General features: G+C 46.1%; 1 protein-coding gene across 1 annotated transcript; it reads right to left on the bottom strand.

Annotated features, from left to right (window-relative positions):
• Window positions 1-2,794: 2,794 nt before the first annotated feature.
• Window positions 2,795-19,047, bottom strand: LOC120914020 (ficolin-1-like). The gene is made up of 6 exons (XM_040324449.1): window positions 18,941-19,047; window positions 17,368-17,403; window positions 14,315-14,442; window positions 11,434-11,560; window positions 7,400-7,534; window positions 2,795-3,418 (listed from the first exon to the last, which is right to left on the bottom strand). The coding sequence occupies exons 1-6, from the start codon at window positions 18,996-18,998 to the stop codon at window positions 3,165-3,167; spliced, it is 738 nt and encodes a 245-aa protein (XP_040180383.1). The 5' UTR covers window positions 18,999-19,047; the 3' UTR covers window positions 2,795-3,164.
• Window positions 19,048-60,948: the final 41,901 nt, after the last annotated feature.

Raw genomic sequence — 60,948 nt, 5'->3', positions numbered from 1 at the left:
TCCCTACTGGTAATTAATGGCTGTCAAACAGGCAGGAATAGCTATGTATTACACAGCAGGAACAGCTGCCAAAATGCAGTCTCTCCTGTGTAAAATAATATTTGCATATAATCTAAAAGTCTAAAGTGTCATTGAGAAAATACAATGTAACAATGCATGGTGTCACTGTATATACTATTTCATTTATATGTGGAGCAAAGGTGAGACATTTGATCTGTACATGACATCAGTTAACCACGTATATATTGTCTTATACCATTTTTGAACAGTGAAGTGGTAAGTGTTTATTTCTCATGTGTTAATGGCTGTGTACAGAGCTGGTCTCAGTGGCTCTGTACCATGTGATGACCAATCAGAGGAATTTAAAAATATGATATCAGCATCAAAGTGAATCCCAAGGTTGTAGGATCCAAACCAAGAAAGTTTTCCCAGCACATTTACCAGCTAGCTAAAAAAATAAATTACACTCTGCCGATATGTTAACCCCTTCACCTTCCTCATCTGTCCTCCAGAGATGGTTCTGACCAGCTCAGTAAATTACTTTACTAAAAAAGGTTGAGTTTTGTTTCCAATGGTACATAATATAACTGGTTACTGACATTTATAGGTAAAGTTGATCCAGGGAATATATTGCCTCTTGGGGGATGAGGAAGGAATTTTTTCCCCTGATGTAGCATATTGGATCATGCTTTGCTGGTTTTTTTTGCCTTCCTCTAGATCAGTGGTTCTCAACCTTTCTAGTGCCGTGACCCCTTGATAAAATTTACAAGTTGTGGGGACCCCTAACAGTAAAATAAGTTTCGTAGCGTGGGTTGTCAGCACCCAAGGCAAGACAAGTAATTTGCACCCCTAACCCATGGATATTTAGCGCTCCCTGAGTCCCTTATGGTACATTTTAGGATGTACCACTGTCTCTCTTTGTTCTCCTTCCTTTCACTTTTATCTCCCTCTATCCTAATTTCTTGTTTTTTTCCCCCATCCCTCTCTCTAGCCATCTGCCTTGTTCTTTCTCTTATTCCCCCCCCCCCCCCCTTTTCTTTGTTCCTCCTCCTCTTTTCTGCTCCCCTTCGTGTATTCTATATGTTTATTCCTTCTCTTACTCCTTGGTGGGGGTTAGGATCAGTGGCAGTGCTGGGGGAGTTCTGATCAGCCAACTTAGGAGCTCTTGATGAAGGACATCTGCTGATCTGAGAACTGTAGTCGGGATTTTTAATGGCAACTATAATCACAGGTAGTGTAACTCACCGTGTCTCCGACTTTGTGGTGTCTCGCAGCAATGACACCTATGCCTTCCGCCACTCCCACTTTACATTCCTTACCAGTCAGCTGGCCTCTAGTCTCTGCCCCCCAGCCATGCAGTGAACTAAATGGGTGGCTGCGAAGAGGCTGGGTGCCCACTCCAGAGACAGCCCTGTTGGGCGGCCGAAGAATACCTGGGAGAGCAGTACGGGCTTCAGGAACAGCCCAGGATTTGGTGACCCCTGGCAAATCGTCATTCGACCCCCGAGGGGGTCCCGACACCAGGTTGAGAACCACTGCTCTAGATCAACTGTGGGTATTTTATTGTACTGCTTTCTTTTCTAATAATCTTTTCTGATTATTTGTTAATAAATGTATTTGTATTTTTATAATTGGTGCCTGCAAAGTCTATTTCTTTGTACCTTTAACATTGTTGCTCTAATATACTTAGGACGTGGCACAGCATTATTATAGACACCCACAGTCCATCCTGTGTTTGGTGATCTTGTGTTTTTCTAATAACTATGGGTATAGGATTGTGTATATGGGATTGTATGACTTTATTATTTATTTTGTATTGGTTAAACTTGATAGACTTATGTCTTTTTTACAACCTGACTAACTATGTAACTATGTTGTTGGGTGGCATGGTGAGTGATGAGAAGGATGTGGAGTGTCTTAAAGGGTGTTTAGAAGGATGTGAAGGGTGATGTGAAGGATGTAGGGTGTCGTGGATGGTGATGAGAAGAATGTGGGGTGTTGTGGAGGGTGTTTAGAAGGATTTGGAGGTTAATGAGAAGGATGTGGCAACGTGTTTCAGAAGCACACCATTCACCTTTGTCGAGCACTTGACTTGACAAGCCCTTGGGCCCTTGGCTTGACAAAGGGGCGGTGCTCTAGAAACATGTTGCTCTCTATCCTCCACTGAACTATGTTACAGTAGAGAAGTGCAAAGAGAGCGGCAGGGGACACTGCTGGATGTCATTCCTCCTGGCAGGTCTGCTACTTGGCTATTTGGCTTAATGATCCCTGAGCATTTCTGTTATCTTTACTGGTCATGCTGACATCCGCCTCTTTGCACAGTGAGGTGCACACAGTTTTTATCAATGTAATAATGTTTTGTAAATAAACGTGTAAGAGCCGGTTCACACTGGGGTGACTCGTCAGGCGTCCCATTCAATGCAATGGAATCGTTCTAATAGGAGTGATGCAAGTTCCTTCCGACTTGGAAAAAGGTTCTTGCATGACTTCGGGGGCGGCTCGGGGCGACCTGCATTGACTTCTATACAGAAGTCGTTTTGCAGGTCGCCTCTGAAGTCGTCTTCAGGACGACTTGCAGACTCGCCCCCGAAGTCGTGCCGCGGAAGTGTGAACCAGCTCTTACTATTTTGCTAATCCCTTCACCCTTGCTACTCTGTTTCTTTTCCATATCTACAAGGATGACCACTGCTGCTTACAGATATTACCTGGGAAGCTGGGAGCTTTCTAGAAGCAGCCTAGTTGGGGAAACCCCCAAGAACATCAAAAGAAACAAATCCACCAAATTAATATGTTTTTTTATTTATTTGAAGCAACATTTTTATTTATTGGTAACCTCATGCATGAAATTAGAGTGAGTGTTTCCAAGATGACATCATACTGACATCCCTGGCATTCTCCCAGTCATTGTCTATGAAAATGTCCATAATGTTCAGTGATGTCATCAGGAATACACTAGGTATACAGTAATATTGAGATATAACGATAGAAGAACAAGAAGAAACATGGCAGGCAGTCTCCATCCAGACTACAACCCCCATTCTCCAGTGAGAAATTTTCAGAATTGTAGTAGAGTGGATATTCCATTCTTCTAGTCTTATGGTTTAAATCATATATGGCATTGTATATTTCAAAAGCTCTTCTGTGTAATTAGTGAATTCAGGGGTTCACAAAATGGGTCTGATCTTCATTTCTACGTGTGCATAAGAATAGTATTGACCCCTGCCAGTTTGCCAATTGATGCCAACAAAAGATTCCTTGTGTTCTCCCTTCAGGTACTGACCATTCATGAAGGCAGAGTGGCAAGATTTAAACCACCAGCCTCCCTTGAACAAATTGGCGCAGTGGGTGGAGGTGCTTTCATCGTTGTCCTCATCAAAAGTGCTGAACTTCATGTTATGGTGCTGACTCAGTGAATCACCTGGAAAAAGAAAAAAAAAGATATAGACAGATTGTTTTAACAGGAACACAATAATAAGAATTAAAATATGTGAAATGTAATTTATATGTGTCACAAGACATCCTGGAAGTAGGAAGAGACTTGATTGAAGTATGGTCAGGCTCAAAAAAAAAAAAATCATAAAGTAATCTGCCAGGACCTCTCTTAAAATCTTGCAATGAAATATTGTGATGAAATTATCGGAGTAATAATCGCCTGTTTTTTTTTTAATACTAGTCTCCATATCGAAAACAAATAGGTTGCTAAAGTATGAAAAGTCTCGTACGACAGAATAAAAATTCTGAAGTGATTTAATGTATTTGTATTGTATTGTATTATTGGATGAAAACTGTACCGATTAAACAAAAATTGTAACAAAAATTCAAGAAAATCTTTGCGTTTGTCCCTTTTGCAAAAAAAATTTGGATGAAAGCTGTGTACTTACTTACCAGATTATTGTACGATCAGATTATTGTACGATCAATTAAAAATTGGTATTTTTTTTGTACAATATTCTGATCATGTGTATGGGGCTTTAGGGCCTGTTCACAATCTTGCATGGGGTTTATACAGCATGTTTTGTGTTACAGCGAAACTATACTCTCTCAACCAACATTAACTATTTTTAATCCTTAACGTGATTGTAAAGTCTTGTTTTTTTTTTTTCAATAAAAATAACAAACATGTTAGGCTTCATTTCCACTGGCGTTTTTACAGCCACGTTTCTGAGCGTTTTTTACAGCTTAAAAACGCCTGTCCATGTTATTCTATGGCTTCATTCCCACATGGGCGTTTTTGAGCTGCAAATGGCATAGGCGTTTTTGAGCTGTAAAAAAAACGCAGGACCAGGGCGTTCTGAAGCTCCAGAGTAGAGCTGTAAAAACGCCAGACATTAAAAAATGCTAAAAAACGCTCAAAAATGCGTGAAAACGCTCAAAAACGCTACCGCTGCGTTTTGGAGCTCCAGCTCACAAAAAAAATTAAAAAAATAAACATGGACAGGCGTTTATAAGCTGTAAAAAAGGCTAACAACAGTGGCTGTAAAAACGCCAGTGGAAATTAAGCCTTATACTTAGCTGCCCTGTTACAGTGGATTTGCACAGAGCAGCCCAGACCCTCCTTTTTTTTCGGGTCCCTCTCACCCTCCTGGTGAGTGCCCCCACAGCAAACAGCTTGCTATGGGGGTACCTGAGCCAAATCACAGCCCCCTGTGTCCATTCAGACACGGATCTGCGACCCGGCTATGCCTCCTCTCTCTCCTGATTGGCTGACTGACTTTGATTGACAGCAGCGGGAGCCAATGGCACCGCTGCTGTGTTGCAGCCAATCAGGAGGGAGAGATCTCGGTCGGCCAAGACAGTCGTGAACGTAGACAGAGATAGGGCTCAGGTAAGTATTAGGGGGGCTGGGGCTGCTGCACATAGAAGGTTTTTAATCCTAATGCATAGAATGTATTAAGATAAAAAACCTTCTGACTTTACAACTCCTTTAAACTACTAGTATTAGTAAATAGATATAAACATACTGTATATTATATTTGCTTGTTTATTTTTTATTTTTTACATTTCTTCAGTTGCTTTCTGGTTTCCGGCCTGGGCAAAAATGATGCCATACATTCCAGGAGTCTTCATGGCCATTTTTTTTTCCTCTGGAGGAGGGGAGGATGGGTATTTTCAACTAAGAACACATTCCTGCCTGCAAGCCTGAGTTAAAGCAGTAGTAAACTGCTAAAACCCTCCCCCCCCCCCAAAAAAAACTGCAGGACAGTAGCATACTGTGCTAGTATGCATTGCGGCTTACCGCTGAGGGAGCTGAAATGTTCTCTCTTCCGGGTTTGTTGGCTCGGGAGCGATGTGAGTGGCCGGAGCCGCGGTAACGTCACTCATGCACGTGCGCGTGTGGGTCTTCCGTTCTGGCACAATTAGCCGGATCTTCAGAGCACATGTGCCACACTAACATCAGGTAAACGTTGGAGGTTTAGGAGATATTCATTTTACTTACAGGTAAGCCTTATTATAGGCTTACCTGTAGGTAAAAATTACCAAGTGGAGGATACAACAGTTTTAAGGGAAGATGGATTCCAAGCAGTAAATGCTACATGAATCATCTGCCCTTACTCAAGATGGCCACAGCTAGAAATGCTAGGGGGGTGTTTTTCAAAGTGATCTCTTAACAAAATAAAGCATGGAGACATGGGTGGATGGGTGGTTGAGTTTACTTAAAGCGGTTGTAAACCCCATTCATAAAATCTGACCACATATATCTGTAATGTTTACTTATCTCTATCCAAAGCCCTAAGTTCTGTGTCTTTCTGCTGCTCCGTTCCTCTGTTATCAGCATGATAACTTATGACACGTTCTTCGACACAGGAGATAAAAGCAGCTGGAAATTTGTGTCGGGGAGGTAACTTAGAGATAGATAAGCAGAGAGCTTGTCTATTCACAGCACAGCTCTGCAAGTTTCTTTGTTACTCTGCCTATGTGCCTTTTCTCCAATCAGCTCTCACACAGTGTAAGCCCAGACTCCCCTCCCACAGCTGAAACAGGAAGAAAGATTTCTAACACGATGTGTAAAGAGTGTAGAAAGCTGAAGACAGCAGATATACATGTAAAACGTATTTAGGGAGATTTGTTTCATCTCTGTGTATCATCTGAGGCTGTTGACTTCACTGGGTTTATGTGAGGGTTTACATCCACTTTAACATTAAAAATGAATTAAATAGCATGTTTAGTTTGTGGTGCTCAGATACAGTTAAGACAGTTAAATTAACAGTTAAGTTAAATAGACTGCCTAATGTATCAAAACAACGCAAAAAATGTGCATGTACTATTTTCTGGAAAACAGTGCATTACAGCAATACAGTAGTAAGAGGATTGTGTTTTCCTTGATAATGTTGACACTTCATCTTAATTAGAAAAGCATTTTTGGTAAGGTATTTGCCTGAAGTATGGCCATGCCTGATGTAAAACTGGAGGGGCAAATGTAATGGTTTGTATTACAAAATTGGCAGTACCACCCAATTTTTTAAAACCATTTTGAGACCGTAGCAGCAAGGTCCATCTTAAATCCTAACCAGCCTTTTTTTTTATTTTTTTTATGGAGTTACAATTGCTGTCAGATTTGTACTTCTGTAGTAGTGGGTGGGGTGCACTTTAGAGAATTGTCTCTAGAGTGTCCGCATGCTAGAAATTGCTTTTATTTGGAAAGGTGTAAATAAATAATTCTAATAGCTAAATTCAGAAAGAGTTAAGCCGGCGTATCAGTAGATACGCCGGCGTAACTCTGAATCTAAGCCGTCGTACATTTAGGTGTATTCACTTACACTTACACTTAAATGTAGCTAAGATACGACTGCCTGCGCCGTCGTATCTTAGCTGTCTAGTTCCGCAGGCCGCTAGGGGGCGTGAACGCTGATTTACGGCTAGAATGCGTAAATCAGCGAGATACGCCAATTAACGAACGTACGTGCGCCCGTCACAGTAAAGATACACCGTTTACGTAAGCCGTTTTCAGGCGTAAAGTTAGTCGAACAAAAAGCTGGCCTAGCCAATGTTAAGTATGGACGTCGTTCCCGCGTCGATTTTTGAAAATTTTACGTTGTTTGCGTAAGTCGTCCGTGAATGGGGCTGGACGTAATTTACGTTCACGTCGAAACCAATAAGTCCTTGCGGCGTACTTTGGAGCAATGCACACTGGGATATGTCCATGGACGGCGCATGCGCGGTTCGTTAAAAACGTCAATCACGTCGGGTCATGGTTTATTTACATAAAACACGCCCACCTCTTCACAATTTGAATTAGGCGCGCTTACGCCGGCCCATTTACGCCGCCGTAACTTAGGAGGCAAGTGCTTTGTGAATACAGCACTTGCCTCTCTGACTTACGGCGGCATAGCGTAAATACGCTACGCTACGCTGGCTCAAAAATACGCCGCCCTACGTGAATCCAGCTATAGGTCTTTACCTGCCGTTCCTCCGGTAAAAGAGCCAAGCCATAACTTGAACTTTTCACACTCTCCCAGAATCTTGAATGAGGAATATTTTGCAAAGTGTTTTACCTCATCAAAACTATGAAGATCAACACGCAGCTCCCATTTACCTGTGGAGAAAGAAAATAAATATTGGAAATGGTTTAAAGTGGAACCTTAATGAAAAAAAAATTAATTGGCGAACAGACAGGATTTTTAACACAAAAGAGACACACCAAGGGCCATATTCTCAAAGAATTTACGCCGGCGTAAGTCCGATTCTAAGGCCGTCCTATGTTTAAGTGTATTCTCAAACTGAGATACACTTAAACATGCCTAAGATACGACGGCCTGCGCCGTTGTATCTTGGGCTGCAATATCTACGCTGACCGCTAGGTGGCGTTTCCTTTGCGGTCAGCGTAGAATATGCAAATGACTAGTCACGCAGATTCTCTAACGTACGCTTGCCCGTCGTAGTGATTTTACGTTGTTTCCGTAAGCGATACGCGGCGTAAAGATAAACATGCCCCCTAGGTGGCGTACTCAATGTTAAGTATGGCCGTCGTTCCCGTGTCGAAAGTTGAAAATTTAACGTCGTTTGCGTAAGTCGTCCGTGAATGGCGATGGACGCCATTTACGTTACCGTCAAAACAAATGACGTCCGTGAGACGTCATTTAGCGCAATGCACGTCGGGTAATTTACCCGACGGAGCATGCGCATTACGATCGGCGCGGGAGCGCGCCTAATTTAAATGATCCACGCCCCCTACCAGGATCATTTGAATTAGGAGTGCTTGCGCGGGTGGACTTTACGCTACGACGCCGCAAGTTTACAGGTAAGTGGTTTGGGAATCAGGCACTTGCCAGTTAAACTTGCGGCGGAGTAACGTAAAGGACATACGTTAGGCCGCCGGAGATCTCTAAGAATATGGCCCCATGTCTCTTCTGCATTAAAGCGGAGGTTCACCCTAATAACACGTATATCTGACCAACTTCCTTACATTCGTAACAAGTATAGTCCACAATTTTATTTATTTTTTTATGCTGTACGTACCTTGTAATCCATCTTTTCATTCTACTTCTCCCCGTGGGAGTAGGCGTTTCTATGCCTAGGGGGATTGTCATCTGGGAGGTCGCCCAGATGACTGACGTTTGTTCCCCCCGGCGGTTAAGGCCCCGTCCCCCGTATTGCGTAGGCGCGCACGAGTTGCGGGGTTTCCGAAAGAAGCCGAACATGCAGAGATGCGAGTCGGCTCTATACGGCGCCTGCGCTCTCCATGTTCGGCTTCTTTCGGAAACCCCGTAACTCGTGCGCGCCTACGCAATATGAGTGGCGGGACCTTAAACGCCAGGGGGGAAACAGATGTCAGTCATCTGGGCGACCTCCCAGATGACAATCCCCCTAGGCATAGAAACGCCTACTCCCACGGAGAGAAGTAGATTGAAAAGATGGATTACAAGGTACGTAAAGCATTAAAAAAAAAATGCGGATTATACTTGTTACGAATGTAAGGAAGTTGGTCAGATATACATGTTATTAGGGTGCATTCTTGAGGGTGCTAGAGGTAGATTGTCGGTTAGAGTAGGTAAATTGTTCAGGCTTGGCTGGCAACCAAATTAAGTGCCCAATGCGTGACGGAGCTGAAGGTAGCGAAAAAACATTGACTTAGGGAGTTCAAACTCATTTTTTAGTTGTTGAAATGTCTTGACACCACTATTAGGCCCCTTTCACACGTGCGGATGAAAAAGGGACATACATTGGTCCCTATGAGATTGCGGGTGTCAGTGGATGAACATCCGCTGACACCCGATCTCGTCCGCCTCCGCAAAGATCCGATTTTGCAGATGGAAGCAAACCCTATTTTTCCTTCCGTCTGGCGGATCGGATGAACACAGACATACGATTCGTGTTCATCCGATCCCCCCATAGAGGAGAGCCTAGAATAGACAGGGCGGTCCATGCACAGTGCACGGGGATCGCCCTGCCAGCTCAGTGGGGATCAATCGATCCCCGATGCGCATACGGAGCATACGGAGGCCTTAGAGTATACTTGACAGATAAACAATTCCCCTGGATACCCACAACTCATGATCAGGTATGGACAGAAGTTCAGGAAGACAGGATTTTCCCACAAAGGAGAGGAGACATTCACTGAGAGAACTTTAAACCTATGCTGCGCTAGACCCCAGATCCTGTATTGATGGAACAACAGGCTTCCACGACCACCCAGAGCCAAGGGGTCACGTATGTCTCGAAAGAGGAGTTGGAAAGGGTGCGTAATCATGCAGGAACTGGGGAGGCACACCAGGGTGAGGTAACAATCCCTATCTCCCTTGTCAATGTGGTAGAAATGTGACAGCTGTGCAGCTAGGTAGTATAGATTGAGGTCTGGGAGTGCTCCGGCCCTCCCAAATGACAAGATTTACCCCATACAAAGGGAAGGTAGATTCTAGGCACTTAAATATATGCAGTAGTAGATACGTTGGGGCATGCCAAAGGATTTTAAAGAGCTTAGGCAAGGGCACCATTTTGAATGCTGATGGATTTTTAAAGGATTAGACAGAGCTGCTAAAACGAGTGGTGCTTTACCGTGACCGCTGAGCGGTCTAGTTGTAAAAGGGCTCTATAGGTTTTCCAAAGTGGGCACATGATAGTAGCTTTTCAATTTGTAACTGTCTCTGTCTAATCCTTTAAAAATCCATCAGCATTTAAAATGGAAAATACACCAAAAATCCGCGCTCATGAACATCTACAATTCATAATAGACCCAGTATTATTGGGAGAGAATAAAAGTTTCAAATAAAATATTTAGGAAGAAAATCCATTTATTAGAGATCAACTCCAAAAATATAATAAAAAGTCCATATGAAATTATATACAAAGCTGTATAAGCTGTATACATAGGATGTAAATTCCACAGGCAGCTACCAACAAGTTCATGGGGTCAAACCTCCCGGATTCGATAAACATGCCATCAGATGGAAATAGTACTGACAGTACCTTAGGGGCGGATGGGGGGTGGCGGTGATGAGGAGATGGCCGTCCAACTCTCAGCAAGAGCCTGACATCAGGCAATCCGCATATCCGAAGTGTCAAAATGGTGCCCTTGCCTTTCCAAAGTGGGCACATAATAGCAGTTTTTCAATTTGTAACTGTCTCCGATTGGCGAATGGGAGCGGGGTGCTTTTAACCCGGAAGAAGGGGTTAACAAGGGGTTAAAAGTGCCCATGTATCGGCGCTGCCAAAGGGCTTTGCAGTCTCTTCGGCAGCGCTGCCCATCCATTTCAATGGGCAGGGCGGCTTGGGAGCGGTGTATACACCGCTCCCAAACCACCCCAAAGATGCTGCTTGCAGGACTTTTTTCCCCGTCCCGCAAGCGCACTGCCCCGGTGTGAAAACACTCGGGCTTTCACACTGGGGTGGCAGGGGAGGCAGTTTTCGGGCGCTTTACACTCAAACGTCTGAAAACTGCCTCAGTGTGAAAGGGGTCTTAATGTGCTGCCAATTCTGTGGCAGGGATGGTGAGAAGGTGAGGGTGAATCACTTGTCTGATTCATTCAACTGTGCATGTAAGGTGGGCTTCATCTTGCATTATTCAACTGTGCATGTAAGGTGGGCTTCATCTTGCATTAAAAGTTTATCAGCGGGCTTCCTAAAGTGGAAAATAATGTTTGCAGAATGGAAGTCTGAGCCAGATCAGGGTTAGCACAGACTGTTAGGCCCCGTACACACGTCCGAGGAACTCGACAGGCAAAACACATAGTTTTGCTCGTCTAGTTCCTTGTGAAGCCGCCGAGGATCTCGGCGAGCCAAAATTTCCCATTGAACAACGAGGAAATAGAGAACATGTTCTCTATTTCCTCGCCGAGATCCTCGTCGGCTTCCTCGGCCGAAAGTGTAGACACGGCTGGGTTTCTCGGCAGAATACGGCTCCGACCGAGTTTCTGGCTGAATTCTGCAGAGAAACTCGGTCGTGTGTACGGGGCCTTAGAGACTCATCATTGTACAAATAGACTTAAGAGCTAATACCGTGGGTTGTTAGCTTGTGAATTTTCTCATTCCCCAGCCAAAATTCCTGACGGCTACCGAATCCAATTTTGTATGCACTCCAGTTTCGGGTGAAATCCACAGAGCCATCCCAACGTCTCTGAATCACCTACAGGTAAAAAGAAACAATCATTTTATGGCTTGCTTTTTTTGAAGTTTTACAAAAAAAGAACCAGCGACAGTTTTGCTTTTAAAGGATAGGTACTCTTTTCTTATTATATATACTAAAAGTTTTTACTTGAACGCCTATTTGCTATAAAAAACAATGCCTAAATGTAATTCTTCCTGGCAACCTTGGACCTCTCACTGACTTGTAAGACCGTTGCGCAAATACGATGTGACAAAAAGTATTGCAACGACCGTCATTTTGTTCTATAGGGTGTTAGAAAAAAAAAGAATGTTTGGGGGTTCTAGCAAATTTTCTAGCAAAAAAAAACACCAAATCTCAGAAAGAGGCTGTAAAGGTACAATTGTTTTCCCCCTAAATAGCTTCCTAGGGTTTACAACCACTTTAAGAAAAAGCTGTATGTTTCACTAGGCCAGTGATGGCGAACTTTGGCACCGGAGATGTTTTGAAACAAGATTTCCCATGATGCACAACTACAAGGCAGAGTGCATGAGCATCATGGGAAATGTAGTTCCAAAACGTCCGGGGTGCCAAAGTTCGCCATCACTGCACTAGGCTCTTTCTTTCTTAGAACTAATTAACCCCTATAGAGTATCTCACCAAACATATAGGGCCAGATTCACAAAGAGATACGACGGTGTATCTACAGATACACCATCGTATCTCTGACTTACACTGGTCCTATCTATGCGCCTGATTCATAGAATCAGTTACGCATAGATAGGGCTAAGATCTGACAGTGTTACATTGTGTTACACTGTCGGATCTTTTTTTAAATTTAAAAATGGCGCCGGGGGCGTTCCCGCTGATTTACGATAAATAATATGTAAATCAGCGAGATACGCAAATTCACGAACGTACGCGGACCCGTCGCAGTGTTCTTACGTCGTTTCCGTAGCGGTTTTCCGTCGTATACTTACCCCTTCTTTTATCAGGCGCAGCCAATGTTAAGTATAGCCGGCGTTCCCGCGTCGAATTTGAATTTTCCTACGTCGTTTGCGTACGCCGATTCACGAACACGCGCGTCGCAAGTCCCGCTCACGTCGCAACCACTGACATCCTAGTGACGTCAGTGGGAGCAATGCACGCCGGGAAATTCTACGGACGACGCATGCGCATTTAAATCGGCGCGGGAACGCGCCTGATTTAAATATGACACTCCCCTAGCCGCGGAATTTGAATTCCGCTGGGGGATTTAGGATCCGCCGTCGCAAGTTTGGAGGTAAGTGGTTTGTGAATTAGCCACTTGCCTCTTAAACTTGCGGGAGCGGATCTTAATTCACGTAGATCGAGCGGATCTATAGATCCGCTGAGCTACGTGAATCTGGCCCATAGTTTTCATTGCAGAGGACACCTAAACTGTGCCTTGTATCTTTGTGCAGACTTCTGGGAAAATCACACAACTGTGTATAGAACACCTCCAGGTTATCATTTTGCATTGAATATTACAGGAGATTACAGTGGCTGCCGCTTGAAAAGCATAGGTCATTATTAAGTTACAATATGGCTTTGCTGTAGCAATTGTATATGCTATACATTTTATTTATTTTTTGGGGCTTTTTTTTCACAAAATTGGAGTTACCCTTTAAGCTGAACTCCAGGCAAGCAGCTAATTACACCGAAGAAATAAACATATTGGGCTAGATTCACATACATTTAGGCGGGCGTAGCGTATCTCCTATACGCTACGCCGCCGTAACTTTGAGAGGCGAGAATGGTATTCTCAAAGATTTTGCACCCAAAGTTACGGTGGTGTAGCGTATTAGGGCCGGCGTAAGCCCGCCTAATTCAAATGTTGAAGCTGTGGGCGTGTTTTATGTATATTAAGTGTGACCCCACGTAAATGACGTTTCGATCGAACGGCGCATGCGCCGTCCGTGGACGTATCCCAGTGCGCATGCTCCAAATGACGTCGGCAAATCGTCAATGCTTTGTACGTGAATGTAAATACGGCCAGCCCCATTCACGGATGAGTTACGCAAACAATGTAAAATTTGAAAAATTTGACGCGGTTCCGACGCCATCTTTTTGGTGGTTTATCTTTACGCCTGAAAACCCCTTACTTAAACGGCGTATCTTTACTGCGACGGCCGGGCGTACGTTCGTGAATAGGCGTATCTAGCTGATTTACATATTCTAGGCGTAAATCAGCGTACACGCCCCTAGCGGCCAGCGTAAATATGCAGTTAAGATACGACGGCGTATGAGACTTACGCCAGTCGTATCTTAGCAATATTTAAGCGTATCTCAGTTTGAGAATACGCTTAAATATACGACGGCAGGGATTCAGGCTTACGACGGCGTATCTACTGATACGCCCGTCGTAAGTCTACCTGAATCTGGCCCATTATCCCTAATACCAAAGGATTTGCAATTCTGTGCAGATACTTTGTGATTCATATAGCTCTGTCAGACTGCATAGCCTTGTGGGTGACCTAATATTTTCTGTTAGACTTACGGACTACAGCGCAATCACTTCTCTGTCCCCAGATGTATATAAAAATACATTTAACATTTTTAAAAGTAATAAATAGAAGCGAATAGTGTTTTATACCTGCCTGTAGTTCTATGGTAACATCTATAATAAAAGGAAAGCTGCTGACAAAATAAATAAATAATAGAAGGCGAGGACTAAGGCCCCCTTATAATAAATAGATCTTGATTTAGTGTTGCATCAGTCATTGTGATATTAGTTGTATTTTCACAATGTAAATATCAGCCTTGCACTAGACTTACAATCCATCCACCGCCATCGGTGTGCATGTCACAGAGCACTTTCATTGGCTTCTCCCCCTCGGGGTATATGGTGTGCCAATCACTGATCACCGCTCCTTTTTCCTGGAGCTCCTTGCAGTCCTTTGCACCTAGGATAAAGATTTGTAAGATAAAGATTAGGGATTGTTCATTTAACATGTTTAATATGCCTGATATCAGGGCTGGAACAAGGGGTGGGCAGAAGGCGCTGTGGTCTCATTGGGGGGCGCCAAGAGGAGATTGGGAGAGAGGGGGATTTTAGTTGGGTAGGGGAATTTGAAGGGCAGCAGGGAGCAAGAATTGTTCTAGGAGGGGAATTTGAGGGGGTGTGCTAGGAAAGGTGATTTGGGGGGATTTGTATTGGGAGAGAGGTTGGGGAAAGACGATTCGTGCTCGAAAAGGAGATGTGGTCGAGGAAGGAGGGGATTTGTGCAAGGAGGGGATATTTTTGGGTGGGGGGTTTGTGCTAGTAGAGATGATCAGAGGGGATTTGTGCTATGAGGGAAAATTTGAAGGGAAGTGTAGCGACTGGTTACTTTTCAGTACCGGTGCTATTTAAATTTAGAGGGAGATCAGAGTGTAGTTAAACTCTGATCCAAATTGTTATGTTTAAAACAAGGTCTCTGTCTGAGCTTGGCTGTGCTGTGGGCTCATTCTGTAGTACTGGGGTGTTCTTCCCACCCCAGTGCAGTAGGTGGCAGCAGTGGAGTCGAGGTTTGGGTGCTTTTCCCCAGCAGCCAATCAGGATGGTTGGGCCTCGCTGCGAATGCTGGGGGAGGGTATTTATGGGGCAAACCCTAATTTGGTTCTGGGTTCGTCTTCTTCGTCCAGTGTGGCACCCACCTTTTTCTTACAAACCCTATCTCTTTCATCATCAGTTCATTGTTTTTACCCGGCTTGTTGCGGACACTCTTTTAATATTGCTATATGCACCATTCACCCCTAGGAATTTGGAAGAGCCACAAGGTAAATGTGCCACCCAAAACCACCAGCAGCTCCTCCGGGGGTAGTGCAACAGAAGGGATTCGTGCTAGGATGGGGGGGGGGACTTGTTCTGGAAGGGGGGATTTGCACACGGAGGGAAATTTGAGGGATAGAGGAGTGTTTTTTTAAGGGGGGGATTTGTTTTTTGACTTTTAGACAGAGAGAGAGGGAGAGAGAGAATTTGAGCTGGGGGGGGGGGGGGAGATTTTTGTTTGATGGGGCAAGTTTAGCAGGGGAGTAGATTTGTCCTGGGAGGAGGGGCAATTTATACTTTTTTTTGGGGGGGGGGTTGCTAACACATAGGGCTTTTATGGCTACAGCTGAACCTTAAGAGTTTCAATTTGTATGCAATCAGGCAGGCCCTTGCATTACATGGTTTTGGTAAACCTGAAGAGAAAAACCTGCAGGAAAACTGATCGTGTGTACGCGGCTTAACAGGTTTTCTTCTAAGATTGCCCTGTATTTGGCTCCATCCATCTTCCCATCAACTCTGACTCAGCTTCCCTGTCTCTGCTAAAGAAAAGCATTCCCACAAAATTATTCTGTCACCACCATGTTTTACGCCGTGCATCGTGTGCGTGCGCGCGCGTGCCTCCGGCGGCATGTGCGTGCCCTCTGGCGGCTCTTAAAGGGAAACCCATATATGTACAGGATTTCACCCAGGAGAGCCATTGTGTTGCAGTAAATCTGCGTGAGGACTGGTAAACTGCAGTATATATTATTATTTTTTTATTTGGGTTCAATACTTTAAATTGTAAATGACTTTGGACTGGAATCTCTCCCATTGGCACAAGATACCCTCGGCCTTAAAATCAGCTTTTTTCTGGAAAACTAGCAACTATCATATAGTATGGCAAACTAAACCTGTTTGTAAGTCATATTTTCTATCTACTGTGTCCTTACAAGTCTGTACAGGCTCTTTAACTGTCCATTGTACCAACAAAAATAATAATCACATTCATGTTTTACGCAAGAAACCAAAGTGTATTACCCCATAACAAGCAATAAAATATTGTTTTTGCTTAGTCTACAGTAAAACTAAATGTAATCAATTGCTGATTGTTATTGAAACCTGTAAATTATTAAATTGTATGTACAGTATAGAATGTTCTAGATGCAATGGCATCTGTGCAAGTATATAGCTCAAGCCAAACTAGCCAAAAACATCAAGTTAGAAAATTGCAAAAAGATTGCAGATGTTAGTGGATAAGGTAAGACCTGAACATAAATAGCTAGATTCAGAAAGAGTTAAGCCGGCGTATCAGTAGATATGCCGTCGTAACTCTGAATCTGCGCCGTCGTACATTTAAGTGTATTCTCAAATTGAGATACACTTAAATGTAGCTAAGATACGACTGCCTGCGCCGTCGTATCTTAGCTGTCTAGTTCCGCCGGCCGCTAGGGGCGTGAACGCTGATTTACGCCTAGAATACGTAAATCAGCGAGATACGCCTATTCACGAACATACGCTTGCCCGTCGCAGTAAAGATACGCCGTTTACGTAAGGCGTTTTCAGGCGTAAAGTTAGTCCAACAAAAAGCTGGCCTGGCCAATGTTAAGTATGGACGTCGTTCCCGCGTCGAATTTTGAAAATTTTACGTCATTTGCGTAAGTCGTCCGTGAATGGGGCTGGATGTAATTTACGTTCACGTCGAAACCAATAAGTCCTTGCGGCGTACTTTGGAGCAATGCACACTGGGATATGTCCACGGATGGCGCATGCGCTGTTCGTTAAAAACGTCAATCACGTCGGGTCATGGTTTATTTACATAAAACACGCCCACCTCTTCACAATTTGAATTAGGTGCGCTTACGGTGGCCCATTTACGCTACGCCGCTGTAACTTAGGAGGCAAGTGCTTTGTGAATACAGCACTTGCCTCTCTGACTTACGGCGACTTACGGCGGCGTAGCGTAAATACGATGAAATATACGCCGCCCTACGTGAATCCAGCTAAATAATTCTATCATTCTTTGCAGAGCTCCTGGTATGGTCTCATCACTGACAAAAAATTGATTATCTGACCACATTACAATAGAAATAAAGCTTACCATAATATTCATCAGGTGTGTCACAACATCTTGATTCTAAAAAAGAATTATATAAATGTAAAATAAAATTATATAAAATGTATATTTTATATAAATAATGTGTATGTAAATATGTATGCATTGATATTAAACATTAAAAAATAATATCATTACAATTTTAAAATAACAGAAATTAAATATCAATAATAAATAAATCCAAATGCATTGCCATGATTGGACTCAACTTCAGTCAATGGCATGTGCCCACTATTCGCAGGAATTACAATATTCTGTGGCATTAGGTATCAGGGGAGTATATATACGAAAAGATGTAAAAGTGGGTAAAATCCAATGTGAATGTAGAAAAGCAAGCTGGATAGCTTAAAGGGCATTCAAGCAAACAAAAATGCTATTTGAAACTGGTGAATATCTAAAACCAATCAAAAACAACGAATGTTGATCTTTTTTTTTCTATTAATATCAATTTTAATTTAAATTTCCATAACAAAAGGATACAAAAAAGAATAAGAGATGGGGGACAAAAAAGAAAGGGTTGCTCTACGTCCCGCTCATATTTTTCACAAACAAAATAATTCAGTACTATACTGTACTGTATATGCACCCATTTAATACACTATTTTCTAAATTTACATATTTTTAAGAAATTACTACACCTCATCATAATTACAGATAAGGGAGTATAAAATGGCATAAATGAACAGCATATAGCCTCTTCCGCTGATTCTTTGCTTGCTTGGTAAGCTTTCAACAGCCACTTCACGTTTTTGAGGGTTCTAAATTTCAGGTATTTTATTCCTCCAAGAATGGCTTGAAAACTATCTCTAAAAACCTACAAATACAAAACCTGTTAAGACAAATCACACTGGATCTTTAAAGGAGTTGTAAAGGTTTGTTTTTTAATTTTTTAAATAGGTTCCTTTAAGCTAGTGCATTGTTGGTTCACTTACCTTTTCCTTCGATTTCCCTTCTAAATGTTTTTTTTATTTCTCACTTCCTGTTTCTCCTCAGTAAGCTTGCCCCCATCATCCGAGCCATTCTACCTGGGGGTTAGTCAGCCAGAACAGCTTACTGAGGAGGAACAGGAAGTGAGAAATTCAGACAAAGAAAAAAAACATTAAGAAGGGAAAGCGAAAGAAAAGGTAAGTGAGCCAACAATGCACTAGCTAAAAGAACCTATTTAGAAGAAAAAAAAAAAAAACTTTACAACCCCTTTAATTAATGACAGGTTCAATAGAGGATTGCGTTCCATCACTGATAAAGAAAAAAATGATTTAAAAGTATATATTGCAGTTTAAGAGCCGGGTCACACTGGGGCGACTCGTCAGGCGACTCAGCCGCCTGACAAATCGTGTCCCATTGTATTCAATAGAACCGTTCTAATAGGAGCGACGCAAGGTTCTTGTACGACTTCGGGGGCGACTTGCATTGACTTCTATACAGAAGTCATTTTGCAAGTCGCCTCTGAAGTCGTCTTCAGGACGCCTTGCCGAGTCGCCCCCGAAGTCGTGCCGCCCCAGTGTGAACCGGCTCTAAGTCCAGCTTTATCCCATCTTTAAATTATCCATAGACCTACCTGCAGCCTCGCCAAAGGTGAGCACAGCCAATGTCACAAGGACAGCCAGCGACCACATGATGGCCTTACGATGTTCCCCTTTATGGTCCTAGATGTAGAGTCACTTGCAAACCTTCTTTATATAACAATTTGGAAGCCTCCACCCAGATTTATCTACACACTACCACCATATTACTGGGCTATTGATTAACTCAATCACACCATCTTTCTATAGATTAGCCTTGTACAGACTGGAACAGTAGGCATCTCAGGTGGAGCAGGGAAATATTTCACAAAATCCTTATCGGAGATAACTGTGAAAGAACCACATCAAATAACCATACATTCCACAATATACATACCAAGTAACAATAATGTGACATATGAAGGTGACTCCACCTGGAACAAGAAGTGTGTTTAACATCTGTATCACACAGCCTATACATAGTTACACCTTAGTGCTACATGAAAGGTTGACTAATCATAGTTACATATTGATCCATGGTTCCCTTTATATGGAATGGATAATTTGGTGAAAGAAAACTAACATATCTCCCAATGTCCTTCATTGGAGGGACTTTCCCTTTTTTGGAACCAAATCCCTCTGTTTCTTTTCTCCTCAGTTGTCTGTTAATGGAGCAAGCCGTTTAGCTGTGGCTTAAAGGGGAGAGGTGAGACAACGTCTTCTCATCTCAGCCTACATAATGCCTTGCCAGCATACTTTTACTCCAATCTGGTCTCTCTTCTTTCTAAGGGCACACGATGTGAGGAACCTTAAAGGGGAGTTCCAGCCAATATTTATGTTTATTAAAAGTCAGCAGCTACAAAAAGTGTAGCTGCTGGCTTTTAATAAACAGACACTTACCTGCTCCAGCGTTCCAGCGACGCGCCGGCCGGGGCTCCGCTCCTCTCCCCCCCTCCCCGGCCGGCATCTTCATTGTCACTGTGGGCACCCGGCCGTGACAGCTTTTGGCTTCACGGCCGGGCACCCACTGCGCATACGCGAGCGTCACTGCGCATGCGCGCGCGGCGTGGCCCGGCGCTGCGCTGTTTGATTGGACAGGCGATCACACTTTTTTCCACAGCACTTAACCCCTGGATACAATGGTCCCTGCAAACATGGTTAGAGTAGCGTATGTGTCTGTAATATACAAAAACCTTTTGTTTCAATTTTTTATTAAAACATATCATCAACCAAACTGTCTTTTTTTTTGTGTAGCGCACCCTTGCTTTCAGCATGGGCACTACGCCTAAATTTAGTGGGAAGGGAGAGTTACTTTGCTCCCTTCCAGTGTTTGTTTAAATTTGGGACCTCTGTCGCTCTGGAAATGTCCATTGGGTCAGTCTGCGGTCAGGGAGTGCAATGCCACCCCTGGCCGGCAGCTGGCACCAGAGGGGTTCTAGCAGAGCAGATCTTCTCTCAGCAGCCAATTAGAGGATGTTTTCCCTCGCAGGGCATGCTGGGGGAGAGTATATCTGGGACAAAGGTCATGTGTTGAGAGTCCTTTTTCTTCTTCCCGCGGGGTCCCCGTTCCAGGTGCGGTACCCACCTTCAGGGTACGCGCATCCATGGACCCCGCCGGCGCGGCCCTCCTGGCCATAGCTGAACTCTGCAGCGAACCTCATCCTAATGAGAGAAGGGACCTCAGCGTTCCACTGGGTTCCAAGGCCTATTAAAAGAATCCCAGCCTGGGATCGGGTGTCCGGACCACTGACAGGTATGCTTGCTGTCATCCGGGGACCATTCATAGAAAAGACTACTGGGAGGACTCTCTTTCCTTACTCACTCAAGTCCTCTATTGAAATTGGACTGTGGCAAAGGCCCTAGAGACAGGTCTGTGTGAGAGGCCTGTTCCTCCCAGTATTATCCTAAGTGACGCTCCGGCTGCCAGGCCTATCATAGGGGTCTGTCCGGGGGCACTTCACCCACTCAGTAGAGTGGCGACATGTGGCCAAATTGGTTCAATGCAGAGCAGTGTATTGCTCAGTTTTACATCCAGGCCTGATACCGCATGGTTCTCTTCTTCTTCCTTCATCAACTTTGATCTCCCTAAATTGTGTTGATGTTGGCCGTGTTTGGCCTGGGCAATAAAGCATTGAAACCTTTTATTGAATGTCTGGACCTCCACTCACTGTTGCTATTCTCACTGTTACACCCCTAGGCACTGCCAGGGTAACTTAGTAGGCCGATTCCCAAATCAACCAGCGGCTCCTTCGGGGGTAGCGCTACATTTGAGAGTGGGATATAGCTAGGGAGAATTAAACATCCAGTCAGGTATTATTGATGTTGAAGGCTCTGTTAGGGATGTAAGGGGATATCTCCAGCAAAGACAAAATAAAGCATGTTTTAGGAGAAAAAGGTAAAGCTGGCCATTAATGACTTGAAAGTTCAGCAGGGACAACATTTCAGACCATGTTTGGCCACTGGCACCCACCAGAAATCGATCTATTTATTTTGACTTTATGGAAAACAAATGATCAATAGCAGTTGGTTGGTGTTACATATTCAGGAATCAATAGTGTATGCTTTGATTGTTTTTAGCAATTACTTAAAACAATAATAGGACCTTAACCTTAGAAGGCGGTCAAAATGTATCATTGTCCTCCCTCTCTGGCCAAACTCCTTAGCCCATGTGTCCATTAAGGGCAGGGGGGGGGGAAGCTGCTTGTGACACTTATCTCCAGCATAAATACAGTTACCCATCAAGGATATATAAGCAAAGATGGATGGTCAGCAGGGGTTTGCCACCAACATGGCCAAATCACTCATTCATATAAAAAAAATGGCTAGATTTGGCAACTGTTTTCTATTGTTCAGTTTAGACTTGCTTTAAAAGAACAAAAAGCACAAAAACACTATGGGCCAGATTCTCAAAAGAGATACGTCGGCATATCTCCAGATACGCCGTCGTATCTCTGAGTCTAGCCGGTCGTATCTATGCGCCTGATTCATAGAATCAGTTACGCATAGATTTCTATTAGATCCCACCGGCGTAAGTCTCTTACGCCGTCGGATCTTAACTGCATATTTACGCTGGCCGCTAGGGGCGTGTACGCTGATTTACGCCTAGAATATGTAAATCAGCTACATACGCAAATTCACAAAGGTACGCCCGGCCGACGCAGTACAGTTACGCCGTTTACATTAGGCTTTTCCCAGCGTAAAGTTACCCTTGCTATATGAGGCGTATATGCGGCGTACCAATGTTAAGTATGGCCGTCGTTCCCACGACGAAATTTTAAAAATTTACGTTGTTTGCGTAAGTCGTCCGTAAATGGGGCTGGACGTCATTTACATTCACGTCGAAACGAATGACGTCCTTGCGGCGTACTTTAGAGCAATGCACACTGGGAAATTCCACGGACGGCGCAGGGTTAATTTACATAACACACGCCCACCTCTTCACAATTTGAATTAGGCGGGCTTACGCCGGCCTATTTACGCTACGCCGCCGCAACTTTCTTTTGAGAATACGGCACTTGCCTGTAAAAGTTACGGAGGCGTAACGTAAATAGGATACGTTACGCCCGCACAAACATACGCCATTCTACGTGAATCTACCCCTACATAGCTAATGTAGCACTACCCCCGAAGGAGCTGCTGGTTTGTTTTGGGTGGCATGTTACCTCATGGCTCCTCCGCCATCTAGGGGTGTATGGTGCATATAGCAGTAATGGAATGTCCAAGACAGGTGTCTTTTTTGTGCTCTTTATTACCCAGCCGGGTAAAAACAATAAAACTTGTGGTGAAGAGTAGAGGTGAAGCAGAGGGAGAAATAGCAGATTCAGGCGTAATAGTAGGGAAACCGTCCTGCTTCCAACGACACTTAGTCTTCTTCGCCACTCCAGTCGGAATGGGTATAGCGTACCTGGACAGGCCTCTCTCACTGACCTGGCAACAGTCATTTCAGCAAAAAAAAAAAAAATCCTTTAGTGACCCTTTAAGGACAGCTGACACCCTTTAGTGTAAAGTGGGTTACAAGGCATGGTGGGTGTAATTGAAGATGAACAGGTAGGCACCAGACACTTTGGGGCAGATCCACAGAGCGAGTACGCCGGCGTATCTACTGATACGCCAGCGTACTTTCAAATTACCCGCGTCATATCTTTAGTTTGAATCCTCAAACCAAGATACGACGGCATTTGGGTTAGATCCGACAGGCGTACGGCTTCGTACGCCTTTGGATCTTAGATGCAATACTTCGGCGTCCGCTGGGTGGAGTTCGCGTCGTTTTCCGCGTCAGGTATGCAAATTAGCTATTTCCGACGAACGTACACGCAGCCGTCGCATTCTTTTACGTCGTCTCTAGTCGGCTTTTTCCGGCGTATAGTTAAATCTGGTGTTTTGCGGCGTATAGTTAGACTTGCCATGTTAAGTATGGCCGCCGTTCCCGCGTTTAATTTGATTTTATTTATTTTTTTGCGTAAGTCGTCCGTGAATTGGGATGGACGTAATTCACGTCTATGTTAAAAAAAATGACGTCCTAGCGACGTCATTTAGCGCAATGCACGGCAGGAAATTTCGGGACGGCGCATGCGCAGTTCATTCTGCGCGGGGACGTGCTTCATTTAAATGAAACACGCCTCCTAATCGCCGATTTGAATTCCGCCGCCAGAGATAGACTACGCCGCCGTAACTTACGGTGCGAAATATTTAAGGATTCAAACTAAAGCCAGGTAAGGTACGGCGGCGTAGCGTATCTCTGATACGCTGCGCGGGTGCAGATCTCTGTGGATCTGCCCCTTTATTTATTGTCTCTTAAACAGAACTGTGGGAAAGAGGGTCAGGGCCAGGACACCCTTAGGTAGATGCAATGTTAATTGACAGACTCTGAGGCCCCGTACACACGAGAGGATCGATCCGCTGGAATTGATCCGCGGACCGGCTCCAGCGGATAGATCCCCTGGTGTGTACGATCCAGCGGATCTGTTTCCGCGGATTTTTGTCCCCGGGGATGGATTTCCTGCGGATCAAAATTTCTTGACATGCTAAGAAATCGATCCGCTGGAATCCATTCCAACGGATTGATCCGCTGGTCTGTACAGACTCACCGGATCAATCCGTCCGAATCCATCCTCCGCATGCGTCGTAATGATTCGACGCATGCGTGGAATTCCTTATATGACAGCGTCGCCGCGTCATCATCGCGGCGACGGTGCGACACGTCACCGCGGACGGAATTCCGCAGGGATTTTGATCTCATGGTTAGTACAACCATGAGATCAAAATCCGCCAGAGGATTTATCCGCGGAAACGGTCCCCCAGACCGTTTCCGCTGAAAAATCCTCTCGTGTGTACTCGGCCTGAGACTTCTATAGGTCTCCACTTCTTTTGTTTTAATTTTCTTTATTCATCTTTTTCACGTAACATTACAAACCTTTTAAATACAAAAATTCTTAAAACACATATACATAAAACACACATATACAGTCTCAATTTACCCCCTACATTTAAAATAACTGACATTATTAATAGTAGTTATCTGAGAGATCTACTCCACCTATGTAAAAGATACCCACCTTATGACCCCCCCATACTCTAACTAAGGAGATTCCCGAAATGGGGGAAAGATATTAAGAGGAGAGAGGCAGCATTGATCAAAAGATAGGGGAGAGGAGGAGAGAGAGGAAAGAGAAAAAAAGGGGAGGGGGGTGTGAGGACACCAAAGAAGGAAAGAAAAAAAAAGTGATATAAAAAAGGTGTGTTTAAGATCTAGAATCAATACCCTTGAATATATAGGTGCATAGTGCCCTGTGTCTATTGTATAACAATATCACTATAATAAAACTAATATTAAAAGAAGGGAAAAAAATAAAAATAAAACATTTATTTCTCTTTTTTTTTACCTCTTTCTACCTTTCCTCCTCCTCTCAAACCCCCCCCCCCCGAACAAAAATTTACTTAAAACAACTAATATCTTAGCGCAGGTGCATAGTGACCTATATCTACGGGAGGAGAAAAAGGGAGAACCAAAAACTTTAGTGCAAGTACTTACTAAGGAAACTAATACCTAGTATAATATGTGAGCTAATTTAAAAGAGCCCCCACTCCAATCTAATGTGTACAAAAAAAGGGGGGGGGGAGGGAATGGGGGAGAGAAGAGAGGTAGACCGGGGAAAGGAATCCCTCTATGCCTCCCATTCTCAATCCCCCGTCCCAACCATATATACCACTGATTCCTTTAACTCTCTCCCGGACACCACTTCTGTATAGGTAGGACCGCTGTCTCCTATGTCAACAATCTTGTAGCTGTTACTAACGGTAAAGGTATTCAACTTTGTGCAACAAAAACCGTTCTCTTTATCCCACACTCACTCACTGTGGGTCTTCACTCAACGAGATTCCAGTTTCTCTCACTAGACTTCAGATCCATTAGCCACTGGATTTCCTGAGCTCTTTCACTGTAGCACTCAGTATCTTCCTCAAGCGTCACCCCCACATCACTGCTGGGTCCCTGGCTTGGCACTCACAGATACTCCTCAAGCTTCACCCCTGCTGACACGTTAGGTCCCTGGTTTGGCACTCCACAAGCGTCACCTCTGCTGTCCCGCTGGGTCCCGACTTGGAACTTGCTGATGATTTCCCACTTCTTCACCGCAGTTGGCGAGACGTCTGCTCTGGTACTGGCCTCAGCTCACTTACTGTGATCTCCGGTAGCAAGGTGGATGGCCCCCTTTGTGGTGACAGCTTCCCCTCTACCTCCAACCAAGACTGGTTCCCCCGGCCGGCAGAGCCGTTACTTCTGGTTGGACTACAAGCCTACAGTCCCAACCCTGCACTACTTCTGGATAGGTTCTCAGATAGCCTAGCAGCCAGATGTCCTTGGGATAGGCCTTAGGTTTCTGGCCTAGCAGCCCGGGGCAAAAAGACACAGGTCCACCCAGAAAGCCATCCAGGTGTCACAGAACCCCGATCACCTGACTCCACCCAAATAAATAGGTTCTCCCAGCAGGCCAAGGGACCCAAGAAAATCCCAGCCCATTCATTGCTAATCTGTCCTTGCAGTGCCCTTGTCTTATCTAATGTCACCAGATACCAGATATATCTAGTGATAGAAGAGAGGAGTGCAGCAATTCCAGAAATCAATTGACCTCCAAACAATTGGCCAAGGCAACTATCACTTGGGAAATACATTTAGTAGAAACCCTGCCTAAACATCAGGATGCTACATCTGCAATAGTCTGCGTCCAAGAGGACAGTATGGGCCTGATTTACTAAGCTATGTGCGCTGCGCTGGTTCATGCATTAATTAGTACTCCGGGTGGAGGCTTAATTGGGCGCATGAACCAGCGTAGCAGCCGGCGCATTGAAACTAATATGTAAAGCCGCGCCGAACTCCCTATAGAAGTCTATGGGAGAAATCAAAAGTGTTCATTTTAAAGGCTAATCTGCAAGTTTTGTCCTAAAAAGTGTTTGGGGACCTCAGTCCTGCCCCAGGGAACATGTATCAATGCTTTTTTTATTTTTTAAAACGGCCGTTTTTTCGGGAGCAGTGAAATTAATAATTCTTAAAGTGAAACAATAAAAGTGAAATATTCCTTTAAATTTCGTACCTAGGGGGGGTGTAATGTCAGCATGTGAAATAGCGCATTTTTCCCGCACTTAGAACTCCCCCTGCACAAAGTGACATTCAGAAGGAAAAAAGTCATTTAAAAATTCACACGCGGCTATAATGAATTGTCGGCTCTGACAATTCTAAAGGGATTCATTCATAAAACAAACAAAAAAATGTGTAGGGGTTCCCCCAAATTAAATTACCAGGCCCTTCAGGTCTGGAATGGATATTAAGGGGAACCCCGCCGTAAAATCCAAAAAAAAAAAGACGTGCGGTTCCCGGCAAATATCCATTCCAGACCCTTCAGGTCTGGTGTGGATTTTAAGGGGAACTCCACCCCAAATTGAAAAAAAAATGGCGTGGAGTCCCCCTAAAAATCCACACCAGACCCTTATCCGAGCACGTTGACCTGGCCGGCCGCAGAAAAGAGGGGGGGACAGAGTGCGGCCCCCCCTCTCTCCTGAACTGCACCAGGCCACATGCCCTCAACATGGGGAGGATGTCCCCATGTTGATGGGGACAAGGGTCTCATCCCCACAACCCTTGCCCGGTGGTTGTGGGGGTATGCGGGCGGGAGGTTTATCAGAATCTGGAAGACCCCTTTAACAAAGGGGACCCCCAGATCCTGACCCCCCCCCTGTGTGAAATGGTAATGGGGTACATTGTACCTCTACCATTTCACCCCAAAAAAAATGTCAAAGTGTTAAAAATGACAGTAGCCGGTTTTTGACAAATCTTTTAATAAAATCTTCTTTTCTTCTTTCCTTCGGGTTTCTTCCGCTGCTTCTTTCTTCTCGTCAACATCTTGCCCGACGTCTTCTTCTATCTTCTCCGTCCGTCCTTCAGCCTTCTGGTCACGCATCTTGCCCGTTGTCTTGTCCTGTCTTCTTCTCCGTCCGCCTCCTCGTCCGCATCTTGGGTCTTCTGCGGTGTTCTTCTCGTCCCCGGACTCAGCGTTTGAATTTGATTTGGCCGCCGTTTTCCCGCTCCTGGGACCCGCCCCCCTCTGACGCCACAAGTAAACTCCTTAGAAGGTCATGTGCGTCAGAGGGGGGCGGGGTCGCAGAGCGTCACACAGCGGGGGAATTCAATTTCAATCGCGCCGCCCGGAGAAGAAGTTCCCGCCGTGTCACACTCATGTGACCCCGCCCCCCTCTGACGCACATGACCTTCTAAGGAGTTTACTTGTGGCGTCAGAGGGGGGCGGGTCCCAGGAGCGGGAAAACGGCGGCCAAATCAAATTCAAACGCTGGGTCCGGGGACGAGAAGAACACCGCAGAAGACCCAAGATGCGGACGAGGAGGCGGACGGAGAAGAACACAGGACAAGACAACGGGCAAGATGCGGGACCAGAAGGCTGAAGGACGGACGGAGAAGATAGAAGAAGACGTCGGGCAAGATGTTGACGAGAAGAAAGAAGCAGCGGAAGAAACCCGAAGGAAAGAAGAAAAGAAGATTTTATTAAAAGATTTGTCAAAAACCGGCTACTGTCATTTTTAACACTTTGACATTTTTTTTGGGGTGAAATGGTAGAGGTACAATGTACCCCATTACCATTTCACATAGGGGGGGGGCCAGGATCTGGGGGTCCCCTTTGTTAAAGGGGTCTTCCAGATTCTGATAAGCCCCCCGCCCGCATACCCCCACAACCACCGGGCAAGGGTTGTGGGGATGAGACCCTTGTCCCCATCAACATGGGGACATCCTCCCCATGTTGAGGGCATGTGGCCTGGTGCGGTTCAGGAGAGGGGGGGGGGCCGCACTCTGTCCCCCCCTCTTTTCTGCGGCCGGCCAGGTCAACGTGCTCGGATAAGGGTCTGGTGTGGATTTTTAGGGGGACTCCACGCCATTTTTTTTTTCAATTTGGGGTGGAGTTCCCCTTAAAATCCACACCAGACCTGAAGGGTCTGGTATGGATATTTGGGGGGACCCCACGCCATTTTTTGGGGGGTTTTTTACGGCGGGGTTCCCCTTAATATCCATTCCAGACCTGAAGGGCCTGGTAATTTAATTTGGAGGGACCCCCTTTTTTTTTTTTTTTTTTTAATGAGCAATGACTCTATTCTTTATAGCCATGAGTACTTTAACCACTTGCCCACCGGGTTAATTCTGGCACTTCTCTCCTTCATGTGAAAATCACATTTTTTTGGCTAGAAAATTAATCAGAACCCCCAAACATTATATATTTTTTTTTAGCAGACATCCTAGGGAATAAAATGGCAGTCATTGCAATACTTTTTGTCACACCGTATTTGCGCAGCGGTCTTACAAGCGCACTTTTTTTGGGATAAAAATCACTTTTTTGAATTAAAAAATAAGACAACAATACATTTTGCCCAATTTTTTTATATATTGTGAAAGATAATGTTACGCCGAGTAAAATGATACCCAACATGTCACGCTTAAAAATTGCGCCCGCTCGTGGCATGGCATCAAACTTTTACCCTTTAAAAATCTCGATAGGCGACGTTTAAAAAATTCTACAGGTTGCATTTTTTGAGTTGCAGAGTAGGTCTAGGGCTAGAATTATTGCTCTCACTCTAACGATCGCGGCGATACCTCACTTGTGTGGTTTGAATACCGTTTTCATATGCGGGCGCTACTCGCGTATGCGTTTGCTTCTGTGCGCGAGCTCGTCGGGACGGGGCGCTTTAAAAAATTTTTTGGGGGTTTTCTTATTTATTTTTATTTCGTTTTATAATGTTTTACACTGAAATAAAAAAAAAAAAAAATGATCAGTTTTCTTCCTATTACAAGGAATGTAAACATCCCTTGTAATAGGACTAGTGTGTGACAGGTCCTCTTTATGGAGAGAGGCGGGGTCAATAAGGCTGGAAAGCATGGTATTGACAAAAAAAATAAAAGTTCTCATGCTTTCAGCTGCAATCATGTTCGTTCACCACAGTGGTGTAGTGTATAGCACTTTGACCTAGCAGCAAAAGAGTCGTTGGTTCGAATCCCGCCCGTAACAGCATCTGCATGGAGTTTGCATGTTCTCCCTGTGCCTGCGTGGGTTTCCTCCCACAATATAAAAACACGCTGTAAATCGGTTCCGGTCTAAATAAGCCCTAATATGCAGTAGTATATTTAGGTTTGGTTCTGCCCTAGGCCTGACTACATATCTGCACCTCCTAATAGAAAAATGACCCACCCCTTCCTGTCAAGGTCACACCCTGTTTTTGTATAACCCCGCCCAGTAATTTTCAGGGGACCCACACACTAGTTCTGGGGGGGCACTGGATTCCCTTAACCACTTCCATACCAGGCACTTACGCACCTTCCCGCCAAGCCAATTTTCAGCTTTCAACACTGTCGCACTTTGAATGGCAATTGCGCGGTCATACAACACTGTACCCAAACAAAATTGGCGTCCTTTTTTCCCCACAAATAGAGCTTTCTTTTGTTGTTATTTGATCACCTCTGCGTTTTTTTTTTGCGCAACAACTAAAAAAAGACTGCAAATTTTGAAACAAAAAAAAGTTTTTATTTTTTTAGGTTAATTTTTTTGTAAATAAGTTTTTCTCTTTCAATTACGGGCACTGATATGGCGGCACTGATGGGCACCGATGAGATGGCACTTATGGACATCGATGAGGTAGTACTGACGGCACAGATGAGGTGGCATTGATTGGCGGCGCTGCTATGCGGCACTGATGGGCACTCATAGGCGGCACTGATGGGCACTCATGGGCGGCACAGATGGGCGGCACTTATGGGTGGCACTGATGGATACTTATGGGTGGCACAGGTGGGCACTGATAGGTGGGCACTGTGCATGGATGGGCACTGTGGGGTGGCACTGATGGACACTGTGGGGTGGCACTGATTTTCCGAGTCAGTGCCCATTTGTGGGCACTGATTGGCATCTTTTTTCTTAATTTTTATTGCTTTTTGTTTTTTTGTTCTATATTTTTTTTGTTTTTGCACACCCTGGCATCCCTGGTGGTCCAGTGTGCTGATCCGAGGGGGGGCTGCGCTGATAAACAATCAGCGCGAACGCCCCCTGTCAGGAGAGCCGCCGATCGGCTCTCCTATACTCGCGTCTGTCAGACGCGAGTGAGGAAGAGCCATCGATGGCTCTTCCTGTTTACATCGTGATCAGCCGTGATTGGACACGGCTGATCACGTGGTAAAGAGTCTCCGTCTCCGTGAGAGACTCTTTACCGAGATCGGAGATGCAGGGTGTCAGACTGACACCCCGCATCACCGATCGCCGCACTGCGTGCCCCCACAGGCGCGTGCGGCATGAAATCCTGCAGGACGTCCTGTCAGGATTGTGTAACCACTTGCCGGACGTAAATCGGCCATAGGCTGGGCGGGAAGTGGTTAATTTGCATAGTTTTTCTCTCACTTCCTGTTTGGCTATGGGGCAGGAAGTGAAGGCAAATCTCCCCAATTGGACACAGATAATACAAAATAAACTGACAGGGCCTATAACCCTCCCTCACTCTATCCAAAATTAAAGAAAATAAAACTGGTTGATTATAGTTCTTGTCAGGGGCGGACTGACCATTGAGTCACTCGGGCACTGCCCAAGGGCCCCATGCCACTAGGGGGCCCCATCCGGGTTGCCAGGCTCAGTAAAACCAGGGACAGTATGTAAAAATCTGTGTTTTTTTTAGATCTGTCCCTGATATGTCCGAAAATGACATGCTTTTAATGTGAATATCCCAAGATTTTAGCTGCCCGCCTCTGCACTACCTCCTGGCGTGGTGGTCATCTGTAAGCCAGAGGGGCCCCATAATCTTCTATTGCCCAGGGGCCACATGAGTTGTCAGTCCGCCCCTGGTTCTAGTTTAAGCACAAATTTCATAGAGTTTTATTGAGAGCCCCAAAAAATATAACCATGCCAATAGGCCAGGATAGAGCGTTGCTAATATGTAGGAATGTGTGCGTTAGAGCACCCCACCCAATGTTAACTAAAAAATTATTAATTTGCAAATAAGTATTATCTGCTCATTTTTTGGGGATGTCTGCACCCCTGATAGTGACAACATTTGTGAGGTGTCTTCACCCTTTCTAATTCATTCACTTCCTGTCACATAGCCAAACAGGAAGTGAGGGTAAAACCTTACTAATATCTTTTCTTGGGGACACAGAGATCAAGCTAAATAGTTTCCCATTATGTAAATTGCACTCTAGCATTTTGCTGTGTACACCCCAAATTATTAGGGATCTTGGACTTTGGGGTCCATTGACTAAAGGCAAATCCACTTTGCACTACAAGTGCAAAGCAAGGAAGAAAGAAAACAAAACAACTTTGCTTCTACAGGATTGGATGTTAAAACCATCAGTGCTTCCTCTCTGATTTTCAGCAACTATGCTTGTACTGCAGAGTGGCTTTGCCTTTACTAAACCCCAAACTAAATAATCATTTGGGGCAGGGATCCTCAAACTATGGCCCTCCAGCTGTTTTAGAACTACACATCCCATGAGGCCTTGTAATGCACTGGCATTCACAGACATGACTAGGCATGATGGGAATTGTAGTTCCTGAACAACTGGAGGGCCGTAGTTTGAAGACCCATGATTTGGGGTGTACACAGCAGTGCTGGAGTGCAATTTGCTTAATGGGGACACTAGTTAGATTGACCTGTGTCCCCAAGAAATGACACTGGTAGGGTTTTAACCTCACTTCCTGTTCAGCTGTGTGACAGGAAGTGAAGCCAATTTTAAGAAAAGGGACACAAAGCTCAACACAAAAATAAAAAAAGACAAAGCAGGGGTTCTAACACTCACTTGGCTTCCCTCAAACACCCACAATTTGAATAGGATTGCCTTGCGCTAGATTTAAGCACAGTGCTGTAAATCAGCACGTCAAGCCTGTCCACCAATAGCAAACCCCCCCCACAGGCCATGTTTGCAGGTTTTCCTTCATCTTGCACATGTGCTTTAAAATACAGTCTGGACAGCAATTCTTGATAAGAGAAATCCACAAAACATGTCCTGTCGGGGGTACTTGAGGGCTGAGGACCACTGCAGAAAAAATAAAATACTTACCAGTTTTTGTCTTTAAAGTCATGGGGAATAAACATGGCAAACATTTCATGATTACACACCAGGAAAGAAGCTTAGACACACATAATTTGTTAGGCCCAAACCGATTTCAGCTGCAGCTGTCAACATATGTAGCATGAAAAAGTAACAAAAGACAAACTTAACAATTTTAAAGTAATTTTTATTGGTCAACAAAACAAGGAAAGCGAAAAAAGACAAACAAACAAACACAAACAAAAATACATTTCAAAATTCTAAACAACCATAGCTTCACACATTTTTCATAAAATAAGGCCACATAGACAAATACATCAAAGTGAACATCATTTAAAAATAAACCAAAACCATTGGCAATATAAAACAAAACCCATGCAACAAACCACATTTGTGTTTAGCAACAGCATTTCTGCCAGCCTGCCCCTTCTGAGGGCAGCTGAGGACTGATCGATCCAAGCTTTTTATAACAGTGCTAGTAATGAAGCAATTGAAATCACATGAACAAATTGCAGTCTCTAGTTTGGGTGAGCTTGTAATTGGGCACACCTGCAATTAACCCAAACCACGCTCTATGAGCATCCAAGGAGTGTTTTTCACCTTTTAAAAAGAAAGGATAATTTTTTTCTAAGTGTTTGAGCATGCTCAGTTCATCACACATGTAGGAACCAAGCTGCAATGGAATGAGAGCTTTTTTTTTTTTTTGTTTCCCCTGATCTGATGCTTTCCAGCCTGAAGGGGAGGTGTTAAACACAGAAGTAAACACGCACATTTAATAATCTATTTGTGTGAAAAAAAAGGTTGCCAATTTTGTTTGGGAGCCACGTCGCACGACTGCGCAATTGTCAGTTAAAGCGACGCCGTGCTGAATCCCAAAAACTTGCCCGGTCATTGACCAGAAATATGGTCCGGGCTCAAGTGGTTAAAAATTAACAAAACACAAAAGTGAGCCCAATTTTTGGGGATAATGTGAAAGATGATGTTACACTGAGTAAATAGATACCTTACATGTCACGCTTTACTATTGGAAACACTCCTGCAATGGGGCTAAAATGAATTCCGTGAATATCCCCATAGGCGACCTTTTATTTTTTTTTCCAGGTTACCAGTTTATAGTTACAAAGAAGGTCTAGTGGTAAAAGTATTGCTCTCGCTCTAAGGCACGCGTCAATACCTCACATGTGTGGTTTGAACGATGTTTATATATGTGGGCGGGACTTGCGTAAGTCCCGCCCACATATGTAAAAATTATTTTTACTTTTTGCTATAATAAATATCCCCAAAAATATATATTGTAAAAACTAAAAAAACCCTCAGTTTAGGCCGATACGTATTCTACATCTTTTTGGTTCCAAAAAATCGCAAATAGCGTTTAGTGTTTGGTTTTTGCAAAAGTTATAGCGTCTACAAAATATTTTGTTTTTTTGTTTTAACTAGTTATTGGGGCGATCAGCGATTTTTATCGGTACTGCGACATTATGGCGGACACATCGAACACTTTTTTGGAACCATTGGCATTTTTCTAGCGATCAGTGCTGTAAAAAATGCATTGCTTACTCTAAAAATGCCACTGGCAGGGAAGGGGTTAACACTAGGTGCGAGGGAGGGGTTAAATATGTTCCCTGGGTGTGTTCTAACTGTAGGGGGGGTGGGACTGACATGTGTAAATGACAGATCGCTGTTCATGAAGGGGAACTCCAGACCCCAAAAAAAAAAAATAAGGTGGGTTCCCTCCAGGTGCATACCAGGCTCTTAGGCTTGGTCTGGAACATAAGGGGTTAAACCCGCGCAAAAAAAAATAGCGTGGGGTCCCCCCCAAGATCCAAACCAAGCCATTATCCCAAGCACGCAGTCTGGTCAGACAGGAATGGGGGTGGGGACGAGCGAGCGCCCCCCTCCCTCCTGAGCCATACCAGACCACATGCCCTCAACATGGGGGAGTGTGTGCTGTGGGGGAGGGGGGCACTGCCCCCCCACCCCAAAGCACTCTTGTCCCCATGTCGATAGGGACAAGAGCCTCTTCCCGACAACCCTGGCCGTTGGTTGTCGGGCGGAGGGCTTATCAGAATCTGAGAGACCCCTTTAATAAAGGGGTCCCCAGATTCCGGCCCCCCACCCTATGTGAATGAGTATGGGGGTACATTGTACCCCTACCCATTCACCTGGGGAAAAAAATGGAAAAAAATAATACACCACACATGAATAAATTAATTTATTAGTCAGCCGGGGGTCTTCTGCCGGGGCCCCCCACCACCACCCCATTAGGCCCCGGGCTTCGCCATCTTCTGCCGGAACCCCCTTCACCAGTGAGGCTCCTGCCTTTGGGGGAGGGTCCCGGGCTACTACGACGGTTTCTGCGGGGGGGTGCACTGGCACCCCACCCCCGTCTTCAGCGACGTAATTCACCGGGACCCCCTTCACCAGGGAGGCTCCTGCCTTTGGGGGAGGGTCCCGGGCTTCCACGACGGTTTCTGCGGGGGGGGGTGCACTGGCACCCCACCCCCGTCTTCAGCGACGTAATTCACCGGGACCCCCTTCACCAGGGAGGCTCCTGCCTTTGGGGGAGGGTCCCGGGCTTCCACGACGGTTTCTGCGGGGGGGGGGTGCACTGGCACCCCACCCCCGTCTTCAGCGACGTAATTCACCGGGACCCCCTTCACCAGGGAGGCTCCTGCCTTTGGGGGAGGGTCCCGGGCTTCCACGACGGTTTCTGCGGGGGGGGGGTGCACTGGCACCCCACCCCCGTCTTCAGCGACGTAATTCACCGGGACCCCCTTCACCAGGGAGGCTCCTGCCTTTGGGGGAGGGTCCCGGGCTTCCACGACGGTTTCTGCGGGGGGGGGGGTGCACTGGCACCCCACCCCCGTCTTCAGCGACGTAATTCACCGGGCCCCCCTTCACCAGGGAGGCTCCTGCCTTTGGGGGAGGGTCCCGGGCTTGTACGGTGTCTTCCGCCGGAGGGCGCCACTCTCCGGGCTTCTGCGATGCCTTCCGCTTCTGCCTGTCTCCTCCGCGGAGCACAGGGCTTGTCTCCGCTGTCTTCTCCCTTCTCTTCCATTCGATGTTGACACGACGAGGTCCGGCGCTGGAATGCCGTCTGAGCAGTGGGCATGGACTTATATAGGGCAATGCCACCATGTGACCTCAACCCATGTGACATCACATTCCCATCATGCCCAGGGAATGTGATGTCACATGGGTTGAGGTCACATGGTGGCATTGCCCTATATAAGTCCATGCCCGCCGCTGACACGGCATGTCAGCGCGGAACCTCGTCGTGTCAACATCCAATGGAAGAGAAGGAAGAAGACAGCGGAGACAAGCCCTGGGCTCCCGGAGGAGACAGGCAGAAGAAGGAAGAGAGAAGAAAGAAGACGGAAGAAAGCCCTGGCTCCGCGGGGGAGCCAGGCAGAAGAGGGAGCAGAGAAAAGACCGGGGAGTTGGCGCACCCCCGGCAGAAGACCAGGAAGACCGGAACCCTGGCGGAAGGCACCGGAAAGACCGGGGGATAGGCGCCATCCCCCGGCAGAAGACCCCGAAGTCCGGATGCCCCTCCCTAATGAAAAAGAGCTTAAATGGGGTGGGGGCATCCGGCGGAAGGCTCCGGAGAGGACCGAGGGATGGCGCCCTCCCCCGGCAGAAATCACCGAAGCCCAGGGTCCCGGCAGAAGATCGGGAGAGAAGAAACCCCCCCTTCTAAGAGAGCTAAAGAAGAAAGGGGGGGCTCCGGAGCAGATTAATAAAATATTTTATTGTGTGGTGTTTTATTTTACTTTACATTTCCCCCATGTGAATGGGTAGAGGTACGATGTACCCCATACTCATTCACATAGGGTGGGGGGCCGGCATCTGGGGGCCCCCTTATTAAAGGGAGCTCGCAGATTCCGATTAGCCCCGCCCGCATACCCCGACAACCAATGGCAAGGGTTGTCGGGAAGAGGCTCTTGTCCCTATCGACATGGGGGCAAGAGTGCTGTGGGGTGGGGGGGCAGTGCCCCCCTCCCCCACAGCACACACTTCCCCATGTTGAGGGCATGCGGTCTGGTACGGCTCAGGAGGGGGGGGGGGCGCTCGCTCGTCCCCGCCCCCATTCCTGTCCGGGCCAGACTGCATGCTTGGGATGAGGGCTTGGTTTGGATCTGGGGGGGACCCCCGCGCCGAATCGGCGCGGGTTTAACCCCTCACGTTCCGGACCAAGCCTAAGAGCCTAATGTAGCCCTGGAGGGGGACCCGCGCCGATTTCAAGTTTGAAATTTGGCGCGGAGTTCCCCTTCAGGGCTGAAAACAGCTCGGAGATTCCCGTGCGCCGCGTCACGCAGCGCATTCACGGGTACGCCGCTTGGTATTTACCAAGATTTTCACGGCGTACTGACGAGGCGCACGGGAATCCCTGACTTTTCTCTCTGCGCATGCCCAGTATGCAAATGAACCTCCCGAGGTTCAGGCGCACTGTGCAAGCGTACGGGGATCTGTTTTCAAAAAACACTTTCCCTTTCAATTCGGCCCGCCAAACACTTCAAAACACATGTCACTTCACTTCCCCTGCATCCCCCCACCTCCCCCCCTAATAAACTCCCGCCCAAACCCCCGCAATTTACAGTTTAATGTGCCGTGCGCCAGGTCTGTACTGGTGCACAATGCACCCTCTCCTGGGCGCACGGAGCACATTAGTAACTAGGGAAATACACTGCACTAGCAGCGTATTTCTTTAGTAAATGGCAAAACGGCTGCTACTCCTGCTTTTACTCCATGAGTCATGGAGTAAAGGCTTGGTAAATCAGCCCCTATGTGTTGTGGGTTAATTAGCTTGAGCAGCTGATCACATGTATTCGCTGCATGAGCGATTACATGCAATTGTCTGCGTCCAGTGGCGACAGTCTGCATCCTTTGCAGAGTGTTCACTTGTAATCCCTGCATGGACAATTACATGTGATTCTGCTGTCCGCCTCCCTTTGCTTTCAATTGGGCTTCCTACCTGCAGCTAATTTCAGGGAACCCTCACTGAGCAAATAGCTCCATTTACAAGTGTGAATGGGACCTTTGGTTTGCTAATTCATTGTTTGCAAATACAGGTGGCTGCTGATAGCACTAATATCTCCCTCCATACATTGGTAGATGTCAGTAACAGGCACTGATAATATAGGACTAATTAGTTCTTATGGGAACACCTAGCTGGCATACTGGGGAGAGGCAGCACCCGGCCTTCTATAGAACACACAGGTGAGTCACAGGTAAAGTCACACAAGACCTGTCGGCCCCTGTGTATATGTTATCACATTAGGCAGAAAGATTTTCACAAATGGTTTCCCACAATAACACAATGCGTGTCAGCGATGTGAAGTTGACGTATGAAGCGTTGAAGTGGAATTCCAGGTATTATTGTTTTCTGGGATAGACTGGGAAGAGTTACAACTTCTCTCTGGCTTTAATTGTTGTCTGTGTCCCCTCTGGAGAAATTTCTCTTGACTGCTTGTTGTGACATTAAGGGCCCATTACCACTAATACATTGGGATAATGTTTGAATTACCACAACACACAGTAATGCATGTAACATGTTGCACTGTGTTGTGGCGCCACCACCCTACTAGACTATGTACCTGTGTTACACAAAAAGAGTCAAGTATTTTAGACACATTAAAGTGTGTTGTTAACCTGTTTGTTTCAATGGGCTGCCTTAACGCAACGCATGTTAACACTTGACATATGTTAACCCACATGTGTTTTAATTGCAAGACACTGTTTTTTGTGTTCCCAATGTAACACCCTAGTGCTAGATTAGTGTAGAAAAATTTGTTTTTGTGACTCATGCTAGTTGTATGAGTCTGTAATTGGGTCAGGCTCTACAGGGTGGGCCTCTGGTCAACTCCCTGGTTCTAGACGCTTGGAGAAGCTTATAGAAGCTAGTGGGTGGAGGTCAGGAGGTCCGGATCTGCATACTTAAGGGAATCTGGCCAATCCCCAGGCAGAAGGCCCTGGCAGGGTGGCTGGATCAGGCCTTAAATATAAGGGGGCCTGGCCAGCAGGGGAGTCGAGTGGAAGATGGAGTGAGGACGCTGTGTCGTGTGAGGGTGGGTTCTACCTCCAGGCTGGGAGCTGAAAGAGAAAGTTGTGTTGTGTGGCCAGGGAGGGGACCCCGGGTTGAGAGGGGCTCTGCCTCCAGGCTGGGAGTTGAGAAAGGAAGAAGTACAGAGGGATCTCTACTATCCCAAGGTCTTGGTTGGAAGACCCACTGGCTTTTGAAGAAGAACCTGTACAGTAGGATGCCTGAGCAGTCGTCTGTTCTGATGCAGCAGGATTTCCAGGGACAGTGTGAGTACCTTCACATCCCCAGGGCCAAAAAGGGTTAAAACTGCTGGATGTAATATCAAGCAAGCTTTTCTGGGACTGTTCTGTCCACCAGACTTATATTCTGATTACCTGTATTTGTGTTGTTAAAATAAGATTTAAGGTTTGTAATTTACATAAGACAATCATATGCAGACAATCAGTGCAGGCGCCATCTACCTTAGTTCTGTTTATTTGATTCACTGTGTGTGTAGTTAAGGGAGTTGTTAGTAAGCAGGGAATTCTGGGTAGAATCTTCACAGGAAGTGAAAACAGCCACCATTCTTTGAGAAGACACTGTAGGAAGCAAGACATGTATTTCTCAATATATCGCCATTACCCCGTAGAGAACTTAAAAAGTAGGTTTTTATTATCTCATCCTGTATTGTAAATCGTTGTTTCTGTAATGTATGCAATATTGTACTGATTGAGGTCTATTTCTGTTACTTTGTAGTTTCACCTGGCTTGTTCTAATAAAACTGAGATCAAAGAAATATGGTATCTGAAGTTTATGGGACAAGAAGGTTTAGCTGTCTGCCCTAGAGACAGAACAGGGACTATGCTAAAAAACTGTGACCCAATCCCTTGTCCTGGGACATTTCACTAAGCAGCCAGGTGGGCTGGTATTTTCAACAAATGGGACATAGAGCTCTTGTAAGTAGGGATTTCACTGAAATTCTACTCTGGGGACCCAGAGCTCCAATAAAGGGGAATTTCCTTGCCAATTTCATAGAGACTGTTGCTGTTCCGGAGGGAATACAGTCATGTATATGTTAGTTTTTCTGGATTACATTGCTCTTTAATTCAAATGGGGCAGCCCATAAAGCCCATACCCTATCCAAGTTGTTTGCCCCAATAAATTAACAAAAACAAGTTCTTGGACTGTTTCCTTGTCTCTGAATCGAAGTCCAAAATAACTGCTCCTGGCAAGAAGATTTGTGAGGAGCAACCCTGCCTAAACTCCAGGGTCCTACATAAGTAAAGTGCTTTTACTCCCCCCTAGATTAAATGAGCAGTTATTCCTTGTAGTGCGGGCACAACCACACTGCAAAGAGGAATTTTCAGATTTTGAGCTATTTTGCAAAGAAGAATGGGCATGCGCCGTCCGTAAAATATCCCAGTGTGCATTGCTCTAAATGACGTCGCAAGGACGTCATTGGTTTCGACGTGAACGTAAATTACGTCCAGCCGTATTCGCGAACGACTTACGCAAACTACGTAAAATTTCAAAACTCGGCGCGGGAACGACGGCTATACTTAACATTAGCTACCCCTCTTATAGCAGGGGTAACTATACCCCGGGAAAAAGCCGAAACGCAAACGACGTAAAAAAAAGCGCCGGGCGGTCGTTCATTTCTGAATCGGCGTAAATCCTCATTTGCATATTCCTCGCGTTAAAATACGGAAGCGCCACCTAGTGGCCAGCCTGGAATTGCAGCCTAAGATCCGACGGTGTAAAACACTTACACCTGGCGGATCTTAGGGATATCTATGCGTAACTGATTCTCTGAATCAGTCGCATAGATACGACCGGCGGAACTCAGAGATATGACGGCATATGAGGAGATACGCCATCGTATCTCTTTCTGAATCCGGCCCTGTATGTTCTTTTGTGGGACCAGAAACAATAGTGTACAGTTTGATATTTTTTATCCTACCTAAACACACTGGCCCGGATTCAGATACATTGGCGCATTTTTAGGCAGGCGTAGCGTATCTCGTTTACGCTACGCCAACGCAAGTCAGAGAGGCAAGCATGGTATTCAGAAAGCAAATGCTCCCAACGATGCGCCGGCGTAACGTAAATTTGTCGGTGTAAGCTGGCCTAAGTCAAAGTAGGAAGGAAGTGGGCGTGATCCATTTAAATGAAGCATGACCCCATGCAAATGAAGGGTTTAACGAACGGCGCATGCGCCGTGATGTCAACGTATGTCCCGCGTCCCTCTGCGCATGCTCACAACTACGCCTAGTGTGACGGGCTGGGGTATCACTTGAAAGACAAAACAGGCACCCCATAGCCTACATTCATTTATTTTTATTGTTATTTTTTTGATATCCTGCTATTCTATAAAACAACCAGTAGATGGCAGAGAGGGTACCCGAACAGAGTCTATATAAGGCCACATGCACCATGTGACTAAGTGAAACACATTTCACATCATAAAGAAGCATGGTCATATATTTTCCTGTTCGTGTATTTTTGTAGTACCCGCCGAGATGATCACATCACATCAGTACGTCTACAATCATCGGTTCCCTTAATCTATATTTTGGGACGGGTAACATTTTGGGGGCTCGTCCGGGATCCGTTGTGTACCAGTGAGAGGGAAACGCGAGACGAGTGTGAGTCGACTGCAGAGCTACAAGGAGAGTCGCGAGTGTCGTCTGCCGTGTGAGTGCAAGTTGTCGGAGTGCAACAGAGATGGCGTCCCCTCGTCGTGCGCTGATGTGGGATATCCGGAAACAAATTCATCTGCTGAGTAAAGAACAGCTGTATAGCCTCGCTATTACGCTGGATGATGAAAGAGACGTGGACATTCCATCAGTGACTGGTGCAAGCGAAATGGAATTCGTTGAATTTATTGAAGACTACATGAGAAGTGATCAGCTGGCGAAGTTAGAAGATCAAGGCATGTCTTACCTGCTCATCATCCAAGACAAGATCGATGAACTAAAACTCAATAAGGAAAGTACACCAACTGTGAACATTGCAACCACTGCTAAAGAAATGAGTAGTGGGACTGCAAGGACTGAACAGGGATCGGAGGTGGTGAGATTAACTGATGTTGTTGCTTTATTGCCACGTAGGGAATTCAAAATGCATGGTGGTGTAATTTCAGATCATGGTTCGGACATGAGTTACAGTAGCGTGTGCCGTCAGATTGACGAGGGTCTAAGTGAAAAATTCCCTGAATCTGAAATTATACGCACAGTGTTGAGGATAATCAAACCTGGTCATTTTAAAGATATGTTGACTGACAAAGAGGATCTTACTGTTGTTGAATTGAAAACGTTTTTGAAGTCACATATGAGAGAACGAAGTGGTACTGAGTTATTTCAGGAACTTAGCAATGCTACACAGCAAGAAAAAGAGACAGCACAACAATTTGTTTACAGGCTAGCAGGGTTAAAACAAAAAATTCTGTCTACATCACAACATGATAGGCTAGAGTTTAACTATGACAAAAAACTAGTGCAAGGCGTATTCCTTCATACACTGTATCAGGGACTAAACGAGAAAAATTCTAATGTCAGACAAGATATCAAGCCTTACGTGTCTGATTTGACAGTAACTGACGACTTTGTCATAGAGCAGGTCACCAGATCAGTTGATGAAGAAACAAAAAGGCAGAGACGCTTAAACAGTGCACTTAAACATAAACATCTTACTGTTCATTCGTCACAGACACCAGGGAATAGTGAAAAAGAAACAGTGCAAAAGAGAGTTGAGGGAGATGCTAGAGCAAATCACACTGCACTAATGGAACTAACAACACAGGTTTCGGCTCTCACGAAGAACCTGGAGAAGATGATGAAGCAAACTCCTGTTGTTGAAAACCGAATGACTAAGCCACTAACCAATGTTCAAGTTCCAGATACAGCTCACTGCAAGCCCAGGTGTGATGATTGCATCAAACGAGAGAGTCAGAACTGCTACCATTGTTTCTACTGTGGTTGGACAGGACACAGAGCAGTTGATTGCTTGAAGAAAAGAAGGCAGTCGGGAAACGATAGACGGTCACTGGGAAAGGGACAACCAGTGACCACCTCAAATAATCTGTCCCATGCTAAGGTAAATAGGGTATTCACCCACCGGTCAACTAGAACACTCCCAAAAGAGAATGGATGCTCCAAACAACGCGTAGCACAATTAATTGGAGGAAAATGCCTATTGTCTTGTCGGATGAATGGTGTTCCGGTTGACATGTTGATGGACACAGGAGCTCAGGTCAGCATTGTCGGGAAGGCATGGTTAGAAAAGTTTCTACCCAGTGTCTCTATTAGACACATACAAGATTTACTTTGTAACGACAACTTATCCATTACAGCTGCAAATGGTTCTATAATTCCATTCATTGGATGGATTGAAGTCCTCCTGGAATTCGAAAGTAGTGGACATGGAAACTCAGCCATCCATGTGCCAATACTGGTGAGCGACTGCTGTAACGACAATCCACTTCTTGGATTTAATGTTATCGAAGAATTGATTAGAGAAAACCGTGACCGATCAAACAGCACCCAAAACCTGACTATCTTGCTAAGTGAAGCCATGAAAGTAAGACAGAGTGTAGCGAATAACATTGTCAATGCTGTCAGTCAAGCAACTGACCCAGGATAAATATCCGATAGTCGTGTGGTCAAAGTGGGGAAGAAAGGACTCCAGATCAAAGGAGGCGAGCTTGGTGAAGTCAAATGCAGAATTAGAGCATGGCCGAAAGGAGGAATCATGCCATTTGAACCACTTCCAGAATATCCAGTTGAAGAAGGACTTGAACTATTTCCTTCAGTGGTAGATGTACCAAACGGTTTCTCTAAACTAGTGAAGATACCCATACTGAACCGTGCTGAACATGATATCTACCTTCCACCCAGAACAATATTGGGTACCATTTCTCCAGCAGCTGAGATTCTACCGTTTTCTCCAAATAAAGACGATGAAAAGGGAATTGACCAGAAGAAAAGAATGTTTCATGTAAACCAGTTGAATAAAGTGAACGCTGAAAATCAGCTACCCACTAACGAATTTGTTAAGTGGCACCCACCTGTCAATTTGGATAATCTCTCAGAAGAAGAACAAGAGATAGCGAGACAAATGTTATATGACGAATCAGATGTCTTTGCTCAAGATGAGGGAGACATAGGAAGCATTCCAAACCTGAAACTGAAGATAAATCTAAAAGATGAAACTCCTGTCCAGAAACGCTACAATTCGATACCGAAACCCCTATATCAGGAAGTGAAAGAATATGTCCAAAACCTTCTTGACCAAGGTTGGGTAACGAAATCGTCTTCCGCATACTCGTCACCAGTTGTTTGTGTTCGGAAGAAGGACAGAAGCCTACGACTATGTGTGGACTTTAGGGAGTTAAACCGGAAGACTATTCCAGATAGACATCCACTACCTAGAATACAAGATCTGCTGGATAGCTTAGGAGGATTTACATGGTTCTCAATCCTGGACCAGGGTAGTGCGTATCATCAAGGCTTTGTGCACGAAGACTCCAGACACCTGACAGCTTTCAGCACCCCCTGGGGACTCCTGGAGTGGAATCGTATTCCGTTCGGATTAACTAATGCCCCAGCAGCTTTTCAGAGATGCATGGAGAATGTACTAGAGGGCATCAGAGACAAATGTTGTTCTCCATATCTGGATGACGTACTTTGCTACTCCAAAACTTTTCAGGAGCATTAGGCAAGTGCTTAGTCGAATGCGCGAGCATGGTATCAAACTTAGACCAAAGAAGTGTGAACTCTTTAAACGACAGATTCGATACCTTGGGCGAATGGTGTCAGAAGAAGGCATAAAAATTGACCCAAATGATCTTGAAGCGGTATTGCAGTTGAAAAGGAAAGAACCAAAAACAGTTGGAGGAGTCAGAACTTTGTTAGGATTCCTGAGCTACTACAGGTCCTTCATTCAAGATTTCTCTCGACTTGCTAAACCACTGTATGAACTTTTGCAGAACACTGAGAAAGAATCTGCTACATCCATCACCAAAAACCGGCGCGGGGAACCTACAAAGAGAGATGGGAATAAAACACAAGTGCCATCTAAAACACCGATCCAATGGACACCCAAACATCAAGCTGTGGTATTCAGATTGGTGGACATGCTAACCAATCCACCAATACTAGCATACCCTGATTTTGACTTACCCTTCGTCTTACACACTGATGCTTCCAATGAAGGCCTAGGTGCTGTACTGTACCAACGACAAGGAGAACACCTTCGTGTTATTGGATTTGGCTCCAGAACATTGACCCCAGCGGAACGCAATTACCATCTCCACTCTGGTAAACTTGAGTTTTTAGCTCTCAAGTGGGCAATCTGTGACAAATTCAGAGATTACCTGTATTACGCTCCAACATTCACAGTCTATACAGACAACAACCCATTGACATATGTCTTGAGTACCGCCAAACTGAATGCTGTGGGTCATCGCTGGGTTGGTGAGCTGGCCGATTTTCACTTTGATATCAAGTACAGGCCAGGTAAACAGAATGCTGACGCGGATACACTGTCACGATTTCCGGTGGAACTCACTGAGAATCTGAGTGAGTACACAGAGCTTGTACCATTCGAGGTTGTGTCAGCTATGTGGCAAGGGAGCAAAGCTGTCAACGAAGAAGAGGCACCATGGGTGGCTTCATTGACTCTTCACTCAGAAAGTGATGTGGCAGAAGAATTGCTGAAAGGACGGACAATCTGCCCAATGACTCAGGAGAATATCAGAGCATTACAAGAAGACGATACCAACATTAGAGAAGTGGTCTGGCTTAAGGAGAACAATTGGACTCCAAACCACAAAGAAAAGGAGAGTATGACCAGTAAAACAAGACGTTTGATACACGAATGGAACAAACTCATAGTGGAGGAAGGAATCCTATATCGACACACTGGAACCCGAAAACAGCTAGTTCTACCAGAAAAGCTAAAACCATTGGTCTTAAGAAGCCTTCACGATGACATGGGTCACATTGGCACTGACAAGGTAATCCACCTAGCACGTGAACGGTTTTACTGGCCATTTATGCAAAGAGACATTGATGAATATGTGCTGAAGACGTGTAACTGCATCAAACAAAAGCGTCCAAATATCCCAGAAAGAGCACCTATGGGTGGGATTACTACCAGTTCACCCTTGGAGCTAGTATCCATTGATTACCTCCACTTGGAGAGAAGCAAAGGAGGATATGAGTATATACTCGTAATGGTAGACCATTTCACACGCTTTGCACAAGCGTATCCAACTAAGAACAAATCTGGAAACGACACCATGATTTTGCTGGGGGACGTAGAGGGCTCACTGACGGAGGCTATGACGGTGATAAAGGAGTTTGGTAAATTTTCAGGACTGCAGATCAATTGGACCAAGTCCTCGCTGATGCTCATTGACGAGGGGGGGCCCCCCCCGTCCTCATCCACAGTGCCCATGACTGCCTCATTCAAATATCTGGGTATCCAGGTGACGCCCAAGATATGTGAGTATGGACGACTGAACGTCTCCCCGCTCCTACAAAAATTTCGTGACCGCATTAAAACGTGGAATTCTTTAGGCCTATCGGTAGCCGGCAGGGTAAATTTGATCAAAATGATCCTTATGCCCCAACTGCTCTATGTTCTTCATAATGCCCCCACAGTAGTGACTTTGAAGGTATTCCGAATTGTTAATACGCTGTTTCGCTCACTTATATGGAAAACCCGTACCCCCAGAATTAAGTTGGAACATCTCCAATGCCCGAAGGATGAGGGAGGGCTTGCCCTTCCTAATCCCTGGCTATACTATATAGCCGCTCAGCTGCAGCAGCTGGTGGGTGAGGTTCGCACTGGGGAGAGGAGGGAGGGAGAGGGAGGGAGCTCCTCTGAGATGGTGATGCTCCATACAGTTGAGAGGGAGTCGGTGGCGCCTGCCCTGGAAGCATTAGCCTTTGGGAAGCCAAACAAACAATACCCTACCTATAACCTTATGCAGAAGGTGTGGAACAAAGCTAGGTACTTACAGGGAGTAACAGGGTTCACGGAATACAGCCCCATCTGGTCTAATGACTCATACCCCGAGCTGGCAAAGTTGCAGCATGGGGCACTATGGAAAAGATATGGGATAACCCGCCTGGGGCAGATATTTCGGAACGGGAACCTACTCTCATTTGAAACTCTAAAAGGGCTCTTTCAACTACCAATATCAATGCAGTTCTATTACATGCAACTTAGGCATGCAGTTCGGGCTCAGGGCGAGGCTACGGAGTGGCTTTCTTCCCCTACCCCACTGTTCAATTTGATTGCAGGGGCGACCTCTACCAAGGGGTTTATATCGCAATGTTATAATATGCTTTTACACAGTTTCATGACCAAACACCCGCTGAGAGTGAGGGCCAAGTGGGAGGGGGATCTGGGCCCGATGGATGGTGAACAGTGGGATGAGGCGCTACAGGCGGTGCCAATCTGCTCCCTGAATGTATCCCATAAGGTATCACAACTATACCTACTACTGAGAGTGTACTACACCCCCCACAGACTGTTTGCTATGGGGTTGCGACCCACCCCGCTGTGCACCAGGTGTAAGAGGGACCATGGTGACTTGATTCATCTACTGTGGAGATGTCCAAAGCTTCACCCGTACTGGGTGGGCGTAGTGGACACCATTAACAGGGTGTTCATGATAACGTTGCCAGTTGACCCAAAACACTGCCTCTTACTTGTACTGGAGGAACTGGAATGGGATGAGAGTACCAGAGTAGCGGTTATTAGGTCCCTATTTCTGGCCCGCAAACTTATAATGACCCATTGGATAGCGGAGGAGCCCCCCAGCATGAGGGAATGGATCAACTTGATGGGGGAAATGCTGCGCAAAGAGAGAGTGATATACCAACATAGAGGTTGCTCCCAGAAGTTCGAGAAGCTTTGGGGCAGGTGGCTAGATGTACCGGGCTTGGCACCGGTGGACCTGGTCACAGGTAGGATACTCGGCTTGAGCACTCCAACTTGATTCCTATAATGTCAATGCGTCTGAGACTAGGGAAGGGAGAAGCATGTATGTGGAAGGGGGGAGGCAGGGATGGGATGGAAGTGGATGGTTTCATGCTGATGGTTGATATATTGCCAATGTTTATCATTACTGAACTGTGTAATGGTTTGATGTCTAATGATTTGAGATGGGAAGTATTCTCGATGTATGTAAATTTCTTTTGGTGCTTCAATAAAACTTTGTTTTGGATCAAAAAAAAAGAACAAATCTGGAAAAACGGCAGCAGAAAAGATCTTTCAAGATTTCATACCACGTTTTGGATATCCAGAGAAACTCCACCATGATCAAGGAAGAGAATTTGAAAACAACTTGTTTCAGACATTGCAACGATTGGCAGGCATTTCTCATTCAAGAACTACCCCATACCATCCACAGGGTAACCCAGTGGAGAGACTGAACCGTACTTTGTTACAGATGCTTCGTACATTAGAGGAAGAGAAAAAGTCAGATTGGAAAGAACATCTTCCACACATGGTTCATGCATACAATTGCACCAGGCATGAAGCCACTGGATACTCGCCATTCTTTCTATTGTATGGGAGATCTCCTCGTTTGCCGATTGACCTAATGCTCAATCTAAATTTGGAAAAAGAATCAGAAAGTCAACCAACATTTACTCAGAAATGGGCATCCAGAATGCAAGAAGCTTACAAGATCGCATCCGAGAATAGCCAAAAATCATCTGCCAAAGGGAAAAAGTACTATGACAAGAAGATAAAAGGAGCACCTCTCCAACCGGGTGATCGGGTCTTAGTGCGAAATCTCTCTGAAAGAGGAGGTCCTGGTAAACTTCGTTCATACTGGGAAGAATCAGTACACAAAGTAGTAGAAAGAATCAAAGATGGGCCTGTGTACAAAATTCAGCCTGAAAGTGGTAAAAAGACTATTCGAGTACTGCACAGAAATCTGTTACTACCAGTAAATGACCTACCCATTGAAAGACACATTCCAAGAGTACCGATGAACAAAAGACATTCAAGTAACAGGAAAGAGACTAGCATGGATCTGAACCAGGAGAAGGAAGGTTCCGATGATGAAAGATGGTATTATTCTTATGTACCAGAGACTACAGAAAGTCATGATCACGTTGTGCCTCAACAAAACTCTCAAAAGGTACAGAAACCGCCATTAAGAATTTCTGCTCCAGAGTTCTATCCTACAACTACCACACCCAATCTTGAACAAGAACAAAATGATGGAACAGTAGTTGGCGACCAAGTTTGGGCTTCAGACATGGTGGAACTAGACACTGCAGAGTTACACCCATTAAGTCAAGACTTACCGGTGAGCCAAGATATGCTAATAGGGAATGATGTTGATGGAGAAGACTCAACTCCTGTAAGAAGATCTACCAGGCAAACTAAGTCTAAAGAGATCTTTACATATGATACACTAGGTCAGCCAACCTACAGACCAAGTCAGGTTCACACCGTACAAACTCCTACAATGCTAGCTACTCCCATGACATACAGTGGCGGCCCGTCCATAGGGGGCGCCCGGGCGCCGCCCCCCCTCCCCCAGCCAGTAAAAAAAAAAAAAAAAAAAAACTTTTTTTTTTTTTTTTTTTAAACATGTCCCTTTAAAAAAACGAAAAAAAAAAAAAAAATCCTTATGTGCACTGTGTCCCGGCACCGGGCGCCGGGCATAGTGCGGTTTGGGTAGAGCTACGTCTGTGCAATTGCAGACGCGGCGCTACACTGGCAGCTAAAATATGCCTTTTGTAGCGCAAACCGACGCGCCACTATTTCCGGAGCGATGGCCGGGCGGGTGCAGTGAGTGCACACAGTGCATAGAACTATTTCACATCCCCAGTGGGCGGTGCTTTCTTTCACAGTCTCCAAGCACAGGAAGTGACCTCAGCGCTGCAGCTCAATAGAACACGCACGGCCTGAGTGAGAGGATCTGCTGCAAAGAGGTAGGGAACTAACTGAAGCCATGCCTTCCCCCCCAGTCCCCCATGTGAGAAATATATTTTCGGGCAAAATCGCGGCACCCTCCAGCACTAACCCCCCCACTTATTAAAACTTTTTTAATGTACCATCTGGCCGAATAGGCGGCCGTCAGGACCCCCCCCCCCCCCTGCTTATTGAAAGTTTCTGGGCGGTTGTCACTGATAATGATTTTTAATGTTCAATGCAATGCATATTATGGGTGAAATGCCAGCTGTCAGCAGCCTGAGCCCAGGAGAAGATGGGGAACTACAAGTCCCAGCAGGTTATAATATAAGGCTCCTAGGTGGATGGGTGTCTTATATTATAACCTGCTGGGACTTGTAGTTCCCCATCTTCTCCTGGGCTCAGGTGCATGCAATCCACCATCTATGGGACTACAAGTCCCAGCAGTGAGAAAAACTAGACAAAGATGATGGATTGCATGCACCTGAGCCCCAGGAGACGATGGAGAACTACAAGTCCCAGCAGGTTATATAAAGCTCCGAGGTGGATGGATGACTGGACAGTGACACAGTGGGGACAATTGGCACAGCGACAATTAAAGGGCACAGTGGTGACAATTGGCACAGTGACCACAATTGATGGCATGGCGCAGTGGCTGCATTTGATGGCATGGTACAGTGGCTGCATTTGATGGCATGGCACAGTGGTGACAATTGATGGCACAGTGACCACAATTGATGGCATGGCACAGTGGTGACAATTGATGGCACAGTGACCACAATTGATGGCATGGCACAGTGGCGACAATTGATGGCATGGTACAGTGGCTGCATTTGATGGCATGGCACAGTGGTGACAATTGATGGCACAGTGACCACAATTGATGGCATGGCACAGTGGTGACAATTGATGGCACAGTGACCACAATTGATGGCATGGCACAGTGGCTGCATTTGATGGCATGGTACAGTGGCTGCATTTGATGGCATGGCACAGTGGTGACAATTGATGGCACAGTGACCACAATTGATGGCATGGCACAGTGGTGACAATTGATGGCACAGTGACCACAATTGATGGCATGGCACAGTGGCTGCATTTGATGGCATGGTACAGTGGCTGCATTTGATGGCATGGCACAGTGGTGACAATTGATGGCACAGTGACCACAATTGATGGCATGGCACAGTGGCTGCATTTGATGGCATGGTACAGTGGCTGCATTTGATGGCATGGTACAGTGGCTGCATTTGATGGCATGGCACAGTGGTGACAATTGATGGCACAGTGACCACAATTGATGGCATGGTACAGTGGCTGCATTTGATGGCATGGCACAGTGGTGACAATTGATGGCACAGTGACCACAATTGATGGCATGGTACAGTGGCTGCATTTGATGGCATGGCACAGTGGTGACAATTGATGGCACAGTGACCACAATTGATGGCATGGCACAGTGGTTGCATTTGATGGCATGGCACAGTGGTGCGAATTGATGGAACAGTGGCTGCATTTGATGGGCACAGTGAGGCTGCGATTTTTTTTTCTTCGTTTGCGCCCCCCCAAAAATTTTGAGCACCAGCCGCCACTGCCAGGTAGTTAACATAGCTCCGTGGTGGCAGCAAGTACCTATTTGGGTTTCTTAAATCACTCAATAGAGTTCAGAGTACAATTTAGTGTAATGTCAGGAGCCATTAACTAAAGGAGGGGAGAGTGTGACGGGCTGGGGTATCACTTGAAAGACAAAACAGGCACCCCATAGCCTACATTCATTTATTTTTATTGTTATTTTTTTGATATCCTGCTATTCTATAAAACAACCAGTAGATGGCAGAGAGGGTACCCGAACAGAGTCTATATAAGGCCACATGCACCATGTGACTAAGTGAAACACATTTCACATCATAAAGAAGCATGGTCATATATTTTTCTGTTCGTGTATTTTTGTAGTACCCGCCGAGATGATCACATCACATCAGTACGTCTACAATCATCGGTTCCCTTAACCTTCTGGGCGGTATTCCCGTGTGTGTCTCGGGGCGAGATTTTTAGGCTACGATCGGTAACCCCGGAACACACACGGGTTTGCTTCGCTAGATGCAGGAAGAGGTTTCTTACCTTTTTCCCTGCGATCCAGCGATGTCAGCGATGTCTTTCCCCAGTGCACGGCGGCCGGATGTCCGCCCGATGCACTGTGTTCCTCTGATTCCCTTCCCTGCGAGCGTCGCGACGCAGGGGGGCGGAACGGGGGGGGGGAACGGCGCGAAATTCAAAAAATATAAATAACACATAGTAAAACACACTGACACAATTGGCTAAAAATTAAAAATAAATTACAGTGACCTTTGATTGCCCCCCAGTGCTTTCCCCAGTGCCCTGTCTGTAGATTGACTGTACCTGTACTGTACCTGTGTCTGCAAACTGCACAGCGATCATGGCAAAGCGCACCTGTACATCAAAATCGCTATGCGACCTGCTGCAAAACAGCGACAGCGACAGCGACAGCGATACGGAATCACTTGCGGAGGAGCTGAGTGACAGCGACGCATGGCAAAGTTCGTCATCAGACGCAGAAAGTGATATAAGCGACGATCCTGTGCCCAGCGATGTGCGGACTTGGTGCGCAATTGATTGCGGTGATGACCACGTAGCGCCCCCAAGATTTCCATTTACAGGAGCACCTGGGATAAAAGTGGACGTTGATGACAATCCCCTGGAATACCTCCAACTTTTTCTGACCGCTGAAGTGATCGACAAAATAGTTATTGAGACAAATCGATACCAAGAACAAGAAGCTGCGACTCCTCAGCGATTTTCAAGGCGCAGAAAATGGGAGCCTGTAACCAGCGAGGACATTTGGAAGTTTTTGGGCCTCATTATTTTACAGGGAGTGGTGGGGAAACCCCTGCAAAAATGGTACTGGTCCACGAACAAATTATTGGCCACGCCTTTTTTTGGATCCGTGATGTCGGAGTACAGATTTTCATTGATCATGAAATATTTGCACTTTGCAAATAATGAGGACTTTGATGAGCATTCTCATCCAGCTCCAAAGCTGAAAAAAATTTGGGAGGTTTACCAGCTTATTTTGCAGAACTTCCAGCGGACCTATATTCCTGAGCGCGACGTTACCATCGATGAAAGTCTCATGGCCTACAAAGGTCGGCTCAGCTGGATACAGTTCATCGCATCAAAGCGAGCTCGCTTTGGTATAAAAACTTTTATGCTGTGTGAATCCAGCTCTGGATATATTTGGAACTCAGTCGTATACACTGGGAAAGGGACCAAGTTCTGCGAGCGATTCAGCGATTTTGGGATGGCAACCGCTTCAGTTCTGTCATTGATGGAGTCCTTGCTCAACCAGGGCTATTGTGTCACCACAGACAATTTTTATACCTCCCCAGAACTGTACGAGTTCCTTATCCAAAATAAGACCGACGCTTATGGAACCGTGAGGCCTAACCGGCGTAACATGCCGTCAGCATTTCCCAGCAAAAGGCTTGGGAAAGGAGAAGTAGCTGCATGGCAAAAAGGGAAAATGTTGGCACTGAAGTGGCGGGACAAAAAAGACGTTTCCCTTATGAGCACAGTCCATAACACCTCGACCGTCATGGTGCATACCAAAGGTGGCAAGGATATTATGAAGCCACAAGTTGTGTTGGACTACAACCACACGATGGGAGGTGTGGACAGGGCTGACCAGGCCATGACTTTTTACCCTGCGATGAGGAAGCAGCAGAAAAAGTACTATAAAAAATGTTTCCGACATCTTGTCAAACAATGTCTCTGGAATTCCTTCATCCTGATGAAAAAAAAAAGTGACAGGCCTATAGCCCATTCAGACTTTGTGTGGAAGGTGGCAGAACAAATCTTTCTGAAGCACCGAACGCCAATGGCGGTAAACCGATCTGGACGTCGGGCTTCTGGTGTAGTGAACCCTGAAAGACTGACCGGTCGTCATTTTTTGGACCACATTCCACCTACTGAAAAAAAAACAGCACCCTCAAGGATGTGTGTGGTTTGCTGCTCCAAACGCGACGAAAACGAAAGAAAAATCCGTAAAGAAACGCGTTTCTATTGTGCCGACTGCAACGTTGGACTTTGCGCTGTACCCTGCTTTAAAATGTTTCATACCCGAGACGTTTACTGAATAATTATTTTGCACCCTTGTTTGACCCCCCAAAAAATCAGAGTATCTGAATATATTATTTGTTAAGATTTATTGAATAAAAAGTATTGTTATTATTAAATTATTACTTGTTATTATTTATTATATTATAATTTATGATTTTGTGTTTCAAACTTCATCATAGTCTACTAGAGACTCTGGTTTGGACAGATTTAGGTGAGTTATTCCTAAGAATTACAGGCCTGCAATCTAAAACGCCAAATTTCCATGCAAAATAATGGTACCGCTTTCAGCACCTTTTTTCAGAAAGAATCATACCGCCAGGGAGGTTAATCTATATTTTGGGACCGGTAACACTGGCGTAACCCCTAAGATACGCCGGCCCACTGCCTACGCCCAGTGCATAAATACGCCCAGACATGCGCCCGTCAAGTGCAAAAGTACACAAGCATTTTTTTTACTGCTTGTACTTTTGTCTCCTGAGGTATGTCTGCACCAGGGACTACTAAGGACCGCAGGATGAAAAACTTCAGCCCTGAGGAGAAGGCTATAATTATTGATGGCCTTTCCAAATACGGTGTGTGCATCTATGGGGCACAGAGTGGCACGACCAGCAAGGTCCAAAAAGATCAAATCTTGTTGGAGATCACCACGCAGGTGAATGCCCTCGGCGTGGCGGCTAGGAAATCCAAGCACATACTGAAAAAAATCAACGATCTGCGGCGCCTGGTAAAAGAAAAGCTGGCAGCGATCAGGAGGCATGCCAGTGGCACAGGAGGTGGACCAGCCGCTAGGATATCCCTGACTGCTGATGATCTGGTCATTGCCAGGTGCCTGGAGAGGGAGATGGTTGAGGGCCTGGAGGGCTTTGATTCAGTTGATCAGCCCTTGAGGACAGGTAAGTGTGTTTTATATTCTTTCCTGTGTGTAGCATGTGTGGGGGGGCAAGGGAACATGTGACAAGTGTGTGGGTCCACCAACATGTGAATGTTTTGTGTCATTCACAGATGTGCAGGAGGGAGCTGGGCCGTCGTCGGCTGATGTGCAACCCACGCCATCCGGGGGGAGAGTGCCCCTACCTCACCTCTTGAGGAAGTAGAGGAGGAGCACGTTGGTATTGAGGATGCTTTATACCTTGTGGAGGTGACCCCCATACCTGGACCCTCCCAAACATCCTCCCCCATCAGGGATAGCCCCTTAAGGGCCACCCCCTACAGCCGGCCCCAAGCCTCTCCTGCCCCCAGGAAGGCTACAAGAAAAACCAGGGGTGATCCGGAGGAATTGGAAGATCATCTGGCGAGGGACCAGGCCAGGCAGACCCGCCATATGGGTTCCCTAGTGGGTGATCTGCACCGTGTGGCAGAGAGCCTGGCCTCCTTGGCCGAGAGCCAGGCTGCCTGTACCCTAGCTGTGCAGCAGGCCCTCACCCAGCAGGCTGAACAGAATTCCGCCATCAATGACAGCCTGCAGGATGTGGTTGGCAACAGCACAGCAATTGTGACCTGTCTGGGGGAGCTGCAGGCCACCACATCAGGCCTTGTCACTGAGGTCCGGAGCCTGGCAGCTGCTGTACAAGAGGAGGGGAGGTAGACAAGGCGCCACCTACGCAGCACCACCACCAGACAGCTGCGGATGCAGGCTGCGGCCAATATATACCTCCACCGCATGGCCCTGGCATTGGAGGGCAGCCAGGCAGCCAGGGAGAGACCGGGGGATGTTCCACCACCAGACGCCCCCCCCCCCCCACCTGAGGCTCCCCCCAGGCAACTGCGACCCAGGAGCCTAGGCACCAGGCGCAGCCCACGACAGGGCAGATGATTTTTTCTTGGATTTTCTTTTCTACTCAAGTGCTGAGTTTTTTGATTTATTTGTATACTCAGGTGATGAGTGTTTTTATTATTTTCACTCAGATTATGAGTTTTTTTTTGTATAATCCCTGCACACGGGGAGTAGTGCAGGCTACAGTGTGACTGGTGTGTGAATGTGGGGGTGACACTCCTGCCAGTAAGGGGTGTCACCCTCGGTCGTTGGGGAGAAGTGATCCCCACGACGTGTGCATGTGGTATGAATGGACAGCGACATAATTGGAGCCTTGGTGTGGCGTTGCTGCTCCCAAATCCTGCATGGTGGACTTGGGCTAATCCAATGTGATGTGGATGTGGTGTGTGTGAGCTAGGGACCACAGTGGTGTGCATGCGTGCATTGTCCGTGTGCCATGATGAATGTGTGTGTTTAACGTGCAAAGATGCGTTCCACGAGACAACTCCTGACTGCTGTTCCCTCAGCAGACGGGGTAGCCTCGGGCAGGGGGTCACTGTGTGGTTCGGGGGTCAGGTCGTCACGTATGTCAATCTCCAGGCCCTTTCTCATGGCGTAGTTGTGCAAAATGCAACATGCACCAATGATCTGGCACACAAAGTTTGGGGAATACAACAGGGTCCCCCCGGACTTATCCAGGCATCGGAAACGGGACTTCAAGATGCCAAATGTGCGTTCCACCACTGCACGGGTACGTATGTTTGCAGCATTGTAGTTTAACTCTCCTCTGGTTTGGGGATTCCGGTATGGAGTCATGAGATGGGGTCCAAGTGCATATGCAGAGTCACCTGGAAGGGAAAAGACAGGAGGATGTTAGTCGTGCATGTGCCCCTCGTGATATCTGCATCATGGGGTCGGACAGTCATGCCTGACACCCATGTCACTCACCAACCAAACAGCTGTCCCCGTACACGTTCTGTTCGAATTCTGTTGGGATGGTGCTTTAATGGTATATGTAGCTGTCGTGGGTGGCCCCTGGGTGTTTGGCACGGACGTGCCATATGAGGCATTGGGCATCGGCTATCACCTGTACGTTGATGGAATGCCAATGCTTACGATTGCAGTATATGTGCTCTGTGGCACGGGGGGCCGTAGTGCCACATGTGTGCAATCAATGGCCCCCACGGTGCGTGGGAATCCTGCAATTCTGAAGAAATCTGCCATTGCCTTCTGCCGCAGGTGCTCATGGGTGGGTTTGATGAAGTGGTGGGACATGCGTCTGAGGATTGCGGGACAACCTGGTGCACACATCTGCTCATGGTGGATTGTGACATCCCAGCCACTACTCCACTTGTTCTTTAAAAAGATCCATTTGCAAGGAAATGCAGTGTTGCCAGTACCTTGACCAGTGGCTGCACTGCATGTACGCGGTGTGTCTTGCTGGTGATGTCATCATGCAGGGTTGTGGCCAATTGCTGGGTTCCAGATCCTAAGCTGGAGGCTGAACGGTGGGGGATTGGCTCATGAGAACCTGAGTGCAGAGGTTGTCTGCGAGGCCTGGACGAACCACCGGGGATTTGATCACCACGCTACGTGACAGGTACCTTATAATTGCTGTCAGTAGGTGATCCTACAGAGTAAGACTTACTGGGAGGATTCGCTATCCTAATACTCCGATTATACTAAGAAAATTTACTACGCCTGTGACAGAGGCATTGTTTTCTCCCAGTGATCTGATTATTGCGAGTGACCCTTTGGCTGCCAGGTCCGAGTTAACTGCCTGTCCAAAGGGCACTTACCCACCCTGGCGAGGGTGGCGACATTTGAATTATCTGTGCCGAGAGCAGGCTTGCTCTCTATGTTTCTGATATCCAAGGCCTGATGCTACAAGTTCTTCCTACTCATCAACCTTTTTCTCTACTGTGTGTCCTGTTGATGTTGGCCTTGTTGGCCTAAGAATAAAGCGTTAGAAACTCACGCTACCGGCTGGACACTTGTTCTTTCATCCACACTCACAAGTATCACCCCTAGACAGAAGAACTTGGTAACTTAATACGCCGATCCCAAATCAACCAGCGGCTCCTCCGGGGGTATCGCTACACACCCTTAGACGGCGGAGGAGCCACGAGGTAACATGCCACCCAAAACAAACCAGCAGCTCCTTCGGGGGTAGTGCTACACATAGAAGAAAATCATACAGTGTGAAAGGACCCGATATAAACGAACAGTAATCCTGTTGATGTGTATCAGCCAACAATTGTATAATCACACAGGTGTGAACAGGGACTGTGTATTATGAAGTCCTGTGCCCAGCGCTCTGTGTATTATGCAGTCCTGTGCCCAGCGCTCTGTGTGTTATGCGGTTCTGTGCCCAGCGCTCTGTGTATTATGCAGTCCTGTGCCCAGCGCTCTGTGTGTTATGCAGTCCTGTGCCCAGAGCTCTGTGTATTATGTGGTTCTGTGCCTACCGCTCTGTGTATTATGCAGTCCTGTGCCCAGCGCTCTGTATGTTATGCAGTCCTGTGCCCAGAGCTCTGTGTATTATGCGGTTCTGTACCCAGCGCTCTGTGTATTATGCGGTTCTGTGCCCAGCGCTCTGTGTATTATGCAGTCCTGTGCCCAGCGCTCTGTGTGTTATGCAGTCCTGTGCCCAGAGCTCTGTGTATTATGTGGTTTTGTGCCCAGCACTCTGTGTATTGTACAGTCCTGTGCCCAGAGCTCTGTGTATTATGCAGTCCTGTGCCCAGCGCTCTGTGTGTTATGCAGTCCTGTGCCCAGCGCTCTGTGTATTATGTGGTTCTGTGCCCAGCACTCTGTGTATTATGCAGTCCTGTGCCCAGAGCTCTGTGTATTTTGCAGTCTTGTGCCCAGCGCTCTGTGTATTATGCAGTCCTTTACCCAGCGCTCTGTGTGTTATGCAGTTCTGTGCCCAGCGCTGTGTATTATACAGTCCTGTGCCCAGCGCTCTGTGTGTTATGCAGTCCTGTGCCCAGTGCGCTGTGTATTATGCAGTTCTGTGCCCAGAGCTCTGTGTATTATGCAGTCCTGTGCCCAGTGCTCTGTGTATTATGCATTACTGGGCCCAGTGCTCTGTGTATGATGCAGTCCTGTGCCATTTGCCAATAAAAAAAAATATGTCCCCGCATTTCATTTTAAAAATCTGGTCACCTTAATGTAGCCCAGGGGTTGCTACTAAAGTTATTATGTTGAGTCATTCATTGTTTCTTAAGTAAGGGTTTGGCTCCCTCTAGTGACCGCTGAACTCTGTCAGGATTTTTCCTTCTGTTTAAGAAGCAAACAGTTACGCATTGTGGGATATGTAGTTTGATGAGGAAATGACTCGTTGTTTAAATCAGTCTGGGGACTACAGGTTCCACAATGCCAAGTCACAGACCCACAATGCCAAGTCACAGAACAGCCTGCTGGGAGGAGAGATAAAGGACAGACGTGGCCTGATTTCGGCCTCTCTGGACCCTATTCAACTGCCAGCAAGAGGTTTGTGTGGGTTACCAGGGCTGAGAGAATGCGGCCTACAGTAGAGAGGGGATCGCCCGTCCAGAGGTATCCTTGTGAAAAGCCCTGCTAATCGAGCAGGAGAATCGGCCTGCACTTCAGAGCATTTGTAGCCATCAGCATTCTAACCCACAGAGAGTCGCAGCACGCCATGGCAACGCCATCTTTCCTACTGGAGGCACCTGGGGGTGATTCCGGATGGAGTCTCCCAGGCAGCTGGCATCCACAATGGTGAGAGGGCACCTGCTCATCCAAGTAGTGACTGCAGTATTGCTGAGTGAGTTTCTTTCCTACAGACTGCTGCTGAGACCTGTAGTTCTACGGCTGTGGATCTGCTGCACCTGAGCATCTGACAACCAGACTTTGGGGCCTTGCTCCCCCCCCATGCTGTAAGGTCAGTACTGTATTACTCACACATTAAACGGAATTAACAAGTGGAAACAGTCTTCAGCTAAGCAAGCAATAGCATTTTATTATACACTTATTGGGCCGGATTCAGAAAGGATACGCTGCGGCAATTTCAAATGTGCGCCGTCGCATCTTTACGCCGATTCAGAAAGCTAGATACGCCTGAAAACATGGCTTCAGCCATCCGACGTAACTTGCCTACGCCGGCGTATCGTGGGCGCATAGTTACGCTGGACGCATTCGGCGTTCCCATTAAAAAATATGCAAATGAGTAAGATACGCCGATTCACGAACGTAGTTGCGCCCGGCGTATCAATATACGTCGTTTACGTAAGGCGTCTGACCGACGTAAAGTTACCCCTGCTATATGAGGCGCAGCCAATGTTAAGTATGGACGTTGGAACAGCGTAGGATTTTACACGTTTTACGTCGTTTGCGTAAGTCGTCCGTGAATGGGGCTGTGCGTAGGTTACGTTCACGTCGACTAAGCATTGAGCGGGCGTAATTTACGGAGACAATTCGACGTGATACTGAGCATGCGCACACATGCGCCGTTCGTTAAGCGCGTAATTTACGTGGGGTCACGCCTCATTAACATACAACACGCCCACTACCAGCCTAGTTTGAATTAGGCGGGCTTGCGCCGGCCCATTTACACTACGCCGCTGTAACTTAGAGGGCAAGTTCTTTGTGAATACGGGACATGCCGCTCTAAGTTACGGCGGCGTAGTGTATCTGAGATACGCTATGCCCGCCTAAAGATAGGTATTTCTTTCTGAATCCGGCCCATTGCCTTTTTGTTTCTCTTGGATTACAAATAACTACATAAGTCAAGACTGCAGTATAACATCTGGCTAGCTGAAGACAAACTGGAAATTGAGGAACATTCATCACTTTATTCCTTTCCAAAGCTCTACTGCTCTTCAATGGAGAATTGCTCTGAATTGCAACCTAGGGGGAGCCATTTAGTGAAATATAGTTAGTACTCGCATTGTATTACTGTATTCACTGTTTGTACAATTTCTTTGTGCATTGGTCTGTGTGCTGAGGCCTCAGTGGAAAGGTATTCAAAACATGTGTTAGAAGTATTGAAGATCTATCTCCCTGTGCACCTGTTCACATATACCCCCCAATCAGGTTGTTATTGGGTACAAGTACATGATGTATGTGCACTGAATAATATTTTTGTCAATCATAACCTGTGTTCATTTATTTTGGTCAATCATAACCTGTGTTCATATATCTTGGTCAATCATAACCTGTGTTCATTTATCTTGGTCAATCATAACCTGTGTTAATTTATCTTGGTCAATCATAACCTGTGTTCTTTTATTCATTCTCTTTGATTGTGTTAATTCTTTTTGCCTCAGTAAACACATGTGAGTGGTTCAGTGTTGTGAGTCTCTATTTACTAGCACAGCTGGTAATGTGATGGAACCCAGGGCCTCGGTAAATATACTTCATGGTTTATCATAATTGTGTTTTCTCTCTACATGCTGGGTTCCGCACTAATAGTTCCGCACTAATATTACCAAGCAGGTGTGCCAGAGGGGTCTAGAGATTCAAGACCGTTTTTGGGGTTGAGAGGCAGAGTACAGAACCAAACATACATTAAGCGGCTCCTCTGAGGGTAGCGATACATTAAAGGGGAGTTCCACCCACAATTTCACTTTTTAAATATAAATACCCCTGTAATACACAAGCT

Source organism: Rana temporaria, chromosome 9 (genome assembly GCF_905171775.1).
Source record: "Rana temporaria chromosome 9, aRanTem1.1, whole genome shotgun sequence".
NCBI classification, from domain to species: Eukaryota; Metazoa; Chordata; class Amphibia; order Anura; family Ranidae; genus Rana; species Rana temporaria.
The sequence above is the reverse complement of the archived record's forward strand: the minus strand, read 5'-3'. Positions and strand labels throughout refer to the sequence as shown.

Bases quoted from the DNA above. Each gene is read 5' to 3' on its own strand.
- LOC120914020 (XM_040324449.1), bottom strand. From the start codon at position 18,998: ATGTGGTCGCTGGCTGTCCTTGTGACATTGGCTGTGCTCACCTTTGGC. The intron at 7,535-11,433 runs GTATTAGCTCTT...CTTTCTCCACAG, and splicing joins TCACAAGCTAACAACCCACG to GTAAATGGGAGCTGCGTGTT. The intron at 3,419-7,399 runs GTAAAGACCTAT...TTCTTTTTCCAG, and splicing joins TTTTACCGGAGGAACGGCAG to GTGATTCACTGAGTCAGCAC.